Below are 67,328 nucleotides of genomic sequence, written 5' to 3'. Positions count from 1 at the left end.
TCTAGGCCAACCTGGTCTCCAGGACAGGCTCCAAGCTTCAGATAAACATTCTCAAAAAACAAAAAACAACAACAAAAAAGAGTTGGGTCAGGAATGGCTGGGAAACATTTCCAGAGAAAGGAGGGTTTAGGATTGGGCATTTGAACAGTAGGGTTAGGGAAACAGACACAAGCAAAGGGAGCCAGGGACTGGTTACTGCTTATAGACGCTGACTTGGAAGTTCTCAGGGAAGGAGCCTGAATTTTTTCCCATTCATTCATCTCAATCAGCACAGGGGGTTACTTCAGAGAGGAAGGTGCTTGCCAAGGCTGATGGTGCACTTGCGGTCAGAAACTACTGTGTCTGACTCCAGAACCCACAGCATAAGAAGACAGAACACAGTTTAGGAAAGGGGAGGAGCAGGGATCACTGTGACAGAAAGATGTGATTGGGAAACCAGAAGTTAGACAAGCTTGCTAAAGTGGAGCTATATGTCGCAGGGCTATGAAAACTAGTCAGAGATATTTGAACGAGGCCTGTGATTGCCGAAGAACCACTGTAGGTTTGGGGTAGAGGAACCATCAAATGACACCTGAGCAAAGATCAGAGGAGAAAAGAGGAGCTCTAAGCTCTAAACCAGAGAAGCTGCTGACCATGACAGAGGGGACGGGGACAGAGGACAGTGAGGAGGGCACTTAGAGGGAGACCCTGAATTTAAAGAAAAAGTGCCACGCAGGGCATGGTGGTGCACACCTTTAACCCCAAAACTGGGGAAGCAGAGGCAGGGGATCCCTGTGATCTACAGAGAGCTCCAAGGCAGCCAGAGCTACACACTGAGGCCCTGCCTTAAAAAAAAAAAAAAAAGAAAGAAAGAAAGAAAGAAAGAAAGAAAACTTTGTATGTCAAAATCATAACCACACCAGACAAGTCAGATTCTCCCTCCAGACTTCATTCTCGCTTCATCCATACATCAAAGCAGGGCAATGAAAATTCATCTCTAAAGTGATCTCTAAACCCTTGGTGCCTAACGTGCGATCCACCAACCAGCAGTGATGCAATTCCGATCTTAGCAACAGTAGGGGTGGAGGTGTCCAGGACCAGCCTAGGCAACACAGAAAGACCAGAGCAGCAGAGACACCTGGCATTTTGTGAGGGAGAGAGGGAGGGAGGGAGAAAGAGAGGGAGGGAGAAGGGAGGGAGGAAAAGAGGAAGGGAGGGAAGCTTTCAGGTCCCACTAGAAGTGTCAGAATCTGTATTTTTACAGTAACCATGTGGTTATTGTGTGGTTGTGAGCACATTAAAGTCTGAAGAGCTCTTCTCTAAAGTGTCTTCCAACTCTAAATGCAATTGATTTGCAGGCACCAAAAGTCTGTCACTCCACAGGGATCTTGGGGCACAGTTGACCTAGTCACACTGTCTATCCTTTAAACCAGTGAGGCAATGCTGCCACCTTGTCACCGTGACTGGTAAAACATTCTTAACCATTCTCATTGGAGTGGGGGGACGGGGGGCTGGTAGGAGGGTGAAGTCCAAGTCACAGAGGTGGTTAGAGAATCACAACCACTCATATCAACTGCAAATGACGTCAGAAACAGCTCAGCCCACATCACAGGGCACTGTCACATTTGAAAAGAAGGGTTTTTTCTTCCTTATATTTTTATTGTTTCAGGTGGAGACGATGCATCCACACACCCTCTTGTTGCAATATTGCCCTCCCCACCTTTGCTGAGGAAATGAATCTGGTAAGTCAATGACCAGCAGTGACTGTCCCTAAAGGAAATGCCAGGCATGGCCTATAAGCAGACTTAAGGCTAAGCATCCTCCTAGGGGAAACAGAAAGTGTGGTCCATGAGGAGATGCACTGCAACCTAATGAGCTTCATGAGTTTGCTAATTCATTCAGGCCAGAGTCTGAGGAATATGTATATGGGAATGGGTAAGGGTTAGAGTTGATTGTGGAAGGAACTCGATCAAGCTGGGTTTATCAATATGAGCCGTGGAAATTCTAGCTTTAATAGGATTAAAGTAAAAAAATTAAAAAAAAAACGAAAACAAAAACCCACAAGTTTTTAAAAGTGTCCAAAGTTTGACTGGTTGGCTGAAGCAGTTGCCATAGGGTGTTGAATAGGGCCTTTGTTAAGCTGAGGTGTGTTCTTGTCTCCACAGTCTCCTAGGACTTCCATGCTGGGCTGCAGTTAATGGGCTCAAGTTCTTGTAAAATAAAATGGATGAATCTTGCTGGGCTCAGTGGCACAGCCCTGGGATCAATGGAGTCCGTTCTTTCCAGACCACCCAGCTCAAGACCAGCAAAATTCCAGTCTTTTCTGAAAGTGATATTTTGAAAATACCACAAACGCAAAATGGGTCGGATACGGAGGAGCACTGTTTGAATGCCATTTCCATGCGGCCATGAATAATCAGGTGCAATTATTGGTGATGAGAATTCAAACTCATGGACAGAATTTACTGAGAAGGCTTCAGAGGAACTTGGTGGCGGCAGAAATATATTACAACCTACTCAGATGATTACTCCATGATTGTACACATTTACCCAGGTCTACTTGTGACCAGGTATGGTGATTGGTGTCTGTAATTTCAACTACTCAGTAGGCTGAGGGGAGAGGATCACTTGAGCCCGCTAATTTGAGTCCATGCTGATCAACAAAGCCAGAGCCCCTACCTCAATATAAAAATAATCAAATTAAAGGACTTTATCTGTAATTCAGTGACATACTGCTTATCTATCATTTGTAAAGCACAGGGATCTAGACCAATCAGGTGCGCACACACACACACACATACACACACACACACACACACACACACACACAAAGTAATGCATACACAACAAGTTATTGTTCAGCCAAAGGAAGGAAATTAAGTTGTTTGCAGAAAACTGAATGGGACTAGAAAACATTATCTTAAAAAAAAAAATAAGCCATACTAGAAGACGAGTCTCAAAATTTTCTCTCATATGCAGAACGTAGGGAGTGTGAAGGAAATGAGAGCAAAGGGGACAAGCAGAGACAGGGAGGGGTGAGGGAAACAGGAAGGATAGAGGGTTGGACAGGAGGGTGAGTTTATCAAAGTGCATTCTAGGTGTGTGTACTTAGGTCCACCAGATTGTATAAGGCATAGTCATCTTGGAATAGGGAAATACTTAAAAAGGCATGTCTCCAGAGACATAGGATTAGCTAGTAGGTACAGGAAGTGGCACTCAGTATCACCAGTCATTATGAAATGTCAAGAAATCCTTCCTGGAATAAGCACTCGGGTACCAACGAGAGCAGAAGAGAAGAGAAGTATCCAGTGGGCTGAACCTGGGAGAGTTCCTGAAAGGTTTTGATGTTGGCTACAGTTTGCATTCTCATTGTATACTCTAAAACCATAAGATTTTACAGAATTATGTGTGGCAGTCAGCAGGTGGCTAAGGGAAATAGCCATTGTTTTGGCTATTCCTCCAGGTCGTTCTTTTCCAGGTAGCCAGTGAAGCATGCTTGGCATATAGGCAGTAAAGCAACTGGCCTTTTCTACCTTATTCCACTTCAACAGCACAAATCATATTCAAATGAGGCTCTGTGGGAACTGCAGCCCTGAGTTGATATCCCTGCCCCCATTTGAGGTGTTTATCTGCAAGGAAAACATAATAAATTCCCTCTGCTCCTGGAGCAGGGAAGGAAGGAATTTTGAGTGCATGGTGACCTTTCCTTGATCCCTGCCAGAGTCAGGTTACAGTCCCTTCGCAGCCCCCTCCTCATTTGGTGCCATGGCATAAAGCCACCCCCAACAAGAGGAAAAAGTGAGAAGCTGCTCCACCTCAACCTCATGTTCTGTGTATTCATTCAACCTGGACGACCTCCGCAGAAACTCTTGTTTCCAGCCTGCGCTGGCGCGGGAAGGCTCCACTACTCCACACCTACAAAGATTGCTACAATACCTCAAACATCTCAATACCAACCATCGGTGGGATGTGGAAAAGGTGCACTCTTGGGCATGACTTACAGGAATCTGAACTGTTAGCCACTGTTGGAAATCCTACTGAGCTCCTTGCAGTTGAACACGGTGAACCAGCAACTCCTACTACGGAAAATGTGCTCAAAATTGCACTAGAGCTTCATGTGCAAGCCAGACACTTACAGACTCTTGGTCACTGCAGCATCCCTCACAATAAGCACCAGGTGGAGACAGCCCAAGCGTCCATCACCAGACGAATAAAGAAATGTCATTTCTCTATTAATTTAATATTAAATATTTCAAGGATTAATCATCCATGAAAAGACAGGGTTCTCGGGGCCTGCTGAGATGGTTCACTAAGGAAAAGCAACTTTCTCCAAGCCTGGTGTCCTGGATTTGATCCCCCGGGACCCACATGCTCAAACTAAGGAGCACTGTGGCAACACCACCCACCCACTCCTCGGCCAGATATATGCAATTAAAAAAAAGTCATATGCAGGCTGGAAGTTGAATATATCTAAAAATACCGGAATGAAATAAATCAGAAAGGAAAATGAAATTCATTGTATAATTACAGGAAAATAAAATTTGAAGAATAGACAAAGTCATATATGAAAAGCAAATTCCAGGTTTACAGGGCCTGAGGCAGGGGAGCTGTAAGGTGTCATTGTTGATATGACAAATTTTAGAAACAGTGATGACAGGGACACAGCATCCTAGTGTAATTAATGCTATTGGTTTGTATATTTGAGTTGATTTACATACAATTCATGTTGTGTATGCTATATACCTTTTAGCTATATATAACTATATTCTCCCAACAGATTTTGCCTTTTCAGGGTTATAGATAATTGTCATCTGTCAGGGATTGGTTATAAGTTGTATAGGGTTGGGGGTGGAATAAGTAGGATCAGGAATCTCTTTGGAAAAGAAAATAAGGGGGAGGAATGGATGGGATGGGATAATAGGTAGATTAGTGTATCTGCTTGTGAACTATTAGTTATAGACCATTTATATTGGTATACAGATTCTTGTATATTGATACAAATGTAAAATTATCCTTGTGTTTCTGTCTGAGATTAGTATATTGATACAAATTCAAATTATATTTGTTATATTGAGTTTGCTTCTATTTCTCTTTACAATATTTGTGCACAAATGTAAAGTTATTTTATCATATTGTATATGTGTATGAATGTTTCTTCCTCTGCTTAAGACATTTTGTATATTAATGCAATTTAGAATATTTTTATCATATTGCACTATACATTTCTACCTCTGATCAAGATATTTACATATAGTTTCAATTTGAGGTCATTGTCCTCATTGCTGAACATCTGCTTAAAGACTGTTGTTTTTGTAAAATATAGTGTGAAGCTTTAGTCTTTGAGCTATACAGGTTATTAAGAATTACAGGATAATAGTCACACTTGTTTGTCATACTTTTAGTTATGTTAGTCAGGTTCCCTAGATGCACAGAGATGAATTCTGCATAGATAGGTAAAGGTAATCTTTAACCACTTCAAAGAACTATGGAATATGGCATTCAAATAATTCAGGATTCTGTTTATGTGAGACACAATTGCTCCTAGCAGCACTGATCTATTCCTAAGAGAATTTTGGGCACTGAAGACACTCCACTCGGAGCTTGTCTTGCTGACAAAACTGGCCTTTGGGCAAAGAACTGCCCTTCCCTTGACTACTAACAATATGCACACTGTCCAAACTGGACAAGCAAGATACAAACAAACATGACTGCCAAACCTTGCCAAGACTGGGTAGGTCAGTCTTTCAAATTTTCATGCTTCTAAAAATGGTCTGTCAAATACTCTAGGCCTTAGCCCAAGTTGGTTGCACCAACATTGCAAATGAGACTTTTGGCAATTGCTCAGGTAGGCAGCTGTCTCTGTCACTTCTTTTACCTTTAGGAAGTCACTTGCTTGCACTTCCTGCTTACTCAGGTCATATTGATTTCCTTCTTAGGTCTTTGATGGGGATAAGACTAAATAGTCATAGCAACTCTCCTCTCATAACTGAGCTAAGACATTGTAGTATAAAACTTAGACTCAGGATAGGATAACTATTAAAATAATTTTTGTTATTCGCTAACTGCCATAGACTGGACATTCAGGATATGTTTCTTGCTTGATGTTGTTCTGTTGGTTGTAGGTCTATTTTTGTATATGTTTTTGCATTTTCTTTCTCTTTGACAATACTTGATATTTGTTCTTATTGTATCTAGTTTTGTATTAGGTTTAGAACCCTCTTATTTTTACAAAAGGGGGAGGTGCTGTGAGAATTCATTCAGCCAATAGCCTTTTGGGTATCAGCCCATTGAGGCATGGTCTAATATACTACGTGTGGACTGATAAGCACAGACAGAAAGCATGCTCGCTAGCTTGGGTGGTAGTAGGAGTTCTGTTTCCAGCATCCACAGAAGACTGCAGCTCTCTACCCTTATTGTGAATTTTTTCCCAAGTAAATATTTGTTATCCTTTATTCTAGATTATTATGAACTTCCATAATTGTGTCTACAATATATAACTCTATATAAATATGTAACTACATAACTTCGTCTAAGAATTTAGAGAAGACATAAGACAGACAGACACACACACACACACACACACACACACACACACACACACAGCCTGGCCAGATAATCTTCAGATCACTATTGAACGATCTCATTGAGTACATGAAGCCAAATACTTATTCCTCTTCTCTCTCTTCATATATACTTTTTAATTTAAAAAACTTTCAACTGGGCCTGGTGGCACATGTCTTTAATCCCAGCACTCAGGCAGAGGTAGTCAGATCATTGAGAGTTTGAGACCAGGCTGGTCTACAGAACGAGCTCCAGGACAGCCAGGGCTATACAGAGAAACCCTAACTTCTCCTAGATCCTTCCCACCTCCTCTCTCAAACAAAGCAAAAAAAAAAAAAAAAAAGACAAAAGGGCACAAAAACAAACAAAAATACAAACAAAAGACAAATATAATTTTAAAAAAATTCTCAAATCAAAACTAAACAAAAACTCCACAAAAACTACCATTGAGTTCTTTTGTGTTAGCAAACTAATCCTCAGCATCGGGCTTGCCCTAGAGTGTTTGACAGACCCTGTTGGAAAAAAGGAAAAAACCGATTTTCTCTATCATTAGATAGCAAAGGCAGAGAGCCTCTTGATTAGGGGTGGGACACCATGTCCATGTCCTCCTCTGAGTTATGTGACATATTTAACTTGGGCCTGTCCAGTTACTGTGCATGCAGAAACAGTCTGTGAGGTCATACGTGCATTGGTACTTTTGTGTCTGGAAGACACTGCTTCCTTTGATTAATATATCACTCCTGGATCTTGCATCTTTCCACCTCCTTTTCCTCATAGATCCCTGATCCCTGAAGGGAGGAGCTTGAGGAAGACATCCCACTTAGGATTGAGTGCCCCATAGTCTCACTCTGCACACTTTCCAGCTGTGAGTCTCTTTGTTATTTCCCATCTACTGCTAGAAGCTTCTCTGATGGGTGTTGAGTGAGACCCTCATCTATGGGTATAGCAGTATGTCTTTAGTAGTCATTGTATATCTACACTCCTTTAGCAGAATAATAGTACTAGGCTTTCCATGGGCCTGTGACCTACCTGGTCAGGTTCTTGAACAGTTTATCAATGTCAGGTATGGGTTCCATCTAATAGAGTAGTGTATCGGCGTGAATAAATGTAGACAAATATTAAAGAATATATTCAAATTTAATGATTAAATAAAACTTACAGAACCGAGGTTCCCACGTAGCACAGGAGGTAGGAAAGAAAAAGGAAGGAGCCGCCTCCCGCGCGCCCATTTATCCTTACGCATTCGCCCGAGGCAAACCCGCCCTTCGAAGGGGCTGGCTTAACCATACATCTCCCCCTTTTGTCTAAATAAGACAAAACTAAATCAAATATAACTATAAACAATAATAACAAATGATAAATGTAACAAACAATATTGAGAACAAAAGTTTTGCTAGACATTCTATCTCAAGGAGTCTAAATAATGTAGAAAGTAACTACAATTAAATAATCTTCAACTCCATCAAAGATCTGAGAAGGGAATAAATACTACTTAACAAATGAGAGATATCCAAAATGTGCAACAAATGACAGAGACAACTGACTACATGGTCAATCACCCAAAGTCTCATTTGCAATGTTGAGTCAACCAACTTTGGCTAAGGCCTAACATCAAATGCAAGGAACTTTCTTAGAATTATCCTACCCTATCTTGGCAAGATAAGACAATCCTGTTTCATATCTTAGTCAGTAGTTGAGGTATGGGCTTTTCTTAACCCAAAGGCCAGTTCTGCCAAGAAGACAAGCTCCCAGTGGAGTGTCTTTGGTGCTCAACGTTCTCTCGGGAGTAAAGTGGTGTTGCCAGGAGTAATTGTGTCTTTGTGGCACAGAATTCTAGGTTAGATTAAAGGCCATTTTCTACAGCTCTTCAAAGAGGCTGAAGATTATACTATCTATACTAAAAATAATCTCTATGTATCTAAAAGACCTGACTAACCTAAAAATAAATATGACAAACATATAATTCTCAATACCTATCTAATTTGAAAACTAAGAGAATAAACAACTGTGCAAAATATGAAGACAATGATCTTCACCTGTAAACAATGTCATTACATATCAAATGTAAACAATGTTATTACATAAATAGTACCAGAGGTAGAAATGTACATTGTGATATGATAGATGTATCCATACAATATAAGCATACTCTTATACAAAAATAGAGGTAGGAACACTCACATTCAATATTCAATATATCAATATACAAGAAACAGTACTAATATAATTTTCTAAAAACAGTAAGTCACAAATACCAATCATCCCATCAAACCAGTTAATCCCCCCCTTTTTTTTAATATACCCCTAATTCCATACAATATCTCCCCATCCCCTCAACCCTAAACCAACCACTAAAAGATGTCCCTAACCCTGTGGGCAAACTCTGTTGGGAGAGGGGATTTCGTCCTCTTAGATTGCTTCTAGCTGACATGGGGGCGACGTTATTCTTAGGGGCCCCTGTGAAAGCAAATGATGGTAAAATTCCCAAATTAACCTTTGACCTAAGAAAATTATAACTAGTCTCTGAGTGTTTTGAGAAGGTCCGGCCAGAGTGTTGTCAAAAATGTGCATCATTCGAAATTCTCTCCTGCAGTTGGTACCAAAAAACAGGTCTAAAATTAGCGCTTAAAAAAAAATCATGACGTCATAAAAACCAGATTGAGTTGATGTTGTGGGGCCCCATCTTCATCCTGGAAACTTCAAAGATTACTGTAGGAAAATATGTTGCTTGTTATGGGAAATTTAAACATTAACAACAAGGACATATACTGACATATAAAGAAAGACACAGATATGAGGAAAGGCAAAGAAAGTTTATCAAATATAAAATTATTCTTATTCTGTCCCATTTCATGGCTCCTGACCTGAGACAGAAACTCTGAAATATCTCTTATCAACAGGCTTGGAATTGAAGAGGGACTGAGCCATAGTCCAACTCCAAAACCAGCTCTACACATTTATAAAGAAGTGTTCAATAAAACATATAAATATATGTAAAAAAATCAATACTTACAGTATGTATAGAATTTTATTGTTGATACTTAGTGGGTCGTAACTATTTTCCATCCATCAGTAATTAAATATTCAGGGTCTTTGAAGATAAGTATTTTCCTGTGGAGATAAGAAAAGAACCCTGCTCCCAACCAATCTGTAAACCTTACCCTCAGTATGCTCGCCATCCTTGTGAATGAATTGTTATTTATCTTTTCCAAGTGACTTCTCTTCTTCAAACCGAACCTTTATTAATTTTGACGGTATCCATAATTTTTCCTCACCTGTGGAGATAAGAGCAAAACCCCTTCCCCAATGCAGCACATCTCCTGGCTTCCATTGTGAGGTCAGCACATCCTTGAAATAAACTGGTTGATTTAGTTCAGCAGACATTTCCATTATCCAATGTCTTTCTGCAGCTGTTGTTCCCTTCTCATTAGCGTTGAGAAAATTCAAGGTTAATAAAGCATTATGTAACCTATTTCTGGGGGTGTTTTCCACCCCTTTCTGATTGCTCAACATATCCTTTATAGTTCGATTTGATCTTTCTATGACTGCTTGACCTGTAGGATTGTATGGTATACCTGTAACATGCTTGATATTGTAATAATCAAAAAACCGTTTCATTTTCCTAGAGACATAAGCAGGACCATTATCTGTCTTTATTTGTGTAGGTATACCCATGATAGCCATGACTTCTAATAAATGAGTGATTACTGAATCAGCTTTTTCTGAACTTAAAGCAGTTGCCCACTGAAAGCCTGAATAAGTGTCAATGGTGTGATGAACATACTTCAATTTGCCAAATTCTGCAAAGTAGAACACATCCATCTGCCAGATTTCATCCCTATGGGTGCCCTTCGGATTAGCCCCTGCTGGCAGTGGTGTTTGGTTGTAGAAAGAGCAGGTAGGGCATTTCTTCACAATCTCCTTAGCTTTTTGCCATGTAAAGAAAACTCTTTCTTCAAACCTTTGCTATTAACATGATGTTTTTTATGAAATTCAGAGGCTTGTAGCACACTACCAATCAATAATTGATCAATTTCTGCATTACCTTGTGCTAGAGGACTTGGCAGACCCGTATGGGATCGGATGTGTGTTATGTACATAGAGCAAAGCCTGTTCCTGATCAAATCTTGAACCTGGATAAACAATGAGGTTAGTTCTGTATCATCAGGTATAAATTCAGCAGTTTCAATATGTAAAATATCTCTTTCTGCGTATTGTGAATCAGTAACTATAATAATAGGTTCTTTAAAATCTCTTAGTACCATAAGAATGACATATAATTCTACCTTCTGGACAGAATCATAAGGACTTTGTTCCACCTTACCTAAGTCTTCTGATTTGTAACCTGCCTTCCCTGATTTATTGGCATCACTATAGAATGTACGGGCTCCAGTTATTGGAGCATCACGGACGATTCGAGGAAGGATCCAAGAAGTTCTCTTTATGAAGTTAAGCCGCTTGCTTTTTGGATAGTTGTTATTAATGTCTCCCAAAAAATTAGCACAAGCTCTTTGCCATGGGTCATTATCTTCCCATAATTTCTTTACTTCATCAACAGAGAAAGGCACTATAATTTCTGCTGGGTCTATGCCTGCTAGTTGACGAAGTCTCAGCTTGCCTTTTATAATTAACTCAGAGACTTTTTCCCATAAGTTTTCAGTTTCTTACTTGGTTTATGTGGTAAAAAAGATCCATTCCAAGATAATATCATCTCTCTGCATTAAAATTCCTGTAGGAGAAATTTAATGGTAATATGATGAGAATACAATCGAGCTCCGGATTCACCCTGTCCACATGTGCCTGTTGTAATTTCTCCTCAATCATTGTCAGTTCCTTTTCTGCTTCAGCTGTTAATTCTCTGGGACTGTTTAAATCTTTATCACCATCCAAGGTTTTGTTCAAATGAATTATTAGATCAGGTGTTATCCCAATAGCTGGTCGTAGACTGGAAATGTCTCCTAACAGTCTTTGAAAGTCATTAAGAGTCCGTAGGTGATTTCTCCGAATTTGTGACTTTTGTGTCTACATTTTTTGCAAACCTATTCTATAACCTAAATAATTAACAGAATCTCCCTTCTGAATCTTTTCAGGAGCAATTTGCAATCCCCATTTGGATAAAAGTATCTGTATTATTTCAGTCTGTTCAAGGTATCTATGTTTGAATCGGATAACAAAATGTCGTCCATGTAATGGTATACTATAGATTTGGGAAATTTCTTGCGTATTATTTGCAATGGTTGGTTCACAAAATATTGGCACAGGGAGGGGCTATTTAACATACCCTGGGGGAAGACGGCCCAATGGTACCTCCTCGAAGGTTGAGAATTTTTATAAGTAGGCACTGTGAAGGCAAATTTTTCTCTATCTTCTTTTTGCAAAGGTATAGTGAAAAAACAATCCTTTAAATCAATAACTATGAGAGGCCATCCTTTTGGTAATAAAGAGGGCAAAGGAATTCCAGATTGCAGAGGGCCCATAGGTTGAATAACCTTGTTGATGGCCCTGAGATCTGTCACCATTCTCCATTTACCTGATTTTTTCTTAACCACAAATACAGGAGAAGTCCAAGGGCTGGTAGATTCTTCTATATGTCCAGCATCTAGTTGTTCTTGTACCAGCTGTTCTAAAGCCTGTAACTTTTCCTCAGCTAAAGGCCATTGCTTTGTCCATATTGGTTTCTCAGTCAACCATTTTAGAGGCAAGGCTGTTGGTATCTCTGAAGGGACATCAATTGCTTGTTCTTGCACAGCCCTAATGGCTGGTTTTTTCCGTTTGTAATATCTTTTATATCATTTTCAGAAATATAGGCTCTAGAAGTAGCAGGAATGTTAATTTGGGTATTCCATTGTTGTAATAGGTCACGACCCCATAAATTCATTGCAATATTGGCTACATATGACGTTAATTTTCCTATTTTTCCCTCTGGCCCATACATTCAACCCATCTCATGCTCTGCCTTACTCGAGATAGTGTTCCAATTCCCAGGAGCTGAACATTTACATTCTGAAGAGGCCAATATGGATGCCAAGATTCTGGGGTAATGATACTTACATCAGCACCTGTGTCCAGCAGGCCAGTAATAAAAATGCCATTTACACACACTCTCAGCTTAGGTCTTTGATCATTTATAGAAGTTTGCCAAAACACACGTAACTCATCTTTCTGACCACTATTGCTTGTAACAGTAGGCATGTGGCTTCCCAATTGTCCTGATGAGGCATGTTCTCTGCAGAAACTGGAAATTACTGAACCATGTTTGCCATGGGGGTCTGTGAGGCCCCCCTCTCACGTTTCCCATCTGTATCAGATTGCCTTGTCTATCTCTTATAGACCTGCATTCATTCGTCCAGTGTCTGCCTTTTCCACATCTTCTACATAAACCTGAAGGCTGAGTCCTTCTATTTCTGTTATTTCTAGAAGATGCATTATTATTATTTCTGAAAATCTGTTGTTTACAATTCCTTTTCATATGACCCATTTTGCCACAATTAAAACATTTGGTATTCTGGTGTCTCCTTTTACCATTGGAAATTGCTTCTTCTACCCATGCTTCAGTGCCATAGTCAAATGTGTCAACATTCAGTGTATGCAAGACCCATTCTTCCAAGGGCGCTGATCTGAACTTTAAAGGCCCCAAGATCTTTTTGCATTCCACATTTGCATTTTCGTAAGCCAAAGACTCAATCATTATACGTCTTGCTTCTGGATCAGATATCCCTATTTGTACAGCCTTAGTTAGTCTTTGCAAAAAGTCACTAAAGGGTTCTCTCTGACCCTGTTTAACTCTGACAAATGATTCCATTCTCTGTCCTGGGTCTTGTACCCTGTCCCAAGCCCTTAAGGCTGCTGTAGTACACATGGAGAGGGTGTTTTCATCCAAATTAGCTTGTTCTTGAGGGTCAGAAAAGAGCCCTTCACCTAGAATTTTATCTAGGGAAATGTCAATTCCCTTCGCCTTTTCCTGCTGTTCTAAAAGTCTAGCCTCTTGCCTGAATAAGCATTTCCATTTCAATTACGGTCCACTCTCAAGGACCACAGAGCTCAGCTGGAGCCAGTCCGAGGGGGTTGCTCTGCTTTTTGTGGCCCAAGATTTTAGCATCTCTTTAACAAAAGAGGCATGCATCCCAAAAGTCATGACAGCCTGTTTAATTTCTTTGAGATCATTCATACAGACAGGCTCCTATGTATCTTCCTTGATGACCCTAGGGTTTCTGGAACCAATCACCTTTTCTGTTGTTATTACTGGAAAGGCATGTAGAGCTGTAGGTAGAGCTTTGTGGAAATTGTCCCGGAGGGATTTATCCACAGATGTAGTTAAAATTTGCCTTTCTACCCTTTGCTCTTCTTCATCAAAATTTAGAAATTCCTCAAACTTTTCAATTCTATTCACCATTGCTTTTTGCAATGTCTGAATCTCCTGTCCAGAATTATGTTCCAAAGCCTTCATTGAGGATTCTAAAGTATGAAATTTGTCCAGTAGAGATAACTTGTCATCTTTGGACATAATTTTTATGGCATAAACCGTGCCTTCTTGTATTGACAATCTTTTCGCCAATCTGTCATAAGCTTTAGACAAAATTTGATTGTCACATTCATCAGTTTTGATTCTCTCAGTTAATGTTTCAGTTCCTACAGAAAGGGCCTGCTGGAACTTACAATCTAATTCAGCTGTTCCTTCTTCCATAGTAATGAATTTCTCCTTACCTTTTCTAGATTTTGCTCAGTTAACCGAGTCATGTTAAACAAAGATCTGCTTTCTTCCTGGAGAACTTCAAACTGATTCTTGAGAAGATTGTTGTCATTCTAAATAGTTTTTAAACGTTCAACCTCTGCCTTAAGAGACTTGATCGTATTTCTATTGTCAAAACATATAGTGCCAAGGAAAATTACGAATCCCAGAAATATCCATAGATGTGGGATGATAGACACCTCTTGTAAAATCTCCCACATGGTACACTCAAAAAAGCTGTTGAAATCTAAAACAGTCACGTTGTCAGACATTTTATTTATTAAAGAAAAAATTCTTTTACCTGCAATGACCGGTTCCTGCCAGTGGTGGCGAAAGAGTCCACTTGAGTCCACGTGGCCTAAGTCTGAAATAAATGACTCAAAAACAAAATTAGAGCAGACACCAGGCTGATTAATAGCAATTGGGCCGGAAAAGGAACAGAGAGAAAGCCGCCAAAGTGAACAAATCTAAGGGACCGGCGTGTTTGAGCCGGCTGGCAGGGCCGCCGTCAAGTGACCAGAGCGCCAGCGGAGGTGGGAGGGGAACAGAGACTGATCGTGCTCTTACAGAGGCACTTGTGCCACTGTCAGGCAGGGCGGGGCCGGGGAGTGCTAATACTCCCGTCCCGTTTGACTTTTTAGCAGGCACCAGGAAAGATCGAGTCGCTAAGAATCTCAGCTGTGTCCCCAGCCATAGTCAGACCGGCTGAAAGGGTACAGTCTGCGTGGCCCAGGGAGACCACCGCTGGGAGCGGTGGCCCCAAGAGACTCCGATTTGGGGTGGGTCTCCACAAAGTCCCACGGGGCGGGCGCCAAATGTATCGGCGTGAATAAACGCAGGCAAATATTAAAGAATATATACAAATTTAATGATTAAATAAAACTTACAGAACCAAAGTTCCCACGTAGCACAGGAGGTAGGAAAGAAAAAGGAAGGAGCCGCCTCCCGTTCGCCCATTTATCCATACGCATTCGCCCGAGGCAAACCCGCCCTTCGAAGGGGCTGGCTTAACCCTACAGAGTAGAACTTAAATTCATCAAAAAGTGGTTGGTTACATGCATAACATTTGTGTCACTATTGTGCCCGTATATCTTGTAAATAGGTTGCAGTTGTAGGTCTCAGGGTTTGTAACTAGGTGATGCAGGTGATTATCTTCCTACTCTGGTAGCATAGAGTATCTTCTAGTATCATGAATGCTAGTCAATAGGGATAAAACTTCTAGTTAGGGACCAACTTGACTTCTCTGGGTCAGGAAAAAGATAAGGATGTCTACTCTCATAACTGTTCAGTAGAGTACTTGAATTCTTAGCTAGTACAATAAGACAACTGAATGAGATGAGAGGGATACAAACAGGAAAGGAAGAAGGCAAAGTATCATTATTTGCAGATGATGTGATTTTATACATAAAGACCCCACAAGCCCCTTTTGCCTTGACCCTAAAAAAGCACATACGAAGATTTTTCTTTGTGACACTGTTCATCCCCCTAGTTTTCCAGCTCTGGACCAGCAATCTCAAGACAACTATCTTGATCTCCCTAGACTTACCTAGCACAGACCAAAGCCCAGTGGTGAAGGTACACCACCATGAGAAGGGTCAGGATGACCAACTTTGCAACCTGGAGGTCAGAGCCCACCTGTACGAGGGTTCAGGGAAGCTCAGAGAATAGATGCCTGGTCAGAACTCCTGCTGCAGCCATTGACACCAGAAGCAAGTCTTCTTATAACATCAATATGGTGATTTAGGACACAAATTGACATTCAGCAAGACACGAACTTGATTTTGTATCAAGAGGTAGATACACCAGTCGCTTTGGATATCAGTATGGTGATTTCTCAGAAAATTAGGAAAACATCTTACCTCAAGACCCAGCAATACCACTTTTGGGTATATATCCAAAGGATGCTCAATCATACCACAAGGACATGTGCTCAACTATATTCACAGTAGCATTGTTTGTAATAGCCAGAACCTGGAAACAACCTAAATATCCCTCCACTGAAGAATGGATAAGGAAAATGTGGTACATTTACACAATGGAACACTACATAAAAGGAAAAAATAATGACATCTTGAAATTTGCAGGCAAATGGATGCATCTAGAAAACATCATATTGAGTGAGGTAACACAGACCCAGAAAGACAAATATCATATGTACTTACTCATAAGTGGCTTTTAGAGATAAAGCAAAGAAAAAACATCCTACAATTCACAATCCCCGAGAACTTAGACAACCAAAAGGACCCTAAGAGAAACATAGATAGATATAATCTAATGGGAAGTAAAAATTAAAAAGATCTCCTGAGTAAATTGGGAGCGTGGGGATGATGGGAGAGCATAGAAGAGGAGGAGAGAGGAAGGAGAGGACTGGAGAAAAATATATAGCCCAATAAAAACAATTAAAAAATAAAACTGATCTCTATTTAGAAAAAAAAGTGATGGATACACAACCTGACTCCCATACTTTCACCTAACAAACCATGGGTCCCTCAAAGGTGCCTACTCTGCTCTTCCTTTTCTTCCCCTGCTCGATAAGGGGAACCTGTGCACTCCATTACCTTCAAGCATCACCCACAGGGAGAGATGACAGAAGTCACCTGAGAAGACCAAGGTTGTCAGAAAGAAGATGAGCAAACCTGAAACACAAGCCAGACAATACACCCAGAGGATCTCTCCACAGCTTCTACTGAGGATCGCAGACCCATTCAACCAAACATCCATCACCATGCTCTCCCACTCCTAATTTATCCAGGTCACCTCCTCTTACAGTTTCAGGGCATGAAGCTCTTTCTGTTCCTAAGTTTCTGTCCAGAAACACAGACCAATCTAACAACAGATAAAGAACTGGTCTCCCACACCAGTCATGATTCAGATAGCCCATTTGTCTGCCCAGAGCTGTCCCCTATGACCTTCCTGCTGAGAGTAAGTCTTACTGTCCCAGAGCACTAGATGACACTGAGAAGACCAAGTGTCCTGTTGGGTTTCTATGTCACAAAGGGAAACACACCCTTAGTTTGGGGCTCCAAGGCCTCCCTCTGTGATGAAGATAGCCCCTAGGCCAAGGGCACAACAAAGGTCAGTGCTGGGGTAGACAGTTGACAAGGACTCCAGTGGGAGCCCACAGATGTGAAGTTGTTCCATCTTAAACGAAGATCAGAGATCTCAGGCCTATTCTTGCTCTTTCAAGGTTATAACAGGAGGTTTGGCCCAGGGCATGGCTACTGACAGATGTTTTGACCTAGGGTGTGGTTACTTGATGCTTTGGGTATTGAGAATGTGATTACTTTGTTCCTTGAATCTTGGTAAAGGTATCTTTTGTCTTCCCCCTCCTCTTTGAATTGGAGTATATAAAGCCTATAAGAAATAAATGTGGATGAACTCAGTATTCACTGGTAGCCCTGCTGACCCTATCCCATGTCTCTGTCTTTTCTTTTGTATCTTTATTTTTTTCTTCCTGTCATTTCTTAATCTTCATGCTTCCTTCCATGTATGGACAAATAAGGTGGGTGGGACCCGGCTGATGTTGCCTGTACATGGGATATGGCAAATGACGCATTCAATATGGGGCTTAAATGAGAAAGATAGTGTTTTGTGCACTGAAGAGGAATAAGGAACCATAGGTGTAGAAATGAAATATGAGTGCTCAAATAAATAATAAACGTGGAAAGGTGGCTCAACCTATACAAAATGTTAAAGATCAATTTCCACAAGTTGGTATTATGCATTATATGGATGATATTTTTCTTGCCCACAAAAATGAAGGAGTTTTGCCTGCAACATGTGGATAGCTTCAGTAGAGCATTGCCCATGCAGGGTTAGTTATTACCCCAGAGAACGTACAAAGACACCTAACTTTCTAATATTTGTTGGGGATGTATGCTATATCCTAAAGGAATAAAACCTCAGAAATTGGAAATCAGGAAAAGTAGCTTATAAACGTTGAATGATTTTCAGAAATTATTGGGAGATAGTCAATGACTGAAACACTATTTAAAATTCCCTATGGGAAATCTTGAGCCCCTCAGTGATATTCTTAAGGGGAGTAGTGATCCCAGTTCCCTTAGTCATCTTACAGATGCTGCTAGACAGGTACTGGCACAGGTAGACTATGCCATACAGAATCATCAGGTACATTATATTAATTATGATCAACCTTGGCAAGCATATTTTTGCCTACAAAGCTTATTCCTATAGCAGTATTATAACAAACAGTCCTCTTTTATTGTTATATCTTCCTGTTTCATCAGTGAAGATATTAAACCATTATTTTGGAGCAGTAACTTGTTTAGGACAAAAAAGCCAGGGGTGGAGTCTGGGTAGTATTTTGGCAGAAAAATAATGTGATCAATGTTCCTAACACTAAGTAACAGTTGTTTTCATAATAATGGTTCTTGGGCAATTGCATTTGCTCAATTTTTAGGCCAAGTTGATAAGCATCCTCCAGCTGAACAATTGCTACATTTGCACAAGTATCTTCCTTTATTTTCCTAAAATTGTAATGAAGGATTCCTTAAAGGATGCTATGTAAATTTGTACAGATGGTTCTTCTAATGAAAAAGCAGAGTATGTTGTTGATGATAAAGGATATGGAGTGTGAACAGATCCAGACTCAGCTCAAATAGTTGGGCTGTGAGCTATTGCTGTGGTAGTGCAGCTTATGCAGAGAATGCCTTTAATTTAAATGCTGACAGTCAACATTGTTAAAGCTCTTCAGGTCACAGAGACTTCCCCTGCATTGGAACTAGTCACAGTCAATAGAGAATACTGTTCCAGCAAATTCAAATGCTGTTCATCAAAGAAAATTGACATGCTTTGTGGGTCATATTAGGGCACATTCAAATCTTCCTGGTCCATTGGCTGAAGCTGATGTTTTGGCTGATAAATTTGCTCAGCTGTTCACTCAGTCTCGAGTTTGCCCAGCGATCATATGCTTTAAGTCATCTAAATAGTAGAAGTTTAAGAAAACAGTTTGATTTAACACAAGAAGTTGCACATCAGATTGTTAAGCAGTGTGATATAAGCCCACAATATTTACCTGTACCTCATCTGGGAGAAAAATTTTTGAGATCTGCTTCTTAATCATTATGGCAAAAGGATGCTAGTCATATTTTAGAATTTGGCAAAAAAAATATGTGTATTTGGCAATTGGTACATATTCAGGTTTCTTGATAGTCACTGCACAAACTGGAGAAGCCACTAAGTACTTGATAACTCATTGCTTAAAGTGTTTTTCATAAGTGGGAATTCCTAAAATTATAACAATAGATAATGGATCTTGATATATTAGTAAAGCATTGCAGCAGTTTTGTTCCCAGTGGAATACTGAACATAAGACAGGAATTCCTTATAATCTGCAAGGACAAAAAATTGTGGAGCCTGCCCATGTCTCTTTGTAAACACAATTTCAAAAGATAAAAAGGGGAGAGTTATACCCTCAGTTGCCACATAATGTTTTGAATCATCACCTTTTTATTCTAAATTTCGTGAATGTGGATGGCCATGAGCAATCTGCCGCAGATATATTCTGGCATGATGGCACCAGAGTGACGTCTGCTAAAGCAAAATGTAAATATGCTTGCACTGGATTATGGGAACGATCTGATCCTGTTCTAATATGGGTCAAGGGTATGCTGTGCTTTTTCACAGGAGGGGAATGAAGCTTGATGGCTTCCTGAATGCTTGGTGTGGTGTGTGGAGCAGAAGAGAACAGCCCTAGTGACACCTTAGCTGCTGAGGCCTCCCTGGAGAGTTGCAGTGAGATTTCTTAACCTGTCCAACCATAAAATTGTAGTGATATTTCATTTGTATTCTAATAAATAATGCTTTCCTGAAGTTCACGGAGTAAAACAGCCACACTGATTGGCCTTCCTGGTCAGGCAGTGGTGTCACACTCCTCTAATCCCAGAAGCCACACTAGTTTGTCATAGAAACCAGGTGATAGTGTTGCACACCTTTAATCCCAGCACTAGAGAGGAACATAAGACGGAAGGGGACAGCTCTCACACATGGTTTCATTCTGAGATTCCTAGAGACAGGGTCGCCATTTACGACTGAGGTAGAGGTAAGAGTCAGTGGCTGGCTGTTCTGCTTTTCTGTCCTTCAGGTTGAACGTCAATTTCTGACTCTGGGTTTTTTACTAATCGTGCTACATAAAATTATTTTTGTAACTGTAATGTTGCCACTGTTATGAGTAATAATGTAAAATTCTGATATGTGGGATATCTGATATGTGACCCCTGTGAAAGGGTTGTTCATAACTGGGTTTCAAGGGGGTCAAGACCCACAGGTTGATGACAGCTGCCAGTCTGGACAGAGGACACAGGAGGGTTGGCACTGGACAAAGAACACCTTCAGGGGATGAAATAGAAGGTTCCAAAGACAGGGCCTAGGGTGTCGGGGGGAGGGGAGCAGTAATGGGAAGAAGTAGGAAGCAGTGTGATGTGATGGGAGTACCCACAGGAGACTGGAAGGGTCTCAGTGGGGTTCCAATGTTGTCCGTGGTCTCGTCAGGGGAGATGCAGTCAGCAATGGAGCTTATGGAGTTCAAGTCACCAAACAGCAAAGCTAAACCCTGGGGAGGCAAAGCTGCCCCTGGCAGGGAATAGTCTCCAGAATGCCCCTTGCTTCTGCTGTGCTTCCTCCTGCTTGCTGCTGCCCAAGTTCCTGCTGTATTTAGCACTGTATGATTACTATGTGAAAGGATCCCCTGTATCTAGGGCAGTGTGATTGTTTCTTGGGGAAATCCCACTCCTCACTGGACAGTTCGCTTGCAGATCATAATGAAGATGATTTTCATAAGAGCAATGAGGCTTATTAGATAAATAATTAAACTGAACTTTCTGAGTCAGTCTTGAAGATAGAAGTAGCTTAAACTGGTAGTAAAGATGATTAGAAAAATGGTTTGGTTTCTTCTACCAATTGCTCCACTAAGAGATAAAAAAAAAAAAAAAACAACCCGACAATATAGGCTAGAAGTCATCTTCCTCTTTGTTGGATATGAGATCTGCAGAGGATGGAAAATTAAAACAGGGAAGTCTCGTGCATTATAGACCCGTGAACTCTGCCTGTGGGCAGACAGGCTGATGACTAAAGAAAGTGATTATGTCCCTCCACCCAAGGTTAGGCCTGAGTTCCTCGGTCACATCACTTACAGAATTAATCACAGGCCCCATATGGACCTTGAAAAGGCAAAGTTGTAAAAGGAAATTAAATTATCCTACTGTTTGTAAAGGAAAATAGATGGTTAGCTGAACTTGAATGAAGTTTTGTAGGTATCTGCTACACTGAAACCACAAGCAGCTGCCTGCCAGGACAAAGAAACTGACTGAAATATACTTGGCTTGTTTAAAACTCTGCTAACCAATTAGAAAAGAATCATTGCTTTGGGGTAAAAAGGTTATGGTGCAGAAATTAAAGAAAAATTTTAACTACTTGTGGGCTTCTAAGGAAAACAACATAACTTGTGATCATACTGTGATTTCTCTTGGCAAAGATTTTCATTTGTTTTGGAAAATATATAATCTTTTCTTGCAAAGGAATTTTTGTTTTAGGAGTAAGAGATAAATAAATAAAAGGAATAAGATTAAAATAAGATTTATAGAAGGAAAACATTAGGGAAGAAGAACAGAACAGAGAAAAAACAGAAGCTGCAGCAGAAAGAGTAAAATGAAATGAATTAAGCTTTGAGTTGATCTTGTATTCTGCCACATCAGAAGGTATTTATCAGCTATAGGAGTTCTCTGGCAGAGTTTTTGGGGTCACTTATGTTCACTATCATATTATGTGAAAATAATAAAAGTTTGACATCTTCCTTTCCAATATGAATCCTTTGATCTCCTTTTGTTGTCTTATTGATATTGCTAAAACGACAAGAACTATGTTGAAGAGACATGGAGAGAGTGGACAGCCTTGTCTTGTTCCTGATTTTAGAGGAACCGCTTTGAGTTTGGATACCTTGTGCCTTCATTTTAGTTGAATTCAAAGATGTCTTTAATTTCTTTCTTTATTTCTTCCTTGACCCAGGGATGGTTCAGTAGTTCACTGTTCAATTTCCATGAGTTTGTAGGCTTTATGAGAGTAGTATTGTTGTTAAATTCTAACTTTAATCCATGATGATCTGATAAGACACGGGGGCTACTCCAAATTTTTTAAATATGTGGATGTTTGCTTTGTTACCGAATATGTGATCAATTTTCGAGAAGGTTCCATGAGGTGCTGAAAAGAAAGTATATTCTTTCATGTTTGTGTGGAATGTTCTATATATGTCTGCTAAGTCCATTTGATTATTTCTCTGTTAAGTTTCTGTCTGATTGACCTGTCCATTGGCAAGAGTAGATTGTTGAAGTCTCCTACTATTAGTGTGTGGGGTTCGATCTTCTGTTTAAGTTTTAATAATGTTTCTTTTACATATGTCAGTGCTCATGTATTAGGGGTATAGATGTTTAGAATTAAGACTACATTTAGATGAATTGTTCCTGTTATGATTATACAGTGTCTTTCTCCATCTCTTCTGAATGATTTTAGTTTGAAATCAAGTTTTTTAGATATTAGGATAGCTATACCTACTTGTTTCTTAGGTGCATTTGATTAGAAAACCTATTCCCAACCCTTTACTCTGAGGTAGTGTCTGTCTTTGACTTGAGGTGTGTTTCTTGAATACAGCAGAAGGCTGGATCCTGTTTTCATATCCATTCTTTCAGCCTATGTCTTTTTATACGTGAATTGAGTCCATTGATGTTAAGCAACATTAATGACCAGTGGTCGTTAATTCCTGTTATTTCACAGTAGTAGTGTTTCTGTGTTTCCCTTCTTTGGATTATACTGGTAGTGGAATTATCAGATGCCTGTGTTTTTTTGGTTGCAGTTAGCGTCACTATTTTGGGGTTTTCATTCTAGTACTTTTTCTGTAGGGCTGGGTTTGTGGATATGTATTATTTAAATTTGGTTTTCTCTTGGAATATCTTGTTTTCTCCTTTGATGGTGACTGAAATCTTTGCTGATTATAACAGTCTGGGCTTGCATCCATTGTCTCTTTAGTGTCTGCAGCACATCAGTCCAGGACTTTCTGAATTTCATGATTTCCATTGAGAAGTCAGGTGTAATTCTGATAGGTTTATCTTTATATGTTACTTGACCTTTTTTCCTTTGTAGCTCTTAATATTCTTTATTTATTCTGTATGTTTTGTGTTTGATTTTTATATGGTGGGTAGATTTTTTTTACCCAGTCTATTGGTGTTCTGTAAGCTTCTTCAACATTCATAAGGATATCCTCCTTTGTGTTGTAAAAGTTTTCTTCTATCATTTTGTTGAATATATTTTCTGTGCCGTTGAGCTGCAGTTCATCTCCTTCTTCTACCGCTATTACTCTTAGGTTTGGTCTTTTCATGGTATCCCAGATTTCCTGAATGTTCTGTGTTAAGAATCTGTTGGATTTAATATTTTCTTTGATCAATGAGTCTATTTCTTCTATAGTATATTTAGCACCTGATTGTCTTTCTTCTATCTCTTGTCTCTGTAGTTCCTATTTATTTTCCCTGTTTATTCATATCCAGGATTCCCTCGGTTTGTGTTTTCTTTATTGCTTCTATTTCAGTTTTCAAGTCTTGAACAGTTTGCTTCACGTGATTGATTGGGGTTTTTTTCTTGGTTTTCTTTGAGGAATTTATTGATTTCTTCCATTTTTTTTGTTTGTCTTTTCCTCCATTTTTCTAAGGGAGTTTTTCATTTCCTCTTTAAAGGTCTCCATCATTTTCATAAAGTTACATTTAAAGTTGTTTTCTACTTCTTCTGAGTTAAGATGATCAAGTCTTCCTGTTGTGTGACTACTGGGTTCTGGTGTTACCATGTTGCTTTTCAGGTTATTGGAGGAATTCTTGCATTGACGCCTACCCATCTCTTTCTTCAAATGATGCCAACAGGGTCTTTACGTCTTGGTGAAATCCTTGCCGTGGCTGTCTGAGTTTTTGGGAGTTTTTCTTGGTCTGCTTCGTACTGTCAATGTCTGTCTCAGAAAGTCTCTGAGGTCTCTCTAAGCATGCACTCTTCGTCTTACCTCCTGGTTTGTTCTCTTGGTGTTCTCTCGTAATCCTCTCAATGTTGTATAAAGCTCTTGGTCCCCTCAGTATTATAGCAAGCTCTCAGCTCCTAGGCAGAGTGTGGCTTGTAGCTTGTGGGTCCAGTGGATGGGTTTGGGTTTGGGGGGAGCCTACCAGAAGGAAACTCCGTGCTGGCTGGCTAGAAAAGCCTAGAGAGTTGGGAGAGGCGCCTGGAGTTTTGTTCTACTGTGGAGGTCTTAAAGAGTGGGATGTCCCACCATGTGGCTGTTTACTCACCCCTTAAGTTCCCTCAGTATTGGAGCAAGCTGTGTTTCAGAGTGCCACCAAGGCTGCAGGAAGATAGGCAGGTTGGGGGCGGAGTGTGGCTAGTAGTTTGGATGGGCCTCTGGATAGGTTTGAATTTTGGAGCGATCTATCCACAGGAAACTCCATGCTGGGTGCCTAGAAAAGCCTAGGGAGTTGGTGGATGGGCCTAGGGTTTTGTCCCAATGTGGAGGTTCTAGTAGAAGAGCATTTTAGGAAGAAGGGTTCAGCAGGAATGGGAATTGATGAGAGAGTGAAGGGGTTACCCATGACAAAAATACATTTATATGTGTGTGTGTGCCAGATTGCATATGAAATTGTTAGATAATGAATTTGAAATATTTTTTTAAAGTAGTGGCTCCAATTCTCTTCACTCTTTGAAGAAAAAGAAAAATACTCAGAACACAAAATTTCCTCCTGACCTTTTCTTTGAAACCTTAAAAGGGAAAAAAGGAACAGAGAACTGATCTACTTTCCAAAGGCTTTCTGAGAAACAAAAGGACACAAAAATATTTTTAAATTTTTAAAAGACACAAAAGTATTTTTTAACTTTAAAAATATTTTGAAAATTTAAGCATGTGAAATATGGATAGGTTTTTAAATTCTAGAAATTTTAGTATGGAAAACTAAAGTTGGGGGGAGAGATGTCTCGGCAGTTAACAGCACTGGCTGCTCTTCCAGAGTCCCTGGGTTCAGTTACCAGCACCCACATGGCAGCTGACAACTGTCAGTAACTCTTAAGTTCTGACATCCTCACAGAGACAAACAAGCAGGAAAAACACCAATGTGCATAAAATAAGAATAAATAAATTATTTTTTTTAAAAAATCTAAAGTTATAAAGTTGGTTTTATGAAAGAGTATTGACGTTCATGCTTTTGTCAAATTTACTTAGTGAGTGTACTAGATAATTTTACATCTACTTGACACAGGGTAGAGTCATGTAAGAACACTAAATGAGAATATGCCTCCTTAATATCAGGCCATAGACAAGACTGAAGAGCATTTTCTTAATTAGTGACTGATGGGAAAAGCCCATTGTGGGTGGAATCATCCCTGGGCTCGTGATCCTGGTTTCTGTAAGAAAGCCATGAGGAGCAAGAAGAAGCAGTACCCTCCATGGCCTCTGCATCAGCTTCTGCATCCAGGTTCCTGCTTTCTTTCAGTTACTGTCCTGACTTCCTTCAGTGATGAACAGTGATCAGGAAGTATAAGCTAAATAAACTCATTCCTCCCTCAAGTTCCTTTTGATCATGGTGTTTCATCACAGCAATATCAACCCTCAGACAGCAAGTTTATGAATTAAAACGACAAACTGGAAGGACACCCTACAGAACAGAAAAACATATTTGTAAGTTATGTATGATATGGCTTTTGTGTTCAGAGTAAACAACTGTAAAACTCAGGAAAACGGTGACCCCTGCTCATCAGGGAAATGCAAATTAAAAATTCTGTGAGACACCAGCTCACCCAGGTAAAATCTAACTCAAAGGCAGCTGCACACTGGGACCTTCCCAGGGAAACTTGGTGCCCAGCTCCACTACAGCCTTTGGAGCTTTGCTACCATCCTTGTGACAGCACAGACATGAGCTGCAGGTCTCCTCATGGACACCAGGGAGCAACAAGAAACCACATAATCAAGAGGGAAGCTCCCTGAGGCCTGAACAAGTCTTGCAGCTTTGTCTCCATCCCAGTTCCAACAGACCGGGAGCTCACTCACATAATCATTTCCTGTGTCTCTGAGAACCCAACTCTACAAGGAGACCCTATGTAGTCCCCTCCCCATCACAACACCCATGAGGAAAGATGGGGAGGTCACAGGGCCTTCACCAAGGAGAACAAAGACATCCCAGAAGGGACAGGGAGGGCATGGGCAGACCTGAATCACATTCAGACAATACAGGAAGCTGGGGGAAGGGGTGTCTCCCTGGGAACCTACATAGGAAGCTGGAGCACACAGTACTCTTTCTAGGACACAGGTCACCTCCTCCCGCACACCAGGATGTGAACCCCTGAGATAACTTTTATCCCAGGATGAGACACCTGACTGGTGACAGCAGTGACCATGGATCTGGTCCCTCCCCAGTCATCACTCAGACCTTTTCTTGTCCCTAGAGATTATTGCCACTCCATCCCCAGAGTAACTCCCACTTCCCCAGGGCATTGAGAAACAGGACAGACTGGGCTCTGCTGGGTTTTTGGGTCACAAGGAAATACACTCTTGGCTATAGGAAGTGCAGGGACAAGGCCCTGGGGTGAGCTGCTGTTCTCTAGGGGCACAGGACACTTCTCAACATTGTGGCACAAAGAATGTTCTAGAACAATAAACCAGAAAGAAAGAAATAGAAGGATGAGAGGCAGAACTGACTGACACACAGACTCCACCCCAGGCCATGTGACTCCAGGAGGTGTCCTCCTCAGGGAGGAGGCTCAGGTCTGAGAATAAAAGCAGAGCAGCCACAAGAGCAGACAGCAGCCTGAGAGGCAAACCTCCTGTCCAGAGGAAGAGCCTAGGCCACAGCAGAGACATGGAGCTCTCCTCAGCCCTTCTCCACAAAGGGCAGCTACCCTGGAGGGGACTCCTGCTGGCAGGTGAGGAGACATTCCTCAGGGGGTGTGGACAGCAGGGGAGCTCAGAGACTGGATGGGGTCTTCTGGGAGGGGAACAGTGCCTGAGAGGAGACATCTGGCTTCTGCTTGAAGCCTGAGAGCAACAGGAAGTTCGCAGAGAATGTGAATTGGTAAGTGGGGAGGAAAACTCAGGGGTTCCCCACTGCAAGTTTATCAGTACTGGCCTCTGTACCCTGAAGACTGACTCCCACAACTGTGTCAGGGTGACTCTCCAAGTAAAACTCAAACTGGGGCCAGTAAACAAGGTCATTTCATAAATACGACCCTGCACATAAACCCCAGGCTCTGGGACAGTGATTTGCTCACAGGTGTCCATGTTCCAGGCAGTGGGGTTTAAACCAAAATCAAACCAGTTCTCCTCACAGAGTCCTAGTGCTACTGAGCAGGAAGACAGAGTAGCAAGGAAATCTAGAAGGTGGGATTGGGATTGACAAGGATTTCAGAAGAAATAGAGCTGGGAAGGTCAGAAAAAGAATGCTCAGAGTCTTTAGAGGAGGAGGTCAGAGAAGACATGCCTACACTCACCAAAGATTCTGAGTGTGAGCAGGGATCTAAGGGAGTGAGGGGCTGGCTGTGTAGACACCTGAGAAGACAGTTTCATTCAGTGGAAAGATTTAGGGGTACTGAGGAATGGGGGTGATGCTGCTGACCTCCCCCCAGTAGGACACACACACACCAAGGCTGAGAGTTGAACACACTCAGGTCTCAATTTCTACCAAATGCAAAGATCTAATATTGATAGATTTTTCTCTCTTCTCTCTTAGCCTCACTTTTGATCTACTGGAGCTCTCCCACCACGGCCCAAGTCATTGTGGAAGCAGTTCCACCCCACGTTGCTGAAGGCGCGAATGTTCTTCTACTTGTTCACAATCTGACAGAGACACCCCTAGTATTTTACTGGCACAAGGGAGAAAATCCGGATAACAGTAACGAAATTGCACGTTTTATACTGTCAGATAATGCAAATACAGCAGGACCTGCATACAGTGGCAGAGAGACAATATACCCCAATGGATCCCTGCTCTTTGAGAACGTCACTCAGAATGACACCGGAGCCTACACGTTGCAAATGGTAATGCAAAGCTTTGATCGTACGAAAGTATCCGTGCAGTTCCATGTCCACCGTAAGTAATTCTTTGTAACCTCTGGGTCATGGGTGGACTTAATCCTACTTCACACATAGAATTGTCAGTGCTGGATGACTGTGTTATGGTCCCCACATTGTGGCTCAAGCCTTTAGTAAAGGACACGGAGTGGAGGAAACAGCAATAAATCAGGATCCCTCACTTGAATCCACCCTCAGAGTGGGGTGAGGTAACTCAGCCCAGGCATCTCAGACTCTGCCCAGGGTCTTAGATGCTCATCATGAACATGGCCTTGAGAAAGACCCTTCAGGACTCAGGCAGGGCCTGGTTGAGGAAACCATGAGATTTTCACAGAGAAATGAACACCAGAAGGTTTGCTCCAGATCTCTGTCCCAGACTGGACTAGGAATCCTGGGAAGCTTGAAGACTAGTTTGGAATTTACCTCCTGTTGGAGCTGACAGGAGACAATGATTGATTGTAGGCTGGTAGCCGGCTGACCCTCAGCCTGTGAGAGCCATGTCTGAGGCAGGTCACCTGAGCATCTCCTCCTGAGACTCAGTGTGCTCAGCATAGGTGGAGGGGTATGAAAGACAACCAGCCGGCTGTCCTGATGGTCTTCTGAGACCTCGCAGGAAGGTGGAGAGCCTTAAAGAGACGGGAGAAAAGTGTACAAATGGCAGTTCCCTGCCTCCAGTGGTCCAGCCAAGGGATTCTTTCCTGCAGGCAAATAATAAGAGACACTGCTTGGTGGAAAGTCAGGTCATTGCTCACATTTAAGGTGAACTAGTAGGCATGGCAACGATCATTTACCCTGTGTCCTATTCTAGGGAAACTGAGACAGGAAACACAGTCAAAGAGTCAGGGTCACACAAGCCATGGGTGGCACAAGCTATCTGTCAACAGCCACATCTCCAGCCTTCCCACCATGGAGACTCTATTAGGTGCCCGGGAGTCTTCTAGATCATTTCCTAGACTTGGGGTTCTTTTATGATTCCATGATTCATGTCAATCAATATCAAACTTCTGACAAGAATGGCCCAGGTGAAGCCCAGGCTGACCTGAATGCTAACCAGATCCTGATCTGTGTGGGATCTCTGACTGGCTGTCAGGTTCTCAGGGAACTCAATGGGAAGACCAATCATGACCTTTCTGTAGGAGAACCCTAAGCAGCAAAGGCTTGGAGGGCACTGGTCCTCACTGAGCAGTGGAGGTCAGGGCAGCTGGAGGGACTCACACATTGTGTCCCAAGACATGCAATGTGTCAATGAGGACCAGGAGATAACATGAGGTCTCTGATTCCAAGTCTCAAGTCTGTCCATCACCACACACTGTAGCTCAATTCCCTCCTAGGAAAGCCCTTGCTTCTCCCATACACAGCACAGGAGGCCCCATAGTCTCTGAGAGCTCAGCTACTCCATCTGCCTGTAATTTGTTTCCTGCCTGATTCTTTGAGAATGGGGGTTTGAAGGGGAGATAGGAGACAATCTCTGTTGAAAGAGGCCCTTGCAAGAATCAGAGGCACCACTCAGGGCAACCTTCTCTCTGTTGTCTGCACACACAGCACCGCTACCCAAACCCAGCATCACAAGCAACAATCCCAATCCCATGGAGGGTGAGGACTCAGTAGCATTCATGTGTGAGCCTGAGACTGAGAATACAAACTACCTGTGGAGGAGAAATGGCCAAAGCCTCTCAGAAGGTGACAGGCTGAAGCTGTCTGAGGACAACAGGACTCTCACTTTACTCAGTGTTGTGAGGAATGACACAGGACCCTATGAGTGTGAAACCCGGAACCCAGTGAGCACCTCCCGAAGTGACCCATTCACTCTGAACATTACCTGTGAGTATTATCTGTTTCATCCTTTTTACAGCTGCCTAAATACAGACAGTTAGAGCTAGAACACTTGGTCCCCTTGGGTTGGTGACACAAACCCATCACACAGATACCTAGGCTGACCAGGGCCTCCTGATCCAGCCCAGATACATGCAGCCAGTATTGAGCTGGAATGGGTTTGAGGCACAGGGTGATGGAGACAGGGGACAGCACAGACTCAGGCTCAGTGCACACTCGAGTATGCAGTGGGGATGTTTGTGTGCTGTGCTCGAGATGGATCAGGACTTTTGCCTGCTGCATGAATACTCTTCTACTAATCTGCACCCCAGCTCTGGGTGGGACCTGCTCAGCTGAGGTTATAGCAGAGCTCAGAGAGATACTATGACCTTCTGCAGACCAGGATTGCCTTCTCTCTGCTGACATCATATATGCCTTTATTCTGTTTGCTCCAGATGGTCCAGATGTCCCGATCATATCCCCCTCAAATACTCATTTCCATTCAAGAAGAAACCTCAGCCTCTCCTGTCAAGCAGCCTCTAACCCACCCGCGCTGTACTCTTGGTTTGTCAATGGAGAGCTCCTGTCATCCCCTCAAGAGCTCTTTATCCCCAACATCACTACTAATGATAGTGGAACCTATACCTGCTTCGTCTATAACTCTGTCACTGGCCTCAATAAGACCACAGTCAAGAACATTACAGTCCTTGGTAAGTGGATCTTTAAATATCAGCACCAGGTTTGGAGTGGAGTCTTTTGGCTTTCTGGGAAGACACAGAAGAATTGAATTTCCAGCCCATGTAATGGAAACAAGCAAAACTCCATTCTCTCCTGAACATCCTGCTCCATCCCTATGTCTGATCTTCTCCTAAGGCTGATAGGGATGGAGCTTGGAATGTGAGGAGGAACTTCTCCCAGCCTTGGATACCTCAGGTTGTGGGAGGGACTTCCCATGGGAGGGAGAGCCTTAAGGTCAAGATTTACTTCTGTCACTAACACAGGCCTTCCTGTCTCCTCCATTTTCTTCTTATGACCTCCATGACTTGGAGGAACACCCGGGGCTTTACTGTGCTCACATTCTTTTTCCCCATTGTGAAGAGAAAACTCACTCCCCACAGATGGGGACCAGCAGCTCAGAGCTCTGCTCCCAGCTCTGCTCCTGTCTCAGGGGTGACTGGCTGAGCTCTGACTCCATGGAAGGGGAAGAGAGGGTGGAGAAGGCACCTGGGACCCTGGTTCTGACTCAGGGTAAACCATGTCAATGATGACTTAATGATGCTCTTTCCCTTATTCTTCTCAAGTTTTAAAAAACAAATGTTGAGCTGGGTGGTAAAGGGGCATGCCATTAATCCCAACAAGTGGGTGGCAGAGGCAGGAGGACCTTCATGAGTTCAGTGCCATCCTTATCTAAGAAAGCTATTTCCAGGACTGCTAGAACACAGAGAAACCCTGTCTAGAAAAACAAAAACAAAACTCAACTGAGTGTGGTGGTACACACCCTTAATGCCCAGTACTAAGGAGGGAGAGGCAGGTAAACAACATGAGTTCAAGGCCAACCTGGTCTACGTAGCAAATTCCAGGTCAGTCAAACCTACAAGTGAGACCCTCCCTCAACGAAAAATAAAAAGGAAAAATTAAAAAGCAAAGTAAAATAAAATTTCACTGGTGTACATCAGAGTGCTTGAGGTCAGGAAGGGTAAGTGGAAAGGTGGCCTTCAGGTTAGTTGGCGCTGAACTGTGTCTGGCCACCAGCACAGGGGGTGACTGCTGAGAACAGTGAACTGCACTTGTTTGGAGAACAGAGACTCCTCTGTCGAGTGCACAAGAAAGTGTTCAGGTACTCTGTGGGGAGATCCAAGGATGGCAGACCCTAGTCCTAGCATTTGGAGGCTGACGCAGTTGGATCTCTTTCAGTTTAGGGCCAGCCTGGTCTACATACCAAGTTCCAGGCTAGCCAGGACTGGAGAGTGAGACCCTGTCTCAAAAAAAATCAGTATTGTGGATAAGAGCGGCAGGCTGTGGTCAACGCTGTGGCCATTAACGTCTTCTCTGTGGTTTTTAATCCATCTCCAAGCAGCAGGACTAAGATTTCTCTCCACATAAATTCTCTTTCTTTGTTTCTTTCTTTCTTTCCTTATTTATTTGTTTATTTTGGTTTTTTTTTTTTTTGACATAGGATTTCTCTGTGCCTTCAGGGAACTCACTCTGTAGACCAGGCTGGCCTTGAATTCAAAGATATCCTCCCACCTCTGACTCCTGAGGGCTGGGCTTAAAAGTGTGTGGCAACACTTGCCAGTCAATATAAAAATTCCTTGCTTTGGGATTTTACTCGGTTGAGGTGTAGAATTCCACACCTTTAAGATTAGCTAGGCATTCTGAATCCCATGACACATTATTTAATAAAAAAGAAACACAAGGATATTTTATAATGGAGGGATCTGACTGTTCACACTCAGAAAAAGTGTGAGCAAGAATTTGCACAAAAGTCAATGGGGAAAACATTCTCCCTCCATGAGATTTGTAGACATGTGGGCTGAAGGGAATCCTAGTGTGGAACCTGCAGACATAGCCTGAGTCGAGGGTCACTGTGGGTGATCTGGGCAGGGGGAAAATTCAGCTCTCTCTTTACAGATTGTTTCATTTACACAAATATGCGATCTTCCAGGGGGCCATGTCATTCTGTGGGCCCTGTGAGCTGACTGAGATCTTGAGGGTAAAAGACTCTCAACTGTCTTCTCCAATGTTTATCCACAGAGCCAGTGACTACACCCTCCATTCAAGTGGGCAACACCACAGTCAAAGTACTGGACTCTGTGTCCTTGAACTGCTCCTCAAATGACACTAGGATCTACATCCATTGGCTCTTCAATGGCCAGAGTCTGGAGCTCACAGATAGAATGAAGCTGTCCCTGGACAACAGTACCCTAAACATAGACCCTGTCAAGAGGGAGGACTCCGGGGAGTATCAGTGTGAGGTCTCTAATCCAGTCAGTTCTGAGAGGAGTGACTCCATCCAACTGGATATAATAGGTGAGTGACCTCCCCTCACTTCTTACCCCACAGTGTTGGGGGTGGGGCAAAATTTCATCAGCAGTTTGCAAAATGGGTAAAAGTCACCAGGAGAAAAACAGTCCCAATATACAAATACAGGCAGGCAGTAGCAGCACATGCCTTTAATCCCAGCATCCGGAAGTAGACACAGGTGGTTAGCTGCTAGTTCGAGGCCAACCTGATCTACAGGAGATAGTTCCAGGACTGGCTCCAAGGTTACAGATAAACTCTATCTCATAAAACCAAAGAAAAAAAGGTCTCAAATACAGTCATGTTGGTGATGGATTCATGTGAATCTCTTGATAAACACCACCCAAACTGAAGACGGTGCTGTATGGCTCCAACCCCAGCCAGCACAACAGAGGTAGAAACAGGTCGATGCCAAATAGTTCCCAACCACCAAGGTCTTTGTAGTGAGATCTAGGTTAGCCAGGGCTGCATAGTGAGACCATTTCTCAAAAAAGTAAATAAAACAAAAATCAGTGTGGATGATTAGAGCGGCAGGCAGTGGTCAACACTGTGGACATTCATGTCTTCTTTCTGGTATTTAGTACTCCATGATCAGGAATAAGTTTACCTTCAAACAGAAATTATTTTATTTATTTATTTATTTGGGTTTTTTGAGACAGGGTTACACTGTGTAACTTTGGTGCCTGCCTGGAACTCACTCAGTAGTCCAGAATGGCATTAAACTCACCTACCTCTGCCTCCTGATTGCTTGGATAAAAGGCATGTGTTCCCACTGCCTGGATAAAATAAAAATTCCATTTTGGGATTTCTCTCAGCCCTGAAGTGTAGGTTTCAACACCTTCAAGATTAGCTGGGCCATCTGAACCACATGACACATTATTTAATAAAATAGAAACAGAATTCTATTTCATAATGGAGGAACCTGACTGTTCACACTTACAGGTAGTCTGAGTAAGAATTTGCACAAAAATCAATGGGGAAAACATTCTCCCTCCATGAGATTTGTGGTCATGGGGGTGAAGGGACTCCCAGTGTGGAACATGCACACATACCCTGAGTAGAAGATCACTGTGGGCAGTCTGGGTAGGAGGAAGTTTCAGTTGTCTCTTTACAGGTTGTATCTTGAACCCAAACATGTGATCTTCCAGGGGGCCATGTCATTCTGTGGACCCTGTGAGCTGACTGAGATCTTGAGGGTAAAAGACTCTCAACTGTCTTCTCCACTGTTTATCCACAGAGCCAGTGACTACACCCTTCATCCAAGTCGGCAACACCACAGTCAAAGAACTGGACTCTGTGTCCCTGAATTGCTCCTCAAACGACACTGGGATTTCCATCCATTGGCTCTTCAATGGCCAGAGTCTGGAGCTCACAGATAGAATGAAGCTGTCCCTGAACAACAGCAACCTCAGCATAGACCCTGTCAAGAGGGAGGATTCCGGGAAGTATCAGTGTGAGGTCTCCAATCCAGTCAGTTCTGAAAGGAGTGACTCCATCCAGCTGGACATAATAGGTGAGTGACCTCTGTCCCTTCTTGACCCACAGTGGTGGGGGTGGGGCAAATTCTTCATTAGCAGTTTGCAAAATGGGTAAAAGTCACCAGTGTAAAAACAGTCTCAATATTCAAATACAGCCAGGCAGTAGTGGTGCATGCCTTTAATCCCAGCAATCTGAGGGAGAGGCAGGTGGATGTCTGTGATTCGAAGCCAACCTGGTCTGCAAAACTAGTTCTAGGACAGACTCCAGAGTTACAGATAACCTCTGTCTCAAAGAATAAGGAGAAAATGCTTCAAATACAGTCAGTCATGTTAGTTATGGGTACATGTTAATCTCTTGATAAACACCACATACCTGAACACAGTGCTTCATGGCTACAACCCCAGCCAGCACACAAGAGGCGGAGAAAGGTGGATGTCAATGACTACCAAACAACTTGGACTTTGTAGTCAGATCTAGGTTAACCAGGGCTGCATAGTGAGACCGTTTCTCAAAAAAAAAAAAAAATCAGTGTATCAGTGTGGAAGTTGAGAGCGGCAGGCAGTGGACATTCACGTCTGCTTTGTGGTATTTAGTACTCCATGATCAGGAATAAGTTTACCTTCAAACAGAAATTATTTTATTTTTTTTTATTTTGTTTTTCTGAGACAGACTTTCACTGTGTAACTCTGGTGCCTGCCTGGAGCTCACATGATAGATCAGACAGACATTAAACTCGCAGAGATCTACCAAATCTGCCTCATGACTGCTTAGAATAAAGCCATGTGTTACCACGGCCCGGCTCAAAGAGAAATTTCTCGGTTGGGTTGCTCCCAGCCCTGAATGGTTGCAGTTTCTCCCAGCCCTGAAGTGTAGGCTTCAACACCTTCAAGATTAGCTGGGCCATCTGAACACCATGACACATTATTTAATAAAAAAAGGAACAGAATTCTATTTTATAATAGAGTGACCTAACTGTTAACACTCACAGAAAGTGTGAGCAAGAATTTACACAAAAGTCAATGGGGGAAACATTCTCCCTCCATGAGATTTGTGGGCATGGGGGCTGAAGGGAATCCTAGTGTGGAACATGCACACATACCCTGAGTTGAAGATCACTGTGGGCAGTCTGGGTAGGAGGAAGGTTCAGTTCTCTCTTTACAGGTTGTATCTTGAACCCAAACATGTGATCTTCCAGGGGGCAATGTCATTCTGTGGGCCCTGTGAGCTGGCTGAGATCTTGAGGGTAAAAGACTCTCAACTGTCTTCTCCACTGTTTATCCACAGAGCCAGTGACTACACCCTCCATTCAAGTCGGCAACACCACAGTCAAAGAACTGGACTCTGTGTCCCTGACCTGCTCCTCAAACAACACTGGGATCTCCATCCATTGGCTCTTCAATGGCCAGAGTCTGGAGCTCACAGATAGAATGGAGCTGTCCCAGAACAACAGCAACCTCAGCATAGACCCTGTCAAGAGGGAGGATTCAGGGAAGTATCAGTGTGAGGTCTCTAATCCAGTCAGTTCTGAAAGGAGTGACTCCATTTACCTGGCCATAATAGGTGAGTGACCTCTGTCCCTTCTTACTCCACAGTGTTGGGGGTGGGGCAAATTCTTCATTAGCAGTTTGCAAAATGGGTAAAAGTCTTGCCAGGAGAAAAACAGTCTCAATATTCAAATACAGCCAGGCAGTAGTGGTGCATGCCTTTAATCCCAGCAATCTGAGGGAGAGGCAGGTGGATACCTGTGAGTTCGATGACAACCTGGTCTGCAAAAGCTAGTTCTAGGACAGACTCCAGAGGTACAGATAAGCTCTGTCTCAAAAAACAAGGAAAAATGCTTCAAATACAGTCATGTTAGTGAAGGATTCATGTTAATCTCTTGATAAACACCACACAAGCTGAGCACGTTGCATCATGGCTACAACCCCAGCCAGCACACAGGAAGCGGAGACAGGTGGATGTCAATGAGTACCAAACAACTGTGGACTTTGTAGTGAGGTCTAGGTTAGCCAGGGCTGCATTGTGAGACCATTTCTCAAAAAGAAAAATCAGTACGGATGATTACAGCGGCAGGCAGTGGTCAACACTGTGGATATTCACGTCTGCTTTGTGGTATTTAGTACTCCATGATCAGGAATAAGTTTACCTTCAAACAGAAATTATTTTATTTATTTATTTATTTATTTATTTATTTATTTATCTGGGTTTTTTGAGACAGGGTTTCACTGTGTAACTTTGGTGCCTGCCTCGAACTCACTCGGTAGATCACACAGACATTAAACTCGCAGAGATCTACCAACATCTGCCTCATGACTGTTTAGATTAAAGGCATGTGTTACCACTGCCTGGCTCAAAGAGAAATTTATCGGTTGCGGTTTCTCCCAGCCCTGAAGCGTAGGGTTCAACACCTTCAAGATTAGCTGGGCCAACCGAACCGCATTACATATTATTTAATGAAAAAGAAACAGAATTCTATTTTATAATAGAGCGACCTAACTGTTCACACTCACAGAAAGTGTGAGCAAGAATTTACACAAAAGTCAATGGGGGAAACATTCTCCCTCCATGAGATTTGTGGTCATGAGGGCTGAAGGGAATCCTAGTGTGGAACATGCACACATACCCTGAGTGGAGGGTCACTGTGGGCAGTCTGTGTAGGAGGAAGGTTCAGCTCTCTCTTTACAGGTTGTATCTTGAACCCAAACATGTGATCTTCCAGGGGGCCATGTCATTTGGTGGGCCCTGTGAGCTGACTGAGATCTTGAGGGTAAAAGACTCTCGACTGTCTTCTCCAATGTTTATCCACAGAGCCAGTGACTACACCGTCCATTCAAGTCGGCAACACCACAGTCAAAGTACTGGACTCCGTGTCCCTGAACTGCTCCTCAAACAACACTGGGATCTCCATACATTGGCTCTTCAATGGACAGAGTCTAGAGCTCACAGATAGAATGAAGCTGTCCCTGGACAACAGTACCCTTAGCATAGACCCTGTCAAGAGGGAGGATTCTGGGGAGTATCAGTGTGAGGTCTCTAATCCAGTCAGTTCTGAAAGGAGTGACTCCATTTACCTGGCCATAATAGGTGAGTGACCTCTGTCCCTTCTTACTCCACAGTGTTGGGGGTGGGACAAATTCTTCATTAGCAGTTTTCAAAATGGATAGAAGTCACCAGGAGGAAAACAGTCTCAATATTCACATACAGCCAGGCAGTAGTGGTGCATGCCTTTAATCCCAGCAATCTGAGGGAGAGGCAGGTGGATACCTGTGAGTTCGATGCCAACCTGGTCTGCAAAAGCTAGTTCTAGGACAGACTCCAGAGGTACAGATAAGCTCTGTCTCAAAGAACAAGGAGAAAATGCTTCAAATACAGTCATGTTAGTGATGGGTACATGTTAATCTCTTGATAAACACCACACAAGCTGAGCACTTTGCATCATGGCTACAACCCCAGCAAGCACACAGGAGGCGGAAACAGGTGGATGTCAATGAGTACCAAACAACTGTGGACTTTGTAGTGAGGTCTAGGTTAGCCAGGGCTGCATTGTGAGACCATTTCTCAAAAAGAAAAATCAGTACGGATGATTACAGCGGCAGGCAGTGGTCAACACTGTGGATATTCACGTCTGCTTTGTGGTATTTAGTACTCCATGATCAGGAATAAGTTTACCTTCAAACAGAAATTATTTTATTTATTTATTTATTTATTTATCTGGGTTTTTTGAGACAGGGTTTCACTGTGTAACTTTGGTGCCTGCCTCGAACTCACTCGGTAGATCAGACAGACATTAAACTCGCAGAGATCTACCAACATCTGCCTCATGACTGTTTAGATTAAAGGCATGTGTTACCACTGTGCGGCTCAAAGAGAAATTCCTCGGTTGCGGTTTCTCCCAGCCCTGAAGCGTAGGGTTTAACAACTTCAAGATTAGCTGGGCCAACCGAACCGCATTACATATTATTTAATGAAAAAGAAACAGAATTCTATTTTACAATAGAGCGACCTAACTGTTCACACTCACAGAAAGTGTGAGCAAGAATTTACACAAAAGTCAATGGGTAAAACATTCTCCCTCCATGAGATTTGTTGGCATGGGGGTGAAGGGAATCCTAGTGTGGAACATGCACACATACCCTGAGTTGAAGATCACTGTGGGCAGTCTGCGTAGGAGTAAGGTTCAGCTCTTGCTTTACAGGTTGTATCCTGAATCCAAACATGTGATCTTCCAGGGGGCCATGTCATTTGGTGGGCCCTGTGAGCTGGCTGAGATCTTGAGGGTAAAAGACTCTCAACTGTCTTCTCCACTGTTTATCCACAGAGCCAGTGACTACACCCTTCATCCAAGTCGGCAACACCACAGTCAAAGTACTGGACTCTGTGTCCCTGAACTGCTCCTCAAACAACACTGGGATTTCCATCCATTGGCTCTTCAATGGACAGAGTCTGGAGCTCACAGATAGAATGAAGCTGTCCCTGGACAACAGTACCCTTAGCATAGACCCTGTCAAGAGGGAGGATTCCGGGGAGTATCAGTGTGAGGTCTCTAATCCAGTCAGTTCTGAGAGGAGTGACTCCATCCAGCTGGATATAATAGGTGAGTGACCTCCCCTCCCTTCTTGCCCCACAGTTTTGGGGGTGAGGCAACTTTTCATCAGCAGTTTGCAAAATGGGTAAAAGTCACCAGGAGAAAAACAGTCCCAATATACAAATACAGGCGGGCAGTAGCAGCACATGCCTTTAATCCCAGCAATCCCGAAGTAGACACAGGTGGATTTCTGCTTTTTCGAGGCCAGCCTGATCTACAGGAGATAGTTCCAGGACTGGCTCCAAGGTTACACATAAACTCTGTCTCATAAAACCAAAGAAAAAAAGGTCTCAAATACAGTCATGTTCGTGATGGATTAATGTTAATCTCTTGATAAACACCACACAAACTGAGGACGGTGCTGTATGGCTTCAACCCCAGCCAGCACAACAGAGGTAGAAACAGGTCGATGCCAAATAGTTCCCAACCACCGTGGTCTTTGTAGTGAGGTCTAGGTTAGCCAGGGCTGCATAGTGAGACCATTTCTCAAAAAAGTAAATAAACAAAAATCAGTGTGGAGGATTAGAGTAGCAGGCAGTGGTCAACACTGTGGCCATTCATGTCTTCTTTCTTGTATTAGGTACTCCGTGATCAGGAATAAGTTTACCATCAAACGGAAATTAATTTATTTATTTATTTATTTGGGTTTTTTGAGACAGGGTTTCACTGTGTAACTTTGGTGCCTGCCTGGAACTCACTCAGTAGTCCAGAATGGCATTAAACTCACAGAGATCTACCTACCTCTGCCTCCTGATTGCTTGGATAAAAGGCATGTGTTCCCACTGCAGGGATAAATTAAAAATTCCATTTTGGGATTTCTCTTAGCCCTGAAGTGTAGGTTTCAACACCTTGAAGATTAGCTGGGCCATCTGAACCGCATGACACATTATTTAATAAAAAAGAAACAGAATTATATTTCATAATGGAGGAACCTGACTGTTCACACTTACAGAAAGTCTGAGCGAGAATTTGCACAAAAGTCAATGGGGAAACATTCTCCCTCCATGAGATTTGTGGGCATGGGGGTAAAGGGAAACCTAGTGTGGAACATGCACACATACCCTGAGTTGAAGATCACTGTGGGCAGTCTGGGTAGGAGGAAGGTTCAGTTCTCTCTTTACAGGTTGTATCTTGAACCCAAACATGTGATCTTCCAGGGGGCCATGTCATTCTGTGGGCCCTGTGAGCTGGCTGAGATCATGAGGGTAAAAGACTCTCAACTGTCTTCTCCACTGTTTATCCACAGAGCCAGTGACTACACCCTTCATCCAAGTCGGCAACACAACAGTCAAAGAACTGGACTCTGTGTCCCTGACCTGCTCCTCAAACGACACTGGGATCTCCATCCATTGGCTCTTCAATGGCCAGAGTCTGGAGCTCACAGATAGAATGAAGCTGTCCCTGGACAACAGCACCCTCAGCATTGACCCTGTCAAGAGGGAGGATTCCGGGGAGTATCAGTGTGAGGTCTCTAATCCAGTCAGTTCTGAAAGGAGTGACTCCATTTACCTGGCCATAATAGGTGAGTGACCTCTGTCCCTTCTTACTCCACAGTGTTGGGGGTGGGACAAATTCTTCATTAGCAGTTTTCAAAATGGATAGAAGTCACCAGGAGGAAAACAGTCTCAATATTCACATACAGCCAGGCAGTAGTGGTGCATGCCTTTAATCCCAGCAATCTGAGGGAGAGGCAGGTGGATACCTGTGAGTTCGATGCCAACCTGGTCTGCAAAAGCTAGTTCTAGGACAGACTCCAGAGGTACAGATAAGCTCTGTCTCAAAGAACAAGGAGAAAATGCTTCAAATACAGTCATGTTAGTGATGGGTACATGTTAATCTCTTGATAAACACCACACAAGCTGAGCACTTTGCATCATGGCTACAACCCCAGCCAGCACACAGGAGACGGAAACAGGTGGATGTCAATGAGTACCAAACAACTGTGGACTTTGTAGTGAGGTCTAGGTTAGCCAGGGCTGCATTGTGAGACCATTTCTCAAAAAGAAAAATCAGTACGGATGATTACAGCGGCAGGCAGTGGTCAACACTGTGGATATTCACGTCTGCTTTGTGGTATTTAGTACTCCATGATCAGGAATAAGTTTACCTTCAAACAGAAATTATTTTATTTATTTATTTATTTATTTATCTGGGTTTTTTGAGACAGGGTTTCACTGTGTAACTTTGGTGCCTGCCTCGAACTCACTCGGTAGATCAGACAGACATTAAACTCGCAGAGATCTACCAACATCTGCCTCATGACTGTTTAGATTAAAGGCATGTGTTACCACTGTGCGGCTCAAAGAGAAATTCCTCGGTTGCGGTTTCTCCCAGCCATGAAGCGTAGGGTTTAACAACTTCAAGATTAGCTGGGCCAACCGAACCGCATTACATATTATTTAATGAAAAAGAAACAGAATTCTATTTTACAATAGAGCGACCTAACTGTTCACACTCACAGAAAGTGTGAGCAAGAATTTACACAAAAGTCAATGGGTAAAACATTCTCCCTCCATGAGATTTGTTGGCATGGGGGTGAAGGGAATCCTAGTGTGGAACATGCACACATACCCTGAGTTGAAGATCACTGTGGGCAGTCTGCGTAGGAGTAAGGTTCAGCTCTTGCTTTACAGGTTGTATCCTGAATCCAAACATGTGATCTTCCAGGGGGCCATGTCATTTGGTGGGCCCTGTGAGCTGGCTGAGATCTTGAGGGTAAAAGACTCTCAACTGTCTTCTCCACTGTTTATCCACAGAGCCAGTGACTACACCCTTCATCCAAGTCGGCAACACCACAGTCAAAGTACTGGACTCTGTGTCCCTGAACTGCTCCTCAAACAACACTGGGATTTCCATCCATTGGCTCTTCAATGGACAGAGTCTGGAGCTCACAGATAGAATGAAGCTGTCCCTGGACAACAGTACCCTTAGCATAGACCCTGTCAAGAGGGAGGATTCCGGGGAGTATCAGTGTGAGGTCTCTAATCCAGTCAGTTCTGAGAGGAGTGACTCCATCCAGCTGGATATAATAGGTGAGTGACCTCCCCTCCCTTCTTGCCCCACAGTTTTGGGGGTGAGGCAACTTTTCATCAGCAGTTTGCAAAATGGGTAAAAGTCACCAGGAGAAAAACAGTCCCAATATACAAATACAGGCGGGCAGTAGCAGCACATGCCTTTAATCCCAGCAATCCCGAAGTAGACACAGGTGGATTTCTGCTTTTTCGAGGCCAGCCTGATCTACAGGAGATAGTTCCAGGACTGGCTCCAAGGTTACACATAAACTCTGTCTCATAAAACCAAAGAAAAAAAGGTCTCAAATACAGTCATGTTCGTGATGGATTAATGTTAATCTCTTGATAAACACCACACAAACTGAGGACGGTGCTGTATGGCTTCAACCCCAGCCAGCACAACAGAGGTAGAAACAGGTCGATGCCAAATAGTTCCCAACCACCGTGGTCTTTGTAGTGAGGTCTAGGTTAGCCAGGGCTGCATAGTGAGACCATTTCTCAAAAAAGTAAATAAACAAAAATCAGTGTGGAGGATTAGAGTAGCAGGCAGTGGTCAACACTGTGGCCATTCATGTCTTCTTTCTTGTATTAGGTACTCCGTGATCAGGAATAAGTTTACCATCAAACGGAAATTAATTTATTTATTTATTTATTTGGGTTTTTTGAGACAGGGTTTCACTGTGTAACTTTGGTGCCTGCCTGGAACTCACTCAGTAGTCCAGAATGGCATTAAACTCACAGAGATCTACCTACCTCTGCCTCCTGATTGCTTGGATAAAAGGCATGTGTTCCCACTGCAGGGATAAATTAAAAATTCCATTTTGGGATTTCTCTTAGCCCTGAAGTGTAGGTTTCAACACCTTGAAGATTAGCTGGGCCATCTGAACCGCATGACACATTATTTAATAAAAAAGAAACAGAATTATATTTCATAATGGAGGAACCTGACTGTTCACACTTACAGAAAGTCTGAGCGAGAATTTGCACAAAAGTCAATGGGGAAACATTCTCCCTCCATGAGATTTGTGGGCATGGGGGTAAAGGGAAACCTAGTGTGGAACATGCACACATACCCTGAGTTGAAGATCACTGTGGGCAGTCTGGGTAGGAGGAAGGTTCAGTTCTCTCTTTACAGGTTGTATCTTGAACCCAAACATGTGATCTTCCAGGGGGCCATGTCATTCTGTGGGCCCTGTGAGCTGGCTGAGATCTTGAGGGTAAAAGACTCTCAACTGTCTTCTCCACTGTTTATCCACAGAGCCAGTGACTACACCCTTCATCCAAGTCGGCAACACAACAGTCAAAGAACTGGACTCTGTGTCCCTGACCTGCTCCTCAAACGACACTGGGATCTCCATCCATTGGCTCTTCAATGGCCAGAGTCTGGAGCTCACAGATAGAATGAAGCTGTCCCTGGACAACAGCACCCTCAGCATTGACCCTGTCAAGAGGGAGGATTCCGGGGAGTATCAGTGTGAGGTCTCTAATCCAGTCAGTTCTGAAAGGAGTGACTCCATTTACCTGGCCATAATAGGTGAGTGACCTCTGTCCCTTCTTACTCCACAGTGTTGGGGGTGGGACAAATTCTTCATTAGCAGTTTTCAAAATGGATAGAAGTCACCAGGAGGAAAACAGTCTCAATATTCACATACAGCCAGGCAGTAGTGGTGCATGCCTTTAATCCCAGCAATCTGAGGGAGAGGCAGGTGGATACCTGTGAGTTCGATGCCAACCTGGTCTGCAAAAGCTAGTTCTAGGACAGACTCCAGAGGTACAGATAAGCTCTGTCTCAAAGAACAAGGAGAAAATGCTTCAAATACAGTCATGTTAGTGATGGGTACATGTTAATCTCTTGATAAACACCACACAAGCTGAGCACTTTGCATCATGGCTACAACCCCAGCCAGCACACAGGAGACGGAAACAGGTGGATGTCAATGAGTACCAAACAACTGTGGACTTTGTAGTGAGGTCTAGGTTAGCCAGGGCTGCATTGTGAGACCATTTCTCAAAAAGAAAAATCAGTACGGATGATTACAGCGGCAGGCAGTGGTCAACACTGTGGATATTCACGTCTGCTTTGTGGTATTTAGTACTCCATGATCAGGAATAAGTTTACCTTCAAACAGAAATTATTTTATTTATTTATTTATTTATTTATCTGGGTTTTTTGAGACAGGGTTTCACTGTGTAACTTTGGTGCCTGCCTCGAACTCACTCGGTAGATCAGACAGACATTAAACTCGCAGAGATCTACCAACATCTGCCTCATGACTGTTTAGATTAAAGGCATGTGTTACCACTGTGCGGCTCAAAGAGAAATTCCTCGGTTGCGGTTTCTCCCAGCCATGAAGCGTAGGGTTTAACAACTTCAAGATTAGCTGGGCCAACCGAACCGCATTACATATTATTTAATGAAAAAGAAACAGAATTCTATTTTACAATAGAGCGACCTAACTGTTCACACTCACAGAAAGTGTGAGCAAGAATTTACACAAAAGTCAATGGGTAAAACATTCTCCCTCCATGAGATTTGTTGGCATGGGGGTGAAGGGAATCCTAGTGTGGAACATGCACACATACCCTGAGTTGAAGATCACTGTGGGCAGTCTGCGTAGGAGTAAGGTTCAGCTCTTGCTTTACAGGTTGTATCCTGAATCCAAACATGTGATCTTCCAGGGGGCCATGTCATTTGGTGGGCCCTGTGAGCTGGCTGAGATCTTGAGGGTAAAAGACTCTCAACTGTCTTCTCCACTGTTTATCCACAGAGCCAGTGACTACACCCTTCATCCAAGTCGGCAACACCACAGTCAAAGTACTGGACTCTGTGTCCCTGAACTGCTCCTCAAACAACACTGGGATCTCCATCCATTGGCTCTTCAATGGCCAGAGTCTGGAGCTCACAGATAGAATGAAGCTGTCCCTGGACAACAGTACCCTTAGCATAGACCCTGTCAAGAGGGAGGATTCCGGGGAGTATCAGTGTGAGGTCTCTAATCCAGTCAGTTCTGAGAGGAGTGACTCCATCCAGCTGGACATAATAGGTGAGTGACCCCCCCTCCCTTCTTGCCCCACAGTTTTGGGGGTGAGGCAACTTTTCATCAGCAGTTTGCAAAATGGGTAAAAGTCGCCAGGAGAAAAACAGTCCCAATATACAAATACAGGCAGGCAGTAGCAGCACATGGCTTTATTCCCAGCAATCCAGAAGTAGTCACAGGTGGATAGCTGCTAGTTCGAGGCCAACCTGATCTACAGGAGATAGTTCCAGGACTGGCTCCAAGGTTACACATAAACTCTGTCTCATAAAACCAAAGATAAAAAGGTCTCAATTATAGTCATGTTCGTGATGGATTCATGTTAATCTCTTGGTAAACACCACACAAACTGAGGACGTGCTTTATGGCTTCAACCCCAGCCAGCACAACAGAGGTAGAAACAGGTCGATGCCAAATAGTTCCCAACCACAATGGTCTTTGTAATGAGGTCTAGGTTAGCCAGGGCTGCATAGTGAGACCATTTCTCAAAAAAAAGTAAATAAAACAAAAATCAGTGTGGATGATTAGAGCGGCAGGCAGTGGTCAACACTGTGGACATTCACGTCTTCTTTCTGGTATTTAGTACTCAATGATCAGGAATAAGTTTGCCTTCAAACAGAAATTATTGTATTTATTTATATTTGGATTTTCTGAGACAGGGTTTCACTGTATAACTTTGGTGCCTGCCTGGAACTCACTCAGTAGTCCAGAATGTCATTAAACTCACAGAGATCTACCTACCTCTGCCTCCTGAGTGCTTGGATTAAAGGCATGTGTTCCCACTGCCTGGATAAAATAAAAATTCCATTTTGGGATTTCTCCCAGCCCTGAAGTGTAGGCTTCAAAACCTTTAATATTAGCAGGGCCATCTGAACCGCATTACACATTTTTTAATAAAAAAGAAACAGAATTCTATTTTATAATAGAGTGACCTAACTGTTCACACTCATAGAAAGTGTGAACAAGAATTGCACCGGACAGAAATCTCAAGGTCCAAATCAGGAGCAGAAGGAGATGGAGCACGAGCAAGGAACTCAGGACCACGAGGGGTGCACCCACACACTAAGACAATGGGGATGTTCTATTGGGATCTCACCAAGGCCAGCTGGCCTAGGTCTGAAAAAGCATGGGATAAATCCGGACTAGCTGAACATAGCGGACAATGAGGAATACTGAGAATTTAAGAACAATTGCAGTGGGTTTTTGATCCTACTGCACGTACTGGCTTTGTGGGAGCCTAGGCAGTTTGAATTATTCACCTTACGAGACCTGGATAGAGGTGGGCAGTCCTTGGGCTTCCCACAGGTCAGGGAACCCTGATTGCTCTTCGAGCAGATGAGGGGGGGGGGGGACTTGATCGGGGGAGGGGGAGGGAAATGGGAAGCGGTTGTGGGGACGAGGCAGAAATCCTTAATAAATAAATAAATTAAAAAAAAAAAGAATTGCACTAAAGTCAATGGTGAAAACATTCTGCCTCCATGAGATTTGTGGTCATGGGGGCTGAAGGGATTCCTAGTGTGGAACATGCACACGTACCCTGAGTTGAAGATCACTGTGGGCAGTCTGGGTAGGAGGAAGGTTCAGTCCTCTCTTTTACAGGTTGTATCTTGAACCCAAACATGCGATCTTCCAGGGAGTCATGTCATTCTGTAGGCCCTGTGAGCTGGGTGAGATCTTGAGGGTAAAAGACTCTCAGCTGTTCCCTCCACTGTTTATCCACAGAGCCAGTGACTACACCCTCCATCCACGTTGGCAACACCACAGTCAAAGTACTGGACTCTGTGTCCCTGACCTGCTCCTCAAACGACACTGGGATCTCCATTCATTGGCTCTTCAATGGCCAGAATCTGGAGCTCACAGATAGAATGAATCTGTCCCTGGACAACAGCACCCTCAGCATTGACCCTGTCAAGTGGGAGGATTCCGGGGAGTATCAGTGTGAGGTCTCTAATCCAGTCAGTTCTGAAAGGAGTGACTCCATTTACCTGGCCATAATAGGTGAGTGACCTCTGTCCCTTCTTACTCCACAGTGTTGGTGGTGGGGCAAATTCTTCATTAGCAGTTTGCAAAATGGGTAAAAGACACCAGGAGAAACACAGTCTCAATATTCACATACAGCCAGGCAGTAGTGGTACATGCCCTTAATCCCAGGAATCTGAGGGAGAGGCAGGTGGATACCTGTGAGTTCGATGCCAACCTGGGTGCAAAAGTTAGTTCTAGGACAGACTCTAAAGTTACAGATAAGCTCTATCTCAAAAAAACAAAAACAGGAAAAAATGCTTCAAATACAGTCATTTTAGAGATGGATTCATGTTAATCTCTTGATAAACACCACACAAGCTGAGCACGTTGCTTCATGGCTACAACCCCAGCCAGCACACAGGAGGTGGAGACAGGTGGATGTCAATTGGTACCAAACAACTGTGGACTCTGTAGTGAGGTCTAGGTTAGTCAGGGCTGCATTGTGAGACTGTTTTCAAAAACAAAAATCAGTATGGAAGATTAGTGTGGCAGGCAGTGGTCAACACTGTGGTCATTCATGTCTTCTTGTGGTGTTTAGTACTCCATGAACAGAAATAATTTAACATCACAAAGAAATTATTTTATTTTTTTATTTATATTGGTTTTTTTGAGACAGGGTTTCACTGTGTAACTTTGGTGCCTGCCTGGAACTCACTCAGTAGACCAGACTAGCATTAAACCCACAGAGATCTACCTCCCTCTGCCTCCTGAGTGCTTGGATTAAAGGCATGTGTTACCACTGCCTGGCTCAAATAAAAATTCTGTTTTTGGTTATCTCCCAGCCCTCAAGTGTAGGCTTCAACACTTTTATGATTAGCTGTACCATCTGAATCCTATGACACATTATTTAATGAAAAAGGAACAGAAGGCTGTTTTATAATGGAGGGACCTGACTGTTCACACTCAGAGAAAGTGTGAGCAAGAATTTGCACAAAAATCAATGGGGAAAACATTCTCCCTCCATGAGATTTCTGGACATGTGGACTGAAGGGTCTCTTAGTGTGGATCCTGCACACATACCCTGAGTCTAGGGTCAATGTGGGAGTCTGGGTAGGCAGAAGATCCAGTTTTCTCTTTTCAGATTGTATCTTGAATCCAAACATGTGATCCATGTCATTCTGTGGGTCCTATGAGCTGGCTGAGAACTCTGAGGATGAAGGAATCTCAACTGTCCCCTTCACTATTTATCCACAGAGCCAGTGACTACACCCTCCATCCAAATCAGAAACACCACAGTCAAAGAACTGGACTCTGTGTCCCTGAACTGCTCCTCAAACAACACCGGGATCTCCATCCATTGGCTCTTCAATGGCCAGAGTCTGGAGCTCACAGATAGAATGAAGCTTTCCCTGAACAACAGCATCCTCAGCATAGACCCTGTCAAGAGGGCGGATTCCGGGGAGTATCAGTGTGAGGTCTCCAATCCAGTTAGTTCTAAGAGGAGTGACCCCATCCATCTGACCATAATAGGTGAGTGACCTCCCCTCCCTTCTTTTTCTATAATGTTCGGAGTGGAGCAAATTCTTTATCAGCAGTTTGCAAAATGTGTAAAAGTCATGAGGAGAAAAACATGATTAAAGATACAAATACAGTCAGTTTAGTGATGGATGCATGTTAATCTCATGATAAACATCACACAAGCTGAGAAAGGTGCTGCACACCTTGAACCCCAGCCAGCACACAGAGACAGAGACAGGTTGATGTCTACGATCCCAACTGCCCTCTTCATTGTAGTGAGCTACAGATTAGTCAGGGCTGCATAAAGAGGTACTGTTGTGAGAGAGGGGAGGGTGGGAGCTGGAAGCCGAAGGAATATGAGCACAACGTCAGCACATGTTACACTTTGAGATTCTGTTAAAACTATAACAATGTGGTCAATACATCAACAGGAATGCAAAGTGATTAAGAGTTTAGGGTCTGAGTCAAGCACACAGTGAACCCTCCGAAAGTAGAAAATATTCATTTTACTCTATAACCCTCCCATACATTAGAATCTTCTTTAGATTATTTCTTACTCCTAATATGAATACTTCAGTCACTGGTTATATTGTGTTAAGTAAGGGAAAAGAACAGAAGGAAACAATACATTTTTCACTGTAGACATATTGCATGTAAGTAGCTTACTTCCAAGGTTTGTCTGTTCCATAAATGTAAAATCCACAGATAGCAAGGACCTGCATTGATTCGTGCTACAGTTGCATATTTATTCATTTTGTGTGTGTGATCCACGCCCATGTGTGGAGGTCAGAAAGTGATTTTTGGGAGCCAATTCCCCAGGGACTGAGAAGTGAGTTAAGGTGGGTGAACCTGTCCTTTATCTGCTAAGGCATTTCACTGGCCAAAATTTGTTTGTACATTTACTTATGTGTGACATTTGGGAGTAGATACTCGGGCAGGGGGGAGTATGGCAGGCTCTCTTACCAGATGGCCCATCTTGTTAGCCCATATACTCAGTTTCTGATCCTCATGCTGACATTTACACCATGACCTCCTTGCACAAGACTCCTTTTCCATTAACTTTTTTTGGTGGTGTATAATATATGTGTGTGTGTATGTGTATACATATGTGTGTCTGTATATATATATACATATATATGGGTATACATGTGTGTATATATATGTACACACACATATATATGGATTGGAGATTTGACTCAACAGTTAAGAGCACTAGCTGCTCTTTCAAAAGGAGGGTTCAATTCCCAGCACCCACATGGCAGCTTATTACTGTCTGTAACTGAGTTCCAAGAAATTCAATACCATCTATTGTCCTCCTCGCGTACCAAGCGTGCATGTGGTACAGAGAAATACGAGACAAAATACCCATACGTAGAAATTATCTTTAATTTTTAGATATGCCATTGTAGAATTCTGAAATGTTCAGCTCAGTGGCAGAAGATATATTCATACTGCTGTGTAAACACCATGGTTGTCTGCTTCCAAAATTTCTCTTAATCTATCCCACCCCTACAATCCTGGATGTAGCTATTGAGTTGAATGCAATTCTCTACTCTTTTGAGGAGTCGCAGTGCTGTGTCTCATGGTTACATTTTACCCTTCCATTGAGCAATGCCCCAGAGCTCTAATACCTTTATATATTCCAAAGCTCTTGTTTCCTTTCTGTGATTTTAATGGTGTGCATCCTAAGAGATGTGGGTGGTGCTTTATTGAGACATTGATTTCCCTTTGGTCAGTGACTAAGAAGTGAAGTGGGGCCACAGGTGACCACTTATTCATGGCTGCCACAGCTGAGACACAGCGAGGGTGGAGAGGCACTTGCTAAGAGACCCTCACTTCAGCTCACACTTCACATTCCCACAGAAAACACATTCCCCAATAGGGTGAACAGAAATCATCTCATGCTAAGAATTCCCCAGGCACACCACTGGAAAACATTTTTACTTCATTCCTTCTTGTCTTTTCCTTCCCTGACAGCTGACACAACACAAGGGAGTTCTGGCCTCTCGGGGGGTGCAATTGCCGGCATCGTCGTTGGATCTGTGGCTGGGGTGACTCTGATAGCAGCCCTGGCATATTTCCTTTGTTTCTAGGAGAAATAAGGTAAGAGTCTTTCCTCTTTTGTGTTCTCCAACTCTTAGTGTAATGTTTGGGAGTGGGCAAAGACTTTTCTCCCTCTGCCTCTGAGCTGGATATCTTTGCCCCTCTGCTAACTCTGCTTCTCAGCACTGACCCTGTGGGTTCAGGCTCCCTGTCTCCATGCTCGCTGTCCTCCTCTCTCTTGGAGTCCATTTCCAAATATATAGAGAACAGATTGAATTATACCTTTATTCTTCAGTCAGGAAGCCAAGGTCCAAGAAGAAAGGAGAGTGAGGGAATCCAAGGAGCAGCAGGAGGATACAGGTTGCATGTCCCTCTGACTGCAGCAGCAGTGGGGGGAGGGGAGTTGGAAGGAGGAGGGACCCTAAGATCAAGCAACAGAAGAAATAAAGTCCTCTTGGTCAAGAAAATGAGTAGAAAAAAGCCAGGTGGTGGTGGAGCATGCCGTTAATCCCAGTACTCTAGAGGTAGAGGCAGGCAGATCTCTGTGAGTTCAAGACCACCCTCTCTACACAGCGAGTTCCAAGTCGGCCAGGGATACACAGAGAAATTCTGTCTCAACCCTTCTCCTCCCCCCCCAAAAAAACAGGAATAAAAAGGGAAAGAAAGAAAGAGAGAGGGAGGGAGGGAGGGAGGGAGGGAGGAAGGAAGGAAGGAAAGAAGGAAGGAAGGAAAGAAGGAAGGAAGGCAGGAAGCAAGGAAGGAAGGAAGGAGAAGGAAGGAGAGAAAGAAAGAAGGAAAGGAAGGAAGGAAGGAAGGAAGGAAGGAAGAAAGAAAGAAAGAGAGTAGGAAAAAACATATCCACACTTGGAAAACAAAACAGGGCAGGTATTACATAGGACAGGTGCAAACCATCAAAGATAAGAGAGCTACACACCAGGGATACAGCTCAGCAGTAAAGCACCAGCCCTGGGTATGGTCGCAGCACCAGGGACCAAAGTAGAGCAGATTCAGAGTCCAGCAAAGAACTAACAAGGCCTCAGGAGGGAAGGCAGTGCCAAGAATGGGGTGATGAAACTTCAGTGACAGCAAGGAGCCCAGAAATGAGCTGCCCACAGCGTCCTCCCCAACTCCAAGAGCAAAGATCCCCTGTGTGGGAAGAGTGGTCACAGTGTCTGATATTTACTTGGGGGAACTGACCAGCGCGATCTCACAGAGCACAAACCCTCAGCCTCCAACCACAGTAAGTAAAGCCACTCACAGAATGAGAACTGGCTTTCTGCCACATATCCTGCTCTGATAGGGGATCCTGGGCTCAGAGACCACACCTTCCTTTCTGCATGTTTGCAGAAGGGATCTGCACTTCCCTGCACTGAGGATCTCATAAATCATAGCCTTCCTAACTACAGAGGAGTTGCCTGAGGGAGCCCTGAGAAGCTCATTCCACCAGACTAGGCAGGCCTAAAGAAGTCACGTTTCCAGGGGTCTCCTGATGCCTTCCTTCCTGCCTCGATTATAGACGTAGACATCTCCTTTTGGGAGACTTTCTTGGTCTTATGGAATATCTGGGTGCTGTGGCCTCTATGTTTCCCTTGCCACTGGCGCATGCTGCTGAGAATCACCTCTGGGCATCCTGTGAACTGGGCAAACAGAAGGCTCCATCCTGCTCCTCCTCTGATACTAACACAGTGGGTCTAAGCAGCCTCTGAGGGAAGCTAATTCCTGAACTGACCATGGCCACCTCCCCCTGCAACCCCTGCCACCTGCCAAAATTCAGGAAACCTTCAGACAGCTTTGCACTTCTGTGCACTGACAACTCTCTTGCTCCCCTAGATCGGGGCCCCTCTGACGACTCTCCTAACTTTCACTGGCTGTTTGCTCATGGAAATGTCTCTGAAGAATGTGCGCTGTCTGTATTGTTTTGGTTTGTGTGCTTGTTTGTTGAGAGAGGGTCTCACAGAGCAGCCATGGCTACCCTTGAGCTATGTAACCCAGGCTGGCCTTGAACTCTTGACCATCCTCCTGCCTTAGCCTCTCATGTGCTAGAATGACAAATGTGTGCCACCACACCAGGCTGAGAATGAGGTATTCTTGGAGACATAACTGTGAAATTCAGCTTGGGTCTGCATTCCTTAGGGCTGCAGCAAAGATTGGTTAATGGGCCCCAAGAGTCTAATACAAGAGTGTGTGTTTGGAAAAATCCCTGCCCTGTGCTTAATTCCTGACCACAATTCCTTGTATTCTGTGGCCCTTGACAAGGAACTTGAACGTTTTGATCCTCGGTCTTGTCACCTGTGAAACGGGCATTCTGCCCACCTCAGAAAAGAGACTCAAGGGAATAAACGAGTTGATACATGCACAGCACTGTGCACACAGAGACAACAGCGCATCTTTCTCTTCCGATCTGAACCTGCTCTGACCATAAAAAGGATGGATTCCATTCTAATGGGTTTGAGACCCTGTTTCTTCCTTATACAACAATTTTACCAAAATTTTATCATTGCAGCCTTTCAACCAAGTACAGGCATAGACTGAAGAGTGCTTTAAACCATAAGGACACTTTCACAGTGTGAACTCTCGCAGGTTGAACACACTCATAAGCAGTAGGCAAGCTAAGTTACATCAAAACTAACCCCACCCTGCAAACACACTTTGCTGTCACTTCCCAACAAATAGCAGTGGTGGGCAGGATGGTCCATACCCTCGCTCTCTGTTCTGTGGCCCATCTGGATGTCTCTGTTGATTCCTCCTCTGTCCCCACGGCTGTCTCACCCTCTTCCTCAACCTGTCTCCTCTAGTGACCACACATCAGACTCAGACAGTGAGTGACGGGTGTCCTCTCCCATGGCTCACCCGGCACAGAGGCCACAGCACAGTGGGACTGGATCACCAGCAAGGTGAGGCTCTGCCCTGCGGGACTGATGTCACTGACCAACACTCATACTTTCAGGGGGATCACGTGGTATACACTGTCCTGAACATCAACGGCCAGACACTCAAACCATCAACTTCAGCCTTGACATCTTCAAGAGCCACAGAAACAGTTTATTCAGAACTAAAAAGGAAGTGATCATGGCCTGTCATGCTGGCTGCACCAATGATGCATTTCCAGACTCTCATCCTCACTAGGAGATCTCTGTACCATGAGATGAGGAAACACATGTGTGTATGCGCGCACACACAGCTCCAGGCGGCAGCCTCTCCTTCAGTATCAATAGAAGGAACAATGTATTCTGGAGCCTACGGGAAACCCAACCTTTCTTGGAATTGAAACTTGGCTGAGAAAAGGGCATCAAAGCTGCCCACCATCCACTCCCCTAGCCATGGCTTGTTTTAAATTGACCTATTCAGAGCACAGTCATTCTCCCCAGCTCCAGTCCTGTCCTAGCACAGTCTGACTTGAATTACTATAATCTTGGACATCACCTAACTGCTTATGCCAAAAAACAAAGGAAAAGCAGGAAATGGGCATTCCTGTGTCTTTAAAGCCAGATGTGAAGCCATCGTACACGGGAAGATCAAGGCTCAGCCAGAGGTCTCAGGAAATCTCCACGCCAACCATCATGCTTTCCTGGCTGTGGCATCAGGGTCTCTGTATGTTGTGCATTTACACCTGAGCCCACCTCTGAGCCTTTCTCCAGAAAACCCACTCAAAGCAGCTAGCAAAGCTCTTTGGCAGCATCCACTGCCATTGCTAACACAGAGGACAGGTGCAAAGACAGCATCTCTAGCCTCTACCAGGAAGGAGTCCAGAAAAGCAGGGCTGGTGAACTGACAGTCTCCTGGAAACTGAAAACAGAACAGAAAGATACCCTATGTGGAGCATTGAGATTGTTTCTAAAGAAGCCACGTTTGGAGGTACTGGAGTTTTCTGCTCTGTAAGACAACCCACTATTTGAATTTTTGTTAACTGCTGACTTTGCTCAGTGTGTGAGCTGATAGGTCTGCCTTAGGGGCAAGAAGCCACTGCACCTCTGGCTCCCTTGGCCAGGATCAAAAGGCCTCTCAAGCCCTTTTGATCAAGAGTTCCAAAGAAAAGTGAATAAATGAATAACAAGGCAAGTCACTTGCAGAACCACTGCCTACTATCGAGAAAAGCCTCTTACTTCCCTGAATTTGTCAGAAAAGCCTGACTTTTTCCATGTCTTCTTTATTGCTGGGCACTGGCCAGAGCCTACACAATATTTCTCTGACACTTTTGGCTTCCTTGCTCTCTCCCTGGAGCTCACCTGCCCCCACCCTTTGTAGGCTGCCAGCTGAACTCTTGCCTGACTCAAAGACCAGCCATTCCTCCTCCACTCCAACCCCTCTCCAGGCTGATGCTTAGATTTACAGCTCGTCTGCCTTGCTGTTTTGCTTTTAAACTCTAACATAAATTGTCCTCGGCTTCAACAACTAACAACAGGCTTTCGTCATTCCCACCCGGCTCCTGGAGATCCAGGACCAGCTTCCAAGTACCCTTCTGCAGTGTTTCTGCCTGTGCATAGTTTGCCCTTTCTTTGGATTCTCTTGTTGACTTATTTTTTTTTTTTTTGAGACAGAGTTTTAGCATGTAACCTGAACAGGCTTCAATATCACAATAACAGTTTCTACAATCTCCCTCCTGCTGAGATTACAGCACAGGCCACCAAGCCCAGTGGCTTGTGCATTCCCTGACTGCCCTACACTCTCAGGAATCCTTAGCCCCTGCTATGGTGTGTCTGGTCCACCATACACAGACACTCAAGCTGAAGGCATTGTTTACATCCTAGAGAGCTGTGCACTGGTGCTCCCCTGGGAATGTGGGACACTTGCAGGGGGTTCTTTCCCAGCCCTGGGCTTTCAACAGCCTCAGAAACCTACTTTTCCCACCTGGGATGAATCCCAGCAACAGAAGGAAAGGCCAATGTGCTCTCCGGGATCCTCTCTTCAAGACGTACCCCCACCCTGTGCCTGCTAATCAAGGGTTTTATTGGATAATAAGTGTTTGTTCTCATGCCGTGCCTAACGGGCCTTCCAAGACAGTTACTCTGGAGTTCTTGTACTCAGGGATTTCTCTCAGGGACTTCCAGCTCAAAGGAATTCTGTGTATATTTTCCTTCATTAATTCTATTCTGGATTATTTAAAATTGCCTGGCTAACGCCAAATCTGAGTTATTTGTAAATTTCCCCTATGTTCATAATAAAATATCACATATCCCTGATGCTACTTGTAGGTTTTTTCTGTATTTTGTTTGTTTCTGCTTTTGCCATGCTTAGGATGGATGCTAAGGTCTTGCATGCACTAGGCAAATGCTCTACACTGAGATACATCCCTACCTGGTACCACCTAGACAATGTCTTCCTTACAGGTAGAAGACAACAACTCTGGATGGGGGGAGAGAGTGTGCCTACTGCTAAGTATTGTACAGTAGCTCTCTGATGTAGTTGTCTGTAGAGAGCTGCATGGAGCTGCACCTGATGGTGCTGGCTTCTGCCCTCCGCGATCCCGAAAGTGAGTGCTCTCTGTGATAATCAACTCCTAGTATGGCTAAGGCCTGACTCGTGCTATTATCACGCAATGATTGTCAGCTGCTTGCATATGCGTGGACCTATGGGCAATACCCACCTGGCAATCCGGGGTTGGCGGCCTGTGTCTTTCTAAGGGCTGGGAGAGGTTTGCCCGGAGAGAGAGAGAGAAAGAGAAAGAGAAGGAGAAAGATTACTGTGAACAAGATCCTGAATAAACTGCTTGCAAGAAGAGCTCCGGTGTTATGTTTCCTTGCTGGTTGAGGCGGGTGCGACAGTTATCTAGGAATTAGCTAAATGCACTGCACATTTATTGACAAAGTATACGTGCAAGCAACAAGCCAAGCCCTGAGCTGCCCAGAAAGAGCTGTTTACAGTCCTCTAAAAGAGGAGGGATTACAGGAACAAAGAGCCTCTCTGGTCCTTTCCATCACAGTAAACAATTCCTCCAACCCAAGTGGCTCCAGCCACTCAAAGGCAGCAATGCAGTGTTCAGCTCAGAAATCTCCACATGTTGCCTCACACTGAACTGTCTCCAGCACTTCCTGTCCATTTCTCATTGCTAATTTCCTGCCTGTCCTCTTAAACCTCTGACCTGAGTAAGATCCGTGTAGTAATTCCATCAAGTGCTACCCTGGCATCTCCTTTTCCTCCCTGGCAAACAATGGCAATGCTTGTTTGGCAGGCTCTTCCCCTATCCCATTTCCATACCCAAGACGCTGGAAACACCAGGAAACCACTGTCACTTCTTGGATCCAAAGGGCTATGTCACCCTCACACCATCTACAACCACAAGCAACTCTACTTTTTGGGTCATCAGTGTTGCATCCACCACCAACACACAGCATCCTGACACAGGTCAGACCTCAGACGCTTCGTGTGCCCACCCCTTACTCAGCTCCAAAGGTGTCTGCAGATGGCTCCGGCATGTGTATCTCAAGCCCCTACCTCTTGCTGGAACTCATGGCACCTGCCTCCAAATAAATACTCATGCAAATGGCTCATCACCATCAGCACATGGATTTCTTTGTTTTAGATTCATTTTGAGTGTGTGTTTATTTGCTTGCTTTTGAAACAGAGTTTCCCTGTGTAGCTCTGGCTGATCTGGAACTCACTATGTACACCAGGCTTAAACTCACAAAGATCTGCCTGCCTCTACCTCCCAAGTGCTAGAATTAAAGGCATGAGCTCAAAACCTTACTCCCTTAATGTATTTAAAAAAAAAAATTTACCCACACATATGTTATATGTCAAGCATGTTCTCACGTCTTTATCACTCTCAATTCTCATTAGATGTGTCTCTGATACATCCCTGCGCATCTACCATATGTATGCATAAAATTCTTAGTCCCAATGCTATGCCTACAAATGTACACCAACCAGCACAATTTCTCCATTACATTCACTGTGGTCATCTTTCATCATAAGCAACTTCAGACAGATCAAACAACTAGAGCATTCAAGTGAGGACATCAGATTCAGGAAGGACACAACTGTGTGGTAGACAGAGATTTTCTGTACCTTTCAGGAATACATAAGTTAGTCACCAGGAAAACATTGTCTACCATCTTCTCAGATGTGTCCTTTCTCTAGGAAACATAAATTCCTAAGATAAAAGACACAGAAAATAGCAATAACACAAAATTTGAAAGGGACGAATACCACACGTACACAGAGAAATAAGGGCTGAGGCACAGTGCAGGAACTCAGCACTTGCCCAGGAGCGTGAGGCTCTGTCTTTGATCCTCAAAACACAGAGGGAGAGTACAGAGAAATCAAATGGAAAATGGGAAAATATGGATATATGTTGGCATCCCTGAGGAATAGTTAGATATGCCCAGGCCACATTCATATCTTCTTATTGAATTGGTCTGCAAAGGAATGCAAACACTGGTAACGTTAAATCTGCCAGTGCCATTATTGGGTAGTTGTGGTGGTCAGGGTCAACTGTCATCCTGAGAGAATCTAGAGTCACCTAGGAGACAAGCCCCCAGGCACACCTGTGAGATCATCTATGAAGGCTAACCTACGAGAGTGTCTGTGAGGATTGTCTCATCACAGGAATTGACATGGGTAAATCAAATTACTTGTGAGGGGCACATTCCCTGTGCAGTGTGCCCTGCACTGTGTGTGTGGAGAGACAAGCTGAGTAACAGCATGCATTCATCATTCTCTGTTCACTTAGTGTGAATGTGATATGTCCTGGTGATTCGAGTTCCTGCAACCTGAACTCCCACCGTGATGGACTGTACCCCTCAAGTGTGAGCCTGAATAAACACTGAAGTCGCTTTTCTGTCTTAGCACAGCAATGGGAAGAGAAACTGTGACATTGGTCAAGAGCCCCTGCTGGGCAATGGCTTTGGTTAGGGCTGTACATCAGTGAGGGAATTTCTCAACTTGCATGAACCTATATTCCATCCTGGGGAAGAAGAGACAGTATGTTCATGGGACTTGGGCTTGGGAATTCTGGCAAACTCCTGTGTGATTCCCACATCCTACACGTCAGGAAACAGTGACCTGAAGCACAGAGAAGACGGAGACATTAGAGGCTGAGAGAGAACTCAGTGTGACGGGCATGTAGTGAGCTGTTTCTGCAAGGTGCAAACAGAAAGGTCCTCGGGAAGACATGGCTGAAAAATAGCTACCTTTTGAAAGACTGACAGTACCAGGGCTGTGAGCATGGGAATGACTAGCACACTCGTGGCGCTAGGAGTGCACACTGGTACAAGCACTCTGGAGGAAAGTTTGATAAGTTCTCATCAAGTCAAACACACACTTCTGCAACCCAGGAATCTCACTGGATCATGAGATATTTATCAAAAGACACATAAACAGGCACACAAAGAGTTGTACATGAATGTTCACAGCATCATAATTCATAACAACCAATAATTTTAAAACTCCATCAATAGAGAAACTGAACAGATCATCATGTGTCCACAGGATGAAAAACTCAGCTACTGTTAAGAGTTAACTGTGTAAAATGAAATTATGAATCCTGCTGGTTACTGAGGCACACACCTCAGCACTTGAGCCCAGAAGGTCTAAGTCATCCTAAACAGAGGGGAACCCCATCTCAAGAAACAGAAGATGCGGAAGTGGTGAGATGGCTCCAGAATTAAGAATACTTGCTGCTCTAGCAAAGAGGTCCCCAACACATGTGGGGGTGGCTCACAACCACCTGTGACTTTAGTACCAGAGAATGAAACATCCTCTTCTGGCCTATGTGTATGTGTGCACATGTACTGCGAATGCACGGGCACACACACACATATGCGCACACACACACCTAAAATAAGTTTTTTAAGATAAAGTTTGACAATATTGCCCCATGCACAGCAAGCCACACACACAAAGAGCACATGATGACATTAAAATTGCCAAGAGTACGTAATTCTAATTTATATTGCTAAGTATTCACACTTGGGGGGGGAGCAGGTTAATGGCTCTGGTTGTTCTTCCAAAGAACCCATGTTCCATTCCTAGCACCCACATGGTGGCTCACAGCCATCTGTAATTTTTGTTCTAGGGAAGCAAGACTCTTCTGGATTCCTTGGGGACCAAAGCACATAGTGGTGCAGTGCACAGGAGAACATGCACACAAAATACCCATACACATCATTTTTTTATGACTTTTAAAACGAATTGACACTTCAAGGTGGGATATACTGCAAAGGTATTCAAAGAGATTTGGGAGTCAAATCAGACACCATAATTCAGGTGTCAATTACACAGTTACCAAAACTCAGGGTGCAAGCTGACATGGTGGTTAGTGAGGAGGCTAATGCAATACAGCAGGATTCCTTGAGCCCAGCTGTTTGGGACCAGCTTAGGCTACATAGGAAGGCCCTTAATGCAAAACAAAATGAAATAAAACAAAATAAAAACAAAACCAAAACAACCAAAGAAAGAAACGTATAGACTGGAGAGTAGACCCGAGGGAGGTGCCAGATTGACATGATGAAGCATTGGAGACTGAGGCCAGCACCTCAGAAACAAAGTCACAGCACCGAAACAAAGGCACAAATCAACAGATTTAAATTTTTATTACTATTTTATTACTTTAAAAAATATCAATCCAAATTCCCACTCCCTCCCCTCCTCCCACTCCCTCCACACACCCTCTCACCTCTTTCCCCTCCAATCCTAAGAGGGGGCAAATCACCCTGCCCTGTGGCAAGTATACATCCAAAGAGAATAGGATCTCAAAAGCCAGTAATGCAGTAGAGACAAATCCCAGTTCCACTGTCAGTGGCCCCTCAGTCTGCCCCAACTGTCAACCACATTCAGAGGGACTAATTTGATCCCATGCTCGCTCACTCCCAGTCCAGTTGGAGTTGGTGAACTCCCATTAGCTCAGGCAAACTGTTTCTGTGGATGATCACCTAATGGTCTTGAACTCCGTTTTTCCGTTTTTCATATCCTCACTCCTTCTACTATTCAACTGGATTTTGGGAGCTCGGTCCAGTGCTCTGATGTGGTTCTCTGACTCTGTTTCCATCTGTTGTTGGATGAAGGTTCTATGGTGATATTTAAGATAATCATCAATCTGACTATAGGGCAAGGCCAGTTCAGGCACCCTCTCCTCTATTGCTTAGGGTCTTAGCTTGGGTCATCCTTGTGGATTCCTGGGAATTTTTCTAGAACCAGGTTTCCTGCTAACTCTATAATGGCTTCCTCAATCAAGATATCTCTTTCTTTGCTCTCACGTCTGTCTTTCCTCCATCTCAACTATCCCATTCCCTCAAGTTCTCCTCAATTCTCCTCTTCCTTCTACACCCCACCCCCAAGCTTTCAATTTTGTCAGGCTATCTTGTCTGTTCCCAATTCCCAGGTGAGTCTATATATGTTTTACTTTGGGTTCACCTTATTACTTAGCTTCTCTAGGATCATGAACTATAGGATCAATGTCCTTTGTTTATGGCTAGTATCCACTTATGAGTGAGTACATACCATATTCATTTTTTTGTGTCTGGGTTACCTCACTCAGGATAGTGTTTTCTAATTCCATCCATTTGCAAGCAAAATTCAAGATGTCATTGTTTTTTACCTCTGAATAGTACTCTAATGTGTAGATCTGACCCATGTTATCCATCCTTTATCCATTCTTCAGTTGAGGGGCATCTAGGTTGTTTCCAGGTTCTGGCTATTACAAATAATGCTGCTATGAACATAGTTGAACAAATGCTTTTGTGATGGAGGAGAGTCATCTGTTTTGTGTTGATTTCATTGGTTAATAAAGAAACTGCCTTGGCCCTTTTGATAGGACAGCAGCTTAGATAGGTGGAGTAGACAGAACAGAATGCTGGGAGAAAGAAAGCCAAGTCAGGCAGTCGCCATGATTCTCCCATCCTACACAGATGCAGGTTAAGATCTTCCCTGGTAAGCCACCTCGTGGTGCTATACACAGATTATTAAAAATTGGTTAATCGAGATGTGAGAATTAGCCAGTAAGAGCCTAAAACTAATGGGCCAAGCAGTGTTTAAAAGAATACAGTTTCCATGTAATTATTTTGGGTAAAGCTAGCCGGGTGATGGGACGCAGCCCCACTGCTCCTACTACACTTTTGTAGTATGATTGAGCATCTTTTGGGTATATTCCCAAGCATGTTATTGCTGGATCCTAAGGTAGGTTGATTCCCAATTTTCCAAGAAATCACCATACTGATTTCCAAAGTGGTTGCACAAGTTTGCATTCCCACCAGCAATGGATGAGTGTTCTCCTTACTCCACATACTCTCCAGAATAAGTTATCATTCTTGTTTTTGATCTTAGCCATTCTGACAGGTATAAGATGGTATCTCAGAGTTGGTTTGATTTGCATTTCCCTGATAGCTAGGGAAGTTGAACATTTCCTTAGTATCTTTTGGCCATTTGAAATTCTGTTGAGAATTCTCTGTTAAGTTTAGCACACCATTTTTAATTGGTTATTTAGAATCTTAATGTCTAATTTGTTGAGTTCTTTATATATTTTGGAGATCAGTCCTTTGTCTGATGTGGGGTTAGTGAAGATCTTTTCCCATTCAGTAGCTTGCCTTTCTGTCTTATTGATTGTGTCCTTTGTTTTACAGAAGCTTCTCAGTTTCAGGAGGTTCCATTTATTTATCGTTGCTCTTATTGTCTGCGACTGGGGTTATATTTACGAAGTGGTATCCTGTGCCCACGCATTACAGGCAACTTCCAATTTTCCCTTCTATCAGGTTCAGTGTGGTCAGATTTATATTGAGGTCTTTAATTCATTTGGACTTGAGTTTTAGGCATGTCAATAGATATGGATCAATTTTCATTCTTCTACAGGTTGACATCCAGTTATGACAGCACCATTTGTTGAAGGTGCTTTCTTTTTTTTCTATTGCATAATTTCAGCTTCTTTGTCAAAAATCAGATGTTCATAGGTGTGTGGTTTAATATCTGGGTCTTCAGTTCAATTCCATTGGTCAACGTCTCTGTTTTAATCCAATACCAAGCTGTTTTGATTACTGTAGCTCTGTAATAGAGCTCGATGTCAGGGATGGTAATGCCTCTAGAAGTCCCTTTATTGTATAGGATTGTTTTGGCTACCCTAGGTTTTTTGTTTTTACATATGAAGTTGAGAATTATTCTTTCAAGGTCTGTGAAGAATTTTGTTGGGATTTTGATGGGGATTGCATTGAATCTATAGACTGCTGTTGGTAGGATGCCCATTTTTATTATGTTGATCCTACCTATCCAAGAGCATGGGAGATCTTCCCATTTTCTGTTTTCTTCTTCAATTTTTTTTTTCTTCAAAGACTTAGAGTAATTGTTAAATAGGTCTTTCACTTCCTTGGTTAGTGTTACCACAAGATATTTTATGTTAATTGTGGTTATTATAAAAGATGATGTTTCTCTGATTTCCCTCTCAGCATTTTTATCATTTGTGTGTAGGAGGGCTACTGATTTTTTTAGTTGATTTTGTATCCTGCCACATCACTGAAGGTATTTATCATCTGTAGGAGTTCTCTGGTAGAGTTCTTGGGGTCACTTATGTACACTATCATATCATCTGCAAATAATGAAATTTGACTTTTTCCTTTCCAATGTGAATCTCCTTAATCTCCTTATGTTGTCTTATTGCTATTGCTAAATTTTCAAGAACTATGCTGAAGAGATATGGAGAGAGAGGACAGCCTTATCTTGTTTCTGATTTTAGTGGAATCACTTTGAGTTTCTCTCCATTTAAATTAATGTTAGCTGTCGACTTGCTGTATTTTTTATTATATTTAAATATGATCTTTGTATCCCTAATCTCTCCAAGACCTTTATCATGAAGGGGTATTGGATTTTGTCAAATGCGTTTTCAGCATCTAATGAAATGATCATATGGTTTTTTATTTCAGTTTATTTATATGATGTATTACATTGATAGATTTTTTTCTATGTTGAACCAGCCCTGCATCTCTGGGATGAAGCCTATTTGATCATGGTGGATGATTTTTTTTATGTGTTCTTGTATTTGGTTTGCCAGTACTTTATTGAGAATTTTTACATTCATGTTCATGAGTGAGATGGGTCTGTAATTCTCTTTCTTGGTTGACTCTTTGTGTGGTTTTGGTATCAAGGTAACTGTAGCTTCATAAAAAGAGTTTGGCAATGACCCATCTGTTTCTATTATGTGAAACACTGGGACGAGTATAGGTATTAGCTCTTCTTGAAAGTTTTAGTAGAATTCTACACTAAAACAATCCAGACCTGGGCTTTTTTTTGGGGGGGGGGGAGGTTTTTGATGACAGCTTCTATTTCCTTGCAGCTTATAGGTCTATTTAAATTACTCACATGGACTTGATTTAATTTTGGTATATGATATCTATCTTAAAAAAATGTTCATTTATTTCACATTTTCCAATTTGTGGAGTACAGATTTTTGTAGTAAGACCTAATGATTCGACTTTGACTCTCTCTCAGCATTCAGGGTTCTCTGGCAGCATTCTGTATGGTTTCAAGAAAGGCATATCAGCTTCGTTTTGTCCCTGGCTCATTGGGCTACCAGGCGTCCCTGTTTAGGTGCTGAGGAGTTCCATCTGGACAGGTGAGTGTGTACTATCCAGGGGCAGACTGTCCCGGAAGAGAGCACAAAACCCCCTCCCCCAGCTTCTGCTGCAGGGCTAACTTTCTTACACACGACCCAGCTCCCCAGCACCACCCCCCAAGCCTGCCCTGCTATCTGCTAGGTCCTTTGCTCAAGAACAGTTTTCCGCTCCCACACTAAGGCTAAACACCCAGAGTGGTGAGTGCCTGCCTACTGGGCAGGCCTCAAGGTCCTCTACAAGGGAGCGTGGGCACCCTCAGCTTGCGCTGCAGGGTCTCCTGTGTTCTACTCAACCACGACCTGCCCCCCACATTCGCCCTTTTGTCCGCAGGTCATAGAATACCAGGTGTCCATGTTTTGGTGCTGAGGAGTTCCATCTGGACGGGAACGGTTCCTGCTTCTACACTGAGGAGATACACCCAGAGAGTCAGTCACAGCAAAGACTTGACCAAGACACCAGGCCTCTCCTGGCTCCATTTGAAGGAAGAGATGGGAAGGCGCCAATGCAAGAATTTCTCCAACAACCTGAAAAGCAACACGACATCACCAGAATCCAGGGATCCCGAAATAAGAAGAATTGTACACCCTACTCCAGGAGAATTAGAAGAAATCGACTCAAAAGTGAAAATATGAAAATAATATAGGACCTTAAACAGGAGGTGAAAAACTGCCATAAACAATTAGAGATTACAAACAAAAAGGTAGAGGAAATGAATAAATCGCTCAAAGACACGCAAGAAAACCAAGAGAAACAAGAAAAAGCAATCAAACAGGTTAGGGAAGCGGTTCAAGACTTGAAGAATGAAATGGAAGCAATGAAGAAAGCACAAACCGAGGGAAGAATTGAGATGGAAAATCTGGGTAAACGAACAGGAACTACAGAGACAAGTACTAAAAACAAATTACAAGAGATAGAAGAAAGAATGTCAGACACTGAAGATACCATAGAGAAAATAAACACACTGATCAAAGAAAACAGCAAAACCAACAAATTCTCATCACAAAACATTCAGGAAATCTGGGACACAATAAAAAGACCAAACCTAAGAATAATAAGTGAAGAAGGAGAAGTAGTACAGTTCAACGGTCCAGAAAATATATTTAATAAAGTTATATAAGAAAACTTTCGCAACCTAAAGAAAGATATTCCTTTGAAGATTCAAGAAGCATACAGAACACTGAATAGAATGGATAAAAAAAAAACATTTCCACACCACATAATAATCAAAACACAAAACCTACAGAATAAAGAAAGAATGTTAAGAGCTGCAAAGGAAAAAGGTCAAGTTACTTATAAAGGTAAACCTATCAGACTTACACCTGACTTCTCTATGGAAACCATGAAAGCCAGAGGGTCCTGGATAGATGTACTGCAAAAACTAAGAGACAATGGATGTAAGCCCAGACTACTATACCCAGCCAAACTTTCGTTCACTATAAATGGAGAAAACAAATTTTTTCCAGGATAAAAACAAATTTAAATACTACATAGCTACAAATCCAGCCTTACAGAAAGTAATAGAAGGAAAATCACAAACAAAGGAGTCCAACAATACCCACAATAACTCAGACATCTAATGATCCTTCACCAGCACAACTAGAAGAAGGGAAACACACAAACTCTACTACCAAAAAAAGAAAAAATGACAGGAGTTAACAAACACTGGTCATTAATATCACTTAATATCAATGGACTCAACTCACCTATAAAGAGGCACAGGCTAAGAGATTGGATACGAAAACAGGATCCAACATTCTTCTGTTTACAAGAAACACACCTCAACCACAAAGATAGACATCTACTCAGAGTAAAGGGCTGGGAAAAGGTTTATCAAGCAAATGGACCTAAGAAACAAGCAATTGTGGCCATACTAATTTCTAACAAAGTTGACTTCAAACTAAAATCAATCAGAAGAGATGGAGAGGGATATTTTATACTCATAACAGGAACTAATCATCTGGACAAAGTCTCAATCCTGAATATCTATGCCCCTAATATAAAAGCACCAACATATGTAAAAGAAACATTACTTGAACTCAAAACACATATCAAACCGCACACACTAATAGTAGGAGACTTCAACACTCCTCTCTCACCAATAGACAGGTCAACCAGACAGAAACCTAACAGAAATAAGAGAACTAATGGAGGTAATGAACCAAATGGACTTAAAGTCATCTATAGAACATTCCACCCAAATAGGAAAGAATATAGCTTTTTCTCAGCATCTTATGGAACCTTCTCGAAAATTGATTACATACTTGGTAACAAAGCAAACTTCTAAGATACAAAAAAATTTTAATAACCACCAGTGTCTTATCAGATCACCATGGAATAAAGTTAGAATTTAACAAAAATTCAACCCCCAGAAAGCCTACATACTCATGGAAACTGAACAATCAACTACTGAACCACCCCTGGGTCAGGGAAGAAATAAAGGAAGAAATTAAAGTCTTCCTTGAATTCAACAAAAATAAAGACACAACATACCCAAACCTATTGGACAATATGAAAGCAGTGCTAAGAGGAAAGTTCATAGCACTAAGTGCCCATATAAAGAAAACAGAGAAAGCTCACATTAGCGACTTTTCAGCACAACTGAAAGCTCTAGAAAAAAAAAAGCAGACTCATCCAAAAGGACTAAAAGAGAAGAAATAATCAAATTGATGGCTGAAATCAACAAAATAGAAACACAGAAAACAATTCAAAGAATCAATTTAACAAAAAACTGGTTGTTTGAGAAACCCTTATCCAAACTAATCAAAATGAAGAGAGAGAATATCCAAATTAACAAAATCAGAAATGAAAAGGGGGATATAACAACAGACACTGAGGAAATTAAGAGAATCATTAGGTCTTTTTTTGTTTATTTTTTTTTTGGTTGTTGAAAAAAAATTCCGCTTCCTCCCCATTTCCCATTTCCCTCCACCTCCTCCCACACATCTCCCCTCCCCCACTCCCTTCCCCCT

General features: G+C 43.0%; 1 protein-coding gene across 5 annotated transcripts; it reads left to right on the top strand.

Moving 5' to 3' along the window:
* The first annotated feature begins 27,091 nt into the window (after positions 1 to 27,091).
* LOC121450097 (carcinoembryonic antigen-related cell adhesion molecule 8-like) lies at positions 27,092 to 55,513 on the top strand. Of its 5 annotated transcripts, XM_041654839.1 has the most exons (17): positions 27,092 to 27,217; positions 28,021 to 28,380; positions 29,904 to 30,182; positions 30,629 to 30,883; positions 32,928 to 33,203; positions 34,432 to 34,707; positions 35,958 to 36,233; positions 37,482 to 37,757; positions 38,992 to 39,267; positions 40,505 to 40,780; positions 42,015 to 42,290; positions 43,528 to 43,803; positions 45,038 to 45,313; positions 47,027 to 47,302; positions 48,521 to 48,796; positions 50,762 to 50,887; positions 53,775 to 55,513. In XM_041654839.1, the coding sequence occupies exons 1-16, from the start codon at positions 27,154 to 27,156 to the stop codon at positions 50,875 to 50,877; spliced, it is 4,110 nt and encodes a 1,369-aa protein (XP_041510773.1). In that variant the 5' UTR covers positions 27,092 to 27,153; the 3' UTR covers positions 50,878 to 50,887; positions 53,775 to 55,513. The 5 variants fall into 5 exon arrangements, with proteins under 5 accessions (XP_041510773.1, XP_041510774.1, XP_041510775.1 ...); XM_041654840.1 differs by lacking the exon at positions 34,432 to 34,707; XM_041654841.1 differs by lacking the exon at positions 40,505 to 40,780.
* The last annotated feature ends 11,815 nt before the right edge of the window (positions 55,514 to 67,328 follow it).

Source organism: Microtus oregoni, unplaced genomic scaffold (genome assembly GCF_018167655.1).
Source record: "Microtus oregoni isolate MIOR12 unplaced genomic scaffold, Mior012 000006F_ref0000085, whole genome shotgun sequence".
NCBI classification, from domain to species: domain Eukaryota; kingdom Metazoa; phylum Chordata; class Mammalia; order Rodentia; family Cricetidae; genus Microtus; species Microtus oregoni.
The sequence above is the reverse complement of the archived record's forward strand: the minus strand, read 5'-3'. Positions and strand labels throughout refer to the sequence as shown.

Bases quoted from the DNA above. Each gene is read 5' to 3' on its own strand.
- LOC121450097 (XM_041654839.1), top strand. From the start codon at position 27,154: ATGGAGCTCTCCTCAGCCCTTCTCCACAAAGGGCAGCTACCCTGGAGG. The intron at 45,314-47,026 runs GTGAGTGACCCC...GTTTATCCACAG, and splicing joins CATCCAGCTGGACATAATAG to AGCCAGTGACTACACCCTCC. The intron at 47,303-48,520 runs GTGAGTGACCTC...ATTTATCCACAG, and splicing joins CATTTACCTGGCCATAATAG to AGCCAGTGACTACACCCTCC.